Source organism: Phalangium opilio, unplaced genomic scaffold, assembly GCF_054372755.1.
Source record: "Phalangium opilio isolate 3A_F unplaced genomic scaffold, DU_Popi_V2 ptg000063l_1, whole genome shotgun sequence".
NCBI lineage: Eukaryota > Metazoa > Arthropoda > Arachnida > Opiliones > Phalangiidae > Phalangium > Phalangium opilio.
In genome coordinates, this window is record NW_028324180.1 from 2,168,980 (window position 1) to 2,241,068 (window position 72,089).

At 37.2% G+C, this 72,089-nt stretch overlaps 2 protein-coding genes, 1 long non-coding RNA gene and 7 other non-coding genes across 12 annotated transcripts; all 10 read left to right on the forward strand.

The window, feature by feature from the left end:
- The first annotated feature begins 14,778 nt into the window (after positions 1 to 14,778).
- TRNAT-UGU (transfer RNA threonine (anticodon UGU)) lies at positions 14,779 to 14,851 on the forward strand. Its single transcript has one exon. It is a non-coding gene; the product is annotated as a tRNA-Thr (tRNA).
- A 405-nt stretch (positions 14,852 to 15,256) lies between these two features.
- TRNAT-CGU (transfer RNA threonine (anticodon CGU)) lies at positions 15,257 to 15,329 on the forward strand. The gene has a single exon. It is a non-coding gene; the product is annotated as a tRNA-Thr (tRNA).
- A 136-nt stretch (positions 15,330 to 15,465) lies between these two features.
- TRNAT-CGU (transfer RNA threonine (anticodon CGU)) lies at positions 15,466 to 15,538 on the forward strand. The gene has a single exon. It is a non-coding gene; the product is annotated as a tRNA-Thr (tRNA).
- A 166-nt stretch (positions 15,539 to 15,704) lies between these two features.
- TRNAT-CGU (transfer RNA threonine (anticodon CGU)) lies at positions 15,705 to 15,777 on the forward strand. The gene has a single exon. It is a non-coding gene; the product is annotated as a tRNA-Thr (tRNA).
- A 166-nt stretch (positions 15,778 to 15,943) lies between these two features.
- Positions 15,944 to 16,015, forward strand: TRNAT-UGU (transfer RNA threonine (anticodon UGU)). The gene has a single exon. It is a non-coding gene; the product is annotated as a tRNA-Thr (tRNA).
- A 166-nt stretch (positions 16,016 to 16,181) lies between these two features.
- Positions 16,182 to 16,254, forward strand: TRNAT-CGU (transfer RNA threonine (anticodon CGU)). The gene has a single exon. It is a non-coding gene; the product is annotated as a tRNA-Thr (tRNA).
- An 881-nt stretch (positions 16,255 to 17,135) lies between these two features.
- TRNAT-CGU (transfer RNA threonine (anticodon CGU)) lies at positions 17,136 to 17,208 on the forward strand. The gene has a single exon. It is a non-coding gene; the product is annotated as a tRNA-Thr (tRNA).
- An 11,296-nt stretch (positions 17,209 to 28,504) lies between these two features.
- On the forward strand, positions 28,505 to 34,761 carry LOC149662709 (uncharacterized). Its single transcript, XM_089842289.1, has 2 exons — positions 28,505 to 29,026; positions 29,094 to 34,761. The coding sequence occupies exon 2, from the start codon at positions 29,311 to 29,313 to the stop codon at positions 34,759 to 34,761; it is 5,451 nt and encodes a 1,816-aa protein (XP_089698415.1). The 5' UTR covers positions 28,505 to 29,026; positions 29,094 to 29,310.
- A 1,227-nt stretch (positions 34,762 to 35,988) lies between these two features.
- LOC149662710 (uncharacterized) lies at positions 35,989 to 37,388 on the forward strand. Of its 2 annotated transcripts, none has more exons than XR_016368586.1 (3): positions 35,989 to 36,929; positions 37,062 to 37,192; positions 37,261 to 37,388. It is a non-coding gene; the product is annotated as an uncharacterized LOC149662710 (long non-coding RNA). The 2 variants fall into 2 exon arrangements; XR_016368585.1 differs by having other exon boundaries at positions 37,143 to 37,192.
- A 9,463-nt stretch (positions 37,389 to 46,851) lies between these two features.
- LOC149662711 (uncharacterized) lies at positions 46,852 to 48,868 on the forward strand. Of its 2 annotated transcripts, none has more exons than XM_089842239.1 (5): positions 46,852 to 47,498; positions 47,803 to 47,977; positions 48,039 to 48,114; positions 48,315 to 48,443; positions 48,554 to 48,868. In XM_089842239.1, exons 1-5 carry the CDS (start codon positions 47,306 to 47,308, stop codon positions 48,554 to 48,556), a joined length of 576 nt encoding a protein of 191 aa, XP_089698365.1. In that variant the 5' UTR covers positions 46,852 to 47,305; the 3' UTR covers positions 48,557 to 48,868. The 2 variants fall into 2 exon arrangements, with proteins under 2 accessions (XP_089698365.1, XP_089698364.1); XM_089842238.1 differs by having other exon boundaries at positions 48,315 to 48,487; positions 48,554 to 48,866.
- The last annotated feature ends 23,221 nt before the right edge of the window (positions 48,869 to 72,089 follow it).

Below are 72,089 nucleotides of genomic sequence, written 5' to 3' on the forward strand. Positions count from 1 at the left end.
ATCACGGCTGCCTATGCGATTATCTCTCCCTATTTCCCTCCTCTTTGGTAGATAGGGACAAGTGTTTGTTAGATTTATATCCCCCTGCACCGTTCGTGGAGAACACAACAGGGGTAAGAGAAAAGGTATGGTTATCAATACAAAGTTAAAGGTAAGAAAGAGGGGAAACCAATGGAAACAGCGGGTTGGTTTTTTTTTTCAACGGTCCACAACATTGCGGTTTGTTTATTGGTTTAAATTGCTATGAATTGTATAGGTATTTGATTTAATTACTAGTATTAAAGCTAAACTATAGAATAACATCATTCATTAACATATTGTATAGATAATCTTTATGTTACCACAAATCTAGCACAGAATATGATAAAAATTGAACGCAATGTGTTGGAAGTAATAAAAAACTCCTCTAAACATTAGAGTTAAGGTGAATTATTTATTAAAAGTCATTTTATAAGCTCAATGAGCACTGACGTCAAGTTAATTTCAACGTAATTAAGTGCAATTAACGTGAAATTAAACCAAAATATACATTTTTTTGGATGAAAACTCAGGTAACTCTTAAATGATAAGATTGTATCTACCCAAGCCGTTGGTATAGCCCAATGTTTTCTCTTTCACGCTTAAGCTAATTTAAATTAGATCCAAAGTACCTTAGTAGGCGCGAAATTCAAAAGTTTAGCGTAAAATGAGAATCGAAAACTCCACTAAAAATTGCAATTAAGGTGAAGTATACATTTAAACTCATTTTATAACCTAAACGTACACTGCCAAAACACAGTCCTACGTTAGTTTTAACTCAATTAAATATAATTAACGTGAAATTAAACCAAAATATCAGTGGCGTAACGACGTTTGTTGGGCCCGCCCGCAGATCGACAATTAGGGCCCCTTCTTGGGTGTCGAGATTTCAAAAAGTATGAAAGCATCACGAACGTTACTACTTTTCGCTTTCGTAATTTATAGCAATCCGTCTTGTTGCCACTCTCGACTAAAATTTCTGGCACATACATGGCTCACTCCCCTAAACTGCAATGCACTGAATGCAGGGCCTTAAAGTGTTAGTGTCTTGATTTTCGTCACCCACAAACTAAAAATGCAAAAAATACTTGCAAAAACCTAGTTTATTATGATATATTTACTTCTTTCTTTGGTTTCGTAGCAATTCATAAAATTGCAATCAAAGTATTGTGTTTTGAAAAGGCCTAGTTAAAATTTTGTTTCGTTTGTTAACGTAGTAAGGAGAAATTTTGACTCTTGATGTCGCGTGACGCCTGTTCGAACTTGCTAGTGTCTCAGCGCCGCGTTAAGCCTATTTTATTCAGATTCGCGCGGCATTAGTAGTTTCGGAAGTCTCGGGCGCTCGCGCTTGGCGTTTCTGCTAGATGCCGTGAGTGACGTATCAAGGAGAAAAACCCGCCAAAAATCTTCTTCGCAAATTTGCTTTTGCCCCCAAATTTCAAGTTTTCGAAGTGTTTTTTCTGTGTTTTCCCTCATATTTAGATATTTATCAAGCATATTTTTGGAATCAGAAGAGTTTAAACTCTCAAAAAAGTAAGGATTTCTTTAGATTTTAGAGAATTTTTAAACCACGTCGCTATTCCTTAAACTGTTTTGGAGCATTTATAAGACAAACAAGATGGTCTAGCCCATAACTAAACCACATCGTTTACGTACTCTCACTATCCCTACTACAATCAGGAGCAGATGACAAAGGAGTCTCGGACGCTAGCTTCCACAATATAGAGGGCAATGGCAGTACGTCACAGCTGTAGCGGTATCGTTTGTCATAGAGGCGCTATCAGATATTATAGCAGACGATGCTTTTGGTGGATTATATCTGGCACCAAAGTCTGCTGGGAATTTTTTTGTAATAACGGACTAACGGTGGCTACTGCGATTCGTCTTATCCGATCGCGACATAAATATACACAATATAATTACTTTATTCAAACAGCTGTAACCGTTGGTATTAAGATAAAAGATAAGACTACATTTTGTGACTTTAAACCTACTAAATAGGGTCAAATTAAGTCCAAACTAGCAGAGAAACCCAGGTAAGCCAAGGCTTAATTAACAATTTGTGCCCACTGGAATTATTGGGGGGTTCGCAAAAGATAAAAGCAAGGTTTTAAAAGATGCCGAAACACAATGTTATATATGTGTTTCAGGGCCAAAATATTCCGTATTTTATTTGAATTAATTGACTGCTACAAGAGGTTGGAAACGAAATCACTGTCTCTTACTTTTTGGGCTTTAAAAGATCGTGAGTGATTTCTTTTCCCAACCTCTTGTAGTTATCATTTAATTCAAGAAGAAATTTAGAAAAAATTAACTGAAACCCATTTTAGTTTTTTAATAGTGTACATACGTTACTCGCTGGGCTTTTCATTATCAATTTTAGCCTGAAAAAAAGATTAAAAAGCAGTTGAAATCCCATTTTTAACTCTAATACTCGTTAAGCCTAGGCTAATTATAAGCAGACGATACGTATTTTTAAAGAGAGGCGCCAGACGCGATTTCCCAGATCTCGTTTCGAGACTTTGCAGCCACGCTATTGGTTGGAAAATAAAGCTCAAATTTCCTACGAGCAATGGCACTGGCGTAATGATTTTGGTTAATAACCGTGACTTTCGCGGATCCCATTACCCTCTACATTATGGAAGCTAGCGTCCGAGACTCCTTTGTCATCTGCTCATGCTACAATAAATATACCTCTAATGAAATATCCCCTAATATACCGGTCAGGGGGAATAATTTTCCAATGGCTGCTTGACAAAGTGAATCGCATATCACCAACGCCGTTTACTAAATTAATTACTAATACTACTACTACCACTAGTCTTCGGGTAAAACTATTAGTCCCATCGATACCTTGTAGCTAAAAAGAAACAAAAAATTACCAAAGCGCGCTGCTAGAATTCTCGCCCGCTCGGACCGGTTCTAAATCCCTCAAATTCCTCTCTCTCTTGTAACTCACGAGTCACTAAGCACAGCTCCTACATACATTCGTTCTCTCTCCTACTATCTCTGCAACCCTCTTTCAACAAGCGACTGTAGAGGAAGCCGTATAGTATCAGGCTGGCATGCCGTAGGTCCCGGGTTCGAATTTTCATCCTCTTCTTCTACACACCAGACCAAACTAATAGATATGATTCTCTTCGCAAAATAATAGCGCAATATTGGACCAGATTAATCAAAATATAGGATTATACATGACTTATAAATGACCTGATTTAGAGTGTAGGTAATTTATTTTATTGAGAACTTAAGATTCTTTAAATGACCGTATACCTCGCACCTAGATCTAAACAAATGCTGAATGTATCACGCAGATGAACGTTTTGATTTACTTGAAAAAGTAGCTACGTAAGTAAATAGAGAGCAAATGACCAAATCAAGCTATTTAAAAAGGTCAAGTAGGAAGAGAGGTTTTCAGAGAAAACAAATTTTCAAAACAATATTTTACAATTTGACATATTTTAAAGCTCTGTGCAATAATTCAGTTCAAACTGTGGGCTTATATATTTAAATGCATGGTCTGAGGCAAAATTATGTTGTGTTATTTTGGAGTGCAGCTCAGAATGCAAATTGTTATCATTTCATATAAAAGCCTTAAAAAATCGTATAAATTTAATTATGTGAAAATTGTAAATAAAAAATTCCTGAGCGATTTTTGGATCTGACCAAATGAGATATCACTAATTCTGCGTTTAAAACGTCATACACCTGGGATTATAAATAATTACTTAGAAATCTCAAAAATATAGGACTTTATTGGACAATTTGTGGAATTATAGGACACTTAAAAATATGGGACAATCAGTCTATAAGCAAAATTTGGAAAGGGCCCCCAAAAGCCTTGGGCCCTTGTAGTTACGCCACTGCAAAATATACATTTTTTGGATAAAAGCTCAAATAACTTTTAAATAAACTCTTCAATTATGATTAAAACTACCCAAGCCATTGGTAAAGCCCAATATTTTCTATTTCACCCTTAAGTTAATTTAAACTATCTTTAAAGTACATTAATTGCCGCGAAATTCAAAAGTTTTGGGTTAAAAAATGAATATTTGGAAAAAATATTAAACTGCACTAAACATTGCAATGAGGGTAAAAAATTCAAATAAATTTTAAGCTTAATCCACTCTCCCGAACTGCGCTCTAATTAAGATTAAAACAACACAAGTTTTTCGCACAGCCACAGTAGTTTCCTATTTCACTTTCAAATTAATTTAAATCATCGTTAAAATACATCAAAAGCGCATACATTAAAATTTTAGGGTAATTGCAATTAAAGTTAATATTTTATTGAAACTTGTATTATAAGCTAAATCCACACTAGATAAACAAGATAAGCCGTTACATTAAACTTAATCAAGTATAATTAATGTGAAATTAACCCAAAACACGAATGTTTTGGGTAAATTTATGGATACTTTATAATTAAACTGACAAATTAAAATTAAAACTACACTTATGTTTCACCCAGCATCCATTTAAGAGCATTTTTCCCATTGTAAAAAGAGAGCCATTGAAAAGGAGCGATATTTAAAAGTTTTGGGGCAAAATAGTGATTGTTCCGCAAGAGTCAAACAGAAACGCCTCTAAAGTTTGCAGTTAGGGAGAATTTCTTGTTCAAACTCGTATAATAAACTGAAATAACACTAGTAAAAGAAGATAAGCCGTTAATTTCAACTTAATAACCATATTTAACGTGAAATTAATCGAAAACAATACGTTTTTTGGGTAACTATAGATAACCCTAAACTGAAATAATAAAATAAGATCAAACTACGCGAGTTGTTCTTTCAGCCTAAATGTTTTCCTATTTAACACTAAAATTAATTACATTATCACTATAATACATTAATAGGCTCCAAATACAAAACTTTAGGGTAAGGAATGTGTCAAAATGAAACTTTTCCATTTAAATTTTAATATATCATTAACATAGTTCGCTAAATCACCATCAACAATTTAATCTGGCAACATTCAATGTAATAATGTTGCCAATAAAACAAGGGCGTCTGCCCATAACCAGTGAGCACAAAAATAATAATGTGCTCCCTGCCATAACTAAGCCACATCGCTAGCCATCTCTCGCTATCCCTAATTCAATAAATTTTCTTCTTCTGAAATATCACCTAGCTAGCATACCAGTCAAGTGGGGGGAGCAACAGAAAATTTTAAAGCACAGTCTTGCGATTAGTCTTGGAATTTGGGCCTCAAATTGCAACCTCTAATCTGTTTGGTACACATCAACGTCAACGTAAATGTTCAATGTGATTACCATTGTGGTGCCCATGTCTTGCAATAACTTTTCAAGCAACGAACTCATGACGCAGGAAGTCCAATTAAATGCCTTCAGAGATTTTCTTATCAAGAAAAAGGGTCCGATAATTTGGTTTCCAAGAATGCCCTCCCAAAAATGCACGTTATGAAGTTTAAGGTACCATCCTTAAATAGCCTCGATAGAGAACAGTACCTTTCTAAAAAATAATGCATCGGCTTCAATTAGTTGACGCAAAGGTTTTGCCGTCTTAGGTAATCCTCGTAAACATTATGCTCAATTTTCCCTGGTTTGAATACACTGGCATTTTGCTAAGAGACGAGACTAATTAAATTCGATCCTAACTGCTACGTAACGACGATTACTTTTAACAACGGCCTTTTTTCTCGGTTCCACAGACAACTCGGACCTTCTTCAAAGTTATTCCCAAAGAAACCTTTATGTTTTCCTTATTTTGTCCAAAGTTTAAGGTTAGGGGTGTTTAAAAATTGGCCAACCATTATTACAATGGTTTTTTTACAGTATATGTGCCTTTTTAACAGACGTATTGTTACAATTGTAACACTACAGACCTTGTATTTCTAATGGGACCAGCAATACCGCAACACTGATCCGAGAAACCAAGATGGTAATTGTTTCACCTATCGGGTCAGGACATTGGAGGACCAAGCATACCGTGGTGTCACGTGTCGAACGTTAAAGCGACCTTCACCACTATGCACACCATGACCTGCTCAAGCGGGCAATCTTTGAAAACTTTGAGGAACTTTCGGTCTCTTTAGATATACAGGGTCTTTCAGTGTCGCAGCTAAGTAGTAGAATTACAGTAGTTAGTCTCGTTTCCTAGCAAAATGCCAACCTATTCTAACCAGGACAAATTGGACAGCACGTTTATTTTGGGTGAAGGTCGCGGTAACGTTCAACTAAAGGCAGTGCTTTATGCTGAACGGTCTCCACACCGACAACATTCGGGTGCGAGCACCTTCGTGATTTCGGTAGTGCAAGATCGTGTACGTAGAAGAGACTGTATAGTCTGTAATGAGGATAGAGACTTTGACATCGTAGACAGTTTTGAAGCCAATCTCATGCTAGTAGTAGAGCGGTGGAACATGAAGTTGCACTAAACCATTCTACTGTTCGTGCCAGTTTACAAGGGCATTACTACCGGCATAATCATATCCCCCTACATCAAGCCTTAACGGCAATACCATTAGTCTTACCATGCGTCATGAGTTTAGTGGTTGCAAAAGTAATGTAAGACACGGACAATCCTCTGGAAGAGTGCCTCAACCACAATGGTAGACACTTTGATTATTTACGTTGAGTTGTCTACCAAACAGTTTAGAGGTTGCAATTTGAGACCCAGGTTCTAAGAGACTAAGACTAATCGTAGGACTGTGCTTTAATAGGTTTTGTTGCATTCAGGCATACAATAAAACATGAATTCTAAACATTTATTTACACCCTGTATAATTTAGTATGACATCTCCCGTTGGCAGAATTGGGGGTTTTACATAAAGGAAGCTGTTGGTCTGATCTCGACAACACTGTATATGTATACAGTGTACGAAACAAATATTTTTCTTCCATATTTCAAATACCGTCGTTTTCAAACTTCTTTAATAAATAAAGTGCAACATTATTTGCTTATCGAAATCAATGTTTTTGAATATTAGTTAAATGTAATTAACGATACTTAAGTACTTCTTTAAGCAATTAGAAATAGATCAACCCCAAATGTATGACGGTAAAGCAAAAATAAAATTATTCAAATTTTAATTACAATAAGACTGAAGTGACAGATATTATAAAAAAACGTCTTGGTTTGGACCAAGGCCGAAAAAACAAACGATATGTGTGAGGTTTATCATTTGACTGAAGTTCAGATATTGCAATTGTTAGAGTTATTTTTATCCATTTAATCCTTAATCAATATTAAATTCAATCAAATGATTTTACTGTTATTCGATCCATTCCCTCTAAATTAATTGAAAAAATTACATATCTACGCTTTTTCAAGAACAATTACATTTTCCGTAAACATTTTATCATGAAATTAATTATTTTGAAGGGATTTCGTGTCGTTGCTCACTAACTTGTAAGCACTTTGACGGAGATAGTTTTAATTGTTGCTGGCTTAACAAATTTTCAAGTTTGCACCAAAAAAGTTTAAATCTGTAGTAAGTTTCTGAGAGAAAATATAATAAAGAACTTTTTTTCTCAAACTAATGTCGTCTTCTTGAGACAAAGCAACAATGTTTATCCTGTGTGGTTTCGTTTAGTAGGTGGCTCTCTGTAGCACATGAAAAATATGATATCGGTATAAATATAACCAGCAGTAAGATAAGGGACTAGAATTAAAGTGCCCTAGCATTGGTAATAGAGCCTAGCACTAGTGAACAAATTTGACGATTTTATGCCGCTTCCATCGTCAAGTGAAGAGTTTGGTTACCTCGTTACTTCTAGTCCCTTATCTTACTTCTGATATAACCAAAGGTAAGGGTAAAGAATATAAAAAGAAATACTTCTCAGTACCAATGACTTGTTATATTCATTTCATGCGGAAATAATATGGGTATACACATTATTCATTACCAGTTATGCGAAGGTCACACTTTACTCCGACCCCCTTCCTCTATTTTCCCAATATAAAATTTTTTAAAAGCACCAGTGGTTCAAGTGTATGGGTTATCTGAGCCGTCGCAACACACTCAGCCAATAATACCATATAGTTCGAAACCTTTTCACTTTAGTGACTCTCCGTTGTAAATTAGAGATAATACCGGTTGTGTTTTTTATCTATATCCAGATTGTATTTTCTATACTTGTGTTTTTTATGCATCGCGGTCATTCTTGTAATCTTTATTTTTTATCGCGATGCACTTAACTATATAGCCGGATAACATTCCGATAACGTTTGTCAGTTCAGTGTATTGTTTCCCGGATATTAATACTAATGTTCTAAATTAAATTAATAAAGAGTTTAAAACCAGTTAAACCCAGAGTCGTTCTTGCGTCAAATAACAACAGGTTATGGGCCCAGCACGCTTCCACTGCGCAGAGGTTTAGAAGTCATAAGAAGTTCAACGCCGGGAAGATTATCCTTTAAGGTGCGGAGTCAAACGGAGAATGGCCGGAAATCACCTGGGACGAATCGAGACGTTAACTAAGGATAATTATGATACCTGGAAAATGCAAGTGGAAGCCCTGCTTCAAAAGAACGACCTCTGGGAGTACGTAGATGGAACTTCAACGAGGCCAACTCCGGTGCGGGGAACGGAAGGCAACGCCCAGGCGGTCGCTACCTGGGACAGTAATGATCGGAAAGCAAGAGCGGAACTAATCTTGTCGATCAGTCCGTCGGAGTTGAAGCAAGTAAAGAATTGCACGACCTCACGGGAACTATGGCAGAAGCTCGAATCCATCTACCAGTCCAGTGGACCTGCCCGGAAAGCCACGCTGCTGAAGAAACTGACCCTCAAGAAAATGAAGGAGGGAGAAGATGTCCGGGACCACGTCCGAGAATTCTTCGACGCAGTAGACAAGTTGGCTGACATGGGAGTAGCTGTAAACAACGACCTACTGGCCATTATGTTGTTATACAGTCTACCAGAATCGTACGAGAACTTCCGGTGCGCAATAGAGTCCAGGGATACGTTACCTGATCCGGAAGCCTTAAAAATAAAGATCCTGGAGGAATCGGACGCCAAGCAATCTAAAGAAGACGAACCCGTGCAGAATGCGATGATGGGCAGTAGGGGTAGAGGAAGATGTTCACGTGGACGAGGAAGCACGACCTTCAAGTACAAGTGTCATGGATGCAGGAAACCCGGCCACAAGGTAGCCGATTGCCCCAAAAGAAACCATGGTTCAGGCATAAGAACCAGAAAGAAAGAAAACGCCCATCATGTACTGGCAGAAAATTTGGCCGAGGAAGAATTCGCATTGCACCTGAAGGCTTATCACGATTCCTGGTGCCTGGACAGCGGAGCCACCTCGCATATGACTTCCAGCAGAGACTGCTTCAATGTTTACGAAGAGACCAAGAAATCTTTAAACCTGGCCACTGCTGAGTCAACGAAGATACGAGGTGTTGGCGAAGTAAAAGTACCCGCAACGAATGGCAGCGACAATCGAATTCTTCGCCTGGAACGAGCCCTTCATGTCCCGGATTTAAGAACAAATTTCCTATCCATTGCCAAGATGACAGACAAAGGACATGAGGTCACATTCAAGAAGTCGCAGGCCTGGATTAAAACGGCAACCGGAGAAGTGATTGCAGTTGCTGACAGAGTTGGAGACCTTTATTTCCTGAGAAAGGCTGAAGAATCGGTCCGTGCAGTGCAAGCGGAAATAAAGCCTAGAAGCAACCTGGAGAACTGGCATTTCCTACTCGGTCACTTGAACGAGAGAAGTTTAAAGGAAATGGCCCGGAAGAATTTGGCTACGGGACTCAACATTGAAAAAGATGGGAGTCTGGGAATCTGCAAAATCTGTATCAAAGGCAAGCAATCGAAGGAGCCGTTCCCGAAACCTGAAGATAGCCGCACCTCGCATGTCCTGGAAATAGTACACTCTGACGTATGCGGCCCGATGAGAGTAACGTCGATGAGTGGAGCCAAGTACATCGTCGTTTTCACTGATGATTATTCCCGGTGGAGTGAAGTTAGCTTTTTAAAACACAAGAGCGAAGTGTTGAAAGCCTTCAAAGAATTCAAGCATCGAGCTGAAGTGGAAACCGGGAGAAAAATCAAGACCTTGCAGTCCGACAACGGAACCGAATACTGCAACAATGAATTCGACAGATTCCTGAAAGACTCTGGGATAAAAAGAAGACTCACCGTACCATACACCCCGGAACAGAATGGCATTGCCGAAAGAAAGAACAGAACACTCCTAGATATGGCCCGATGTATGATGATACAAGCGCAACTTTCACCATCATTCTGGGCAGAAGCGATGGCCACGGCTAATTACATTCGAAACCGTTGTCCTTCCCGGAGCATAAATGGAGAAGTACCATTTACCAGATGGACCGGAAAGAAGCCATCCCTGCAACATTTGAAGATTTTCGGCGACAAAGCTTTGCTGTTGGACGAAAATAAAAGGAAGGGGAAGTTTGCAGCCAGGAGTAAAGAATGCGTTTTCATCGGCTATTCTCAAGTCTCGAAGGCCTATCGACTATGGGTTCCGTCCGAGAAGCAAATTTACCGAAGTCGAAATGTCAAGTTCCTGGGAGAATTTAATAAACAAGGCGGATATGATGATTTCGTCACTCCAGAAGTCAACTTGAAATACGGAGGCAAAGCTAAAGGCGAAATCGAAATCCCGGCCACTACACACGCTGTAAAACCGCCAGGCAGAGAAGAATTCAAAGAAGTCAAAAAGGAGTTCAAAGATGAAACCCCGGAAGAATCTAATGACCAGGAAAACGAGGACGTCTTCGAAGAACCCTCAGAAACCCTCGTTCTGAAGAAAGGTCCCGGAAGACCGAAGAAAATAAGAACTGGAGTACCCGGACGACCGAAAAAATCGTTCAACATGATTCCGAGCGTCTCAGAAGAGTCTACTGAAGAGGCTACTGACGAGCAAGAAACCCTGTCTGATGAGTCAGCAAACCTAGCCATCTTGTCAGAACCTTTGTCCATGAAGCAAGCCCTGGCTTCTCCGTACGCAAACGACTGGAGGAAAGCAGTAACGGAAGAGTTCGTTTCGCTTATCAAGTGCGAAACCTGGGACATCGTTGATTGTCCGGAAAACCAAAAGGTCCTTGGAAATCGTCTCGTCTTCCGAACGAAATACTTACCCAGCGGAGAAGTAGAGAAAAGGAAAGCCAGGCTCGTAGCGAAAGGTTTTGCCCAGAGACCAGGGATCGACTACCAAGAGACGTTCGCACCCGTCATTAGATCCAGCTCCATAAGACTGCTTATGGCCCTTGCTGTGGAAATCGGTTTGGAAGTCCACCAAATGGATGTCGTCACGGCCTATCTTAATGGCGAACTCGAGGAAGAAATATATATGGTCGTCCCGGAAGGATTAACAGAATCCCTCGAAGAAATCGTCAAGTCAACCCGGTTCGACAAGTCGATCATTGCCAGAGCAAAGAAATGGACCAGCGACCTGGAAGAAGAGGGACATAAAGTCTGTCGTATCAAGAAATCCCTCTACGGCTTAAAACAATCGGGCCGCCAATGGTACAAGAAGTTACATCAAAGACTTTCGGAAATTGGAATGACACCATTGAAGAGCGACCCCTGCTTATACGTTTTACGAGTCGCGGAAGATGTTATGATCATTGGAGTCTACGTAGACGATCTGATCCTTGCAAGCAACAACCCGGATTGGATGACTGATGTAAAGCATGAACTTGGGAGAAAATTCGATATGAAGGACCTGGGGCCAATCCATCACTGTCTCGGAATGGAATTTCACCAAGATCTAAAACAAAATACCATCCGGATTTCCCAAGCGAAATATGCCGAAACGGTCCTGGAACGTTTCAACATGCAAGATTCCAAAACAATAGCGACTCCAATGGATGCCAACAACAAGTTGCAAAGTCCAGAACACCCAGTAGCAGAAGAGATCAGTCGAATTCCGTATCAATCTCTGGTCGGCTCTCTCATGTACCTGGTAGTGTCATCACGACCAGATATGGCGTATTCAGTCAGCGCATTGAGCCAGTTCAACACAAGTTATGACGAAACTCATTGGATAGCCGGGAAAAGAGTTCTGAGATACCTGAAGGGAACTCTTCATCATGGGTTGCTTTATCGGAAGACCGGATTGCCAATCCAGGGTTTCGTTGATGCAGACTATGGAGGCTGTCCGAAAGATAGGAAGTCATATACTGGATATGTCTTCAAACTAGCCGGCGCTGCAGTATCCTGGGAAGCCCGGAAACAGCGAACTGTTGCCTTGTCCAGTACAGAAGCAGAATATATGGCAATGTCCGACGCAACCAAAGAAGCCATATATCTCAAGGGACTTCTCAACGAACTTGGAGTATCAGTTCAAGCGATCGAGCTGTACAACGACAACCAGGGTGCCCAGAAACTCGTTCAGAATCCGGTTTTCCATGCCAGAACGAAGCACATTGACATCCGGCACCACTTCTTTCGAGACACCTACGACCAGGGACATATAGCCTTGCGGTATCTACCAACAGAGGAAATGCCAGCTGACATCTGTACAAAGAGCCTGTTCCGTCCGAAGCATCTCCTCTGCGTCAAAGCCCTTGGACTGGAAATAATTGAATGACCACCCCCTGGATTGAAGATTGAAACCACCGATATTAAGAGGGACTGTTGTAAATTAGAGATAATACCGGTTGTGTTTTTTATCTATATCCAGATTGTATTTTCTATACTTGTGTTTTTTATGCATCGCGGTCATTCTTGTAATCTTTATTTTTTATCGCGATGCACTTAACTATATAACCGGATAACATTCCGATAACGTTTGTCAGTTCAGTGTATTGTTTCCCGGATATTAATACTAATGTTCTAAATTAAATTAATAAAGAGTTTAAAACCAGTTAAACCCAGAGTCGTTCTTGCGTCAAATAACAACAGCCTAGCACTAGTGAACAAATTTGACGATTTTATGCCGCTTCCATCGTCAAGTGAAGAGTTTGGTTACCTCGTTACTTCTAGTCCCTTATCTTACTTCTGATATAACCAAAGGTAAGGGTAAAGAATATAAAAAGAAATACTTCTCAGTACCAATGACTTGTTATATTCATTTCATGCGGAAATAATATGGGTATACACATTATTCATTACCAGTTATGCGAAGGTCACACTTTACTCCGACCCCCTTCCTCTATTTTCCCAATATAAAATTTTTTAAAAGCACCAGTGGTTCAAGTGTATGGGTTATCTGAGCCGTCACAACACACTCAGCCAATAATACCATATAGTTCGAAACCTTTTCACTTTAGTGACTCTCCGGACTTGCCTGCCAACCTTAATAACCTAAAACTATAAAACATTCCTGTACATGAATGATTATGGTTGTGGCTTGTCACTCGCTAGCGCCTGAAGGACCGATCACTCAGTGTAATTTAATTGTGTGCATTTGTAAGTGAGTAGACCATTTTAGAAATTACATACAGAGAAACTAAAACACAAGGGTGATGCCGCCATTGGGGTCTTCTCTCTCTCTCGCCTAGAAGCACCGCTATAGGCAGAGCGAGTTGACTAGCCTCCTGCCTCTTGTGAACTTTGGCACCGTCTGGCGGTGACCCTTGGTGCGAGGGAGAATACCCCAATGGTGGCCTCGCCCCTGTGTGTTTTCCGAAATGGTCTTTAAGCGTGCTAAAATGATTACGCGTAATACGTAACCGGTGTACAAGTAGCGCCAACAATGTAGAAAGGGGTGGTGACGTTTCAAATGAAAACTGAGATATGACCAAGAAATTCTGAAGCACGGAGAGAGCAATTGCAGTGCAATCTTTTCTTCATAGAGGCGACAATAGAAATGTAGCATTTCGATTAAATTTTTACATTTTCCTTTCGAATTATGTCAAAGTTCGCTTGCTCTTTTTAGAAAGTCAATAGAATATTTCAAATATTCTATGTTGATACCTCAACACGTACTCCCTTCAAAATAATTAATTTCGGAAAATGTAATTGTTCTTGAAAAAGCGTAGATATGTAATTTTTTCAATTAATTTAGAGGGAATGGATCGATTAACAGTAAAATCATTTGATTGCATTTAATATTGATTAAGGATTAAATTGATAAAAATAACTAAAACAATTGCAATATCTGAACTTCAGTCAAATGATAAACCTCACACATATCGTTTGTTTTTTCGGCCTTGGTCCAAACCTAGACGTTTTTTTATAATGATACTTGAACTAGTTTTCGTAGCTATTAAATTTTGAAAAACTAAAAACAATAGATGCTTGAGATATGCATTAATGAAAACAATAGGTTAAACTGGGAAGAAGTTAATTTAGTAAAATTACTGAAATATTCATTATTCTTCTCGCTTCGAAACCAGGGCTCCGTGGGTTAGTGGTTAAAGCGCCGGTCTTGTAAACAGGAGAACATGAGTTCGATTCTCGTCGGAGCCTAGCTGTTATGTTACTAGAACTAGTTTTCGTAGCTATTAAATTTTGAAAAACTAAAAATAATAGTTGCTTGAGATACGCATATATTTCAACAATAGGGTAAAACTACAAACGAGCTAATTTAGGAAAATTACTGAATTATTCAGCATTAATCTCGCTTCGGAACCAGGGCTCCGAGGCTTAGTTGTTAAGGCGCCTCTCTCGTCCACAGGAGATCATGAGTTCGATTCTCGTCGGAGCCTAGCTGTTATGTTACTAGAACTAGTTTTCGTAGCTATTAAATTTTGAAAAACTAAAAATAATAGTTGCTTGAGATACGCATATATTTAAACAATAGGGTAAAACTACAAACGAGCTAATTTAGGAAAATTACTTAAATATTCAGCATTAATCTCGCTTCGGAACCAGGGCTCCGTGGCTAAGTGGTTAAAGCGCCGGTCTTGTAAACAGGAGAACATGAGTTCGATTCTCGTCGGAGCCTAGCTGTTATGTTACTAGAACTAGTTTTCGTAGCTATTAAATTTTGAAAAACTAAAAATAATAGTTGCTTGAGATACGCATATTTTTCAACAATAGGGTAAAACTACAAACGAGCTAATTTAGGAAAATTACTGAATTATTCAGCATTAATCTCGCTTCGGAACCAGGGCTCCGTGGCTTAGTTGTTAAGGCGCCTCTCTCGTCCACAGGAGATCATGAGTTCGATTCTCGTCGGAGCCTAGCTGTTATGTTACTAGAACTAGTTTTCGTAGCTATTAAATTTTGAAAAACTAAAAATAATAGTTGCTTGAGATATGCTTTAATGCAAACAATAGAGTAAAACTACAAACGAGTTAATTTAGTAAAATTACTGAAATATTCAGCATTAATCTCGCTTCGGAACCAGGGCTCCGTGGCTAAGTGGTTAAAGCGCCTGTCTCGTCCACAGGAGATCATGAGTTCGATTCTCGTCGGAGCCTCGTTGTTATGTTACTTGAGCTAGTTTTCGTAGCTATTAAATTTTGAAAAGATAAAAATAATAGTTGCTTGAGATATGCATTAATTAATTTAGTAAAATTACTGAAATATTCAGCATTAATCTCGCTTCGGAATCAGGGCTCCGTGGCTTAGTGGTTACAGCGCCTGTCTCGTAAACAGGAGATCATGAGTTCGACTCTCGTCGGAGCCTCGTTGTTATGATACTTGAACTAGTTTTCGTAGCTATTAAATTTTGGAAAACTAAAAATAATAGTTGCTTGAGATACGCATATATTTAAACAATAGGGTAAAACTACAAACGAGTTAGTTTTGGAAAATTACTGAAATATTCAGCATTAATCTCGCTTCGGAACCAGGGCTCCGTGGCTAAGTGGTTAAAGCGCCTGTCTCGTCCACAGGAGATCATGAGTTCGATTCTCGTCGGAGCCTAGCTGTTATGTTACTAGAACTAGTTTTCGTAGCTATTAAATTTTGAAAAACTAAAAATAATAGTTGCTTAAGATATGCTTTAATGCAAACAATAGGGTAAAACTACAAACGAGTTAATTTAGTAAAATTACTGAAATATTCAGCATTAATCTCGCTTCGGAACCAGGGCTCCGTGGCTTAGTGGTTAAGCGCCTGTCTTGTAAACAGGAGATCATGAGTTCGATTCTCGTCGGTGCCTCGTTGTTATGATACTTGAACTAGTTTTCGTAGCTATTAAATTTTGAAAAACTAAAAATAATAGTTGCTTAAGATATGCTTTAATGCAAACAATAGGGTAAAACTACAAACGAGTTAATTTAGTAAAATTACTGAAATATTCAGCATTAATCTCGCTTCGGAAACAGGGCTCCGTGGCTAAGTGGTTAAAGCGCCTGTCTCGTAAACAGGAGATCATGAGTTCGACTCTCGTCGGAGCCTCGTTGTTATGATACTTGAACTAGTTTTCGTAGCTATTAAATTTTGAAGAACTAAAAATAATAGATGCTTGAGATATGCATTAATGAAAACAATAGGTTAAACTGGGAAGAAGTTAATTTAGTAAAATTACTGAAATATTCATTATTCTTCTCGCTTCGAAACCAGGGCTCCGTGGGTTAGTGGTTAAAGCGCCGGTCTTGTAAACAGGAGAACATGAGTTCGATTCTCGTCGGAGCCTAGCTGTTATGTTACTAGAACTAGTTTTCGTAGCTATTAAATTTTGAAAAACTAAAAATAATAGTTGCTTGAGATACGCATATATTTCAACAATAGGGTAAAACTACAAACGAGCTAATTTAGGAAAATTACTGAATTATTCAGCATTAATCTCGCTTCGGAACCAGGGCTCCGTGGCTTAGTTGTTAAGGCGCCTCTCTCGTCCACAGGAGATCATGAGTTCGATTCTCGTCGGAGCCTAGCTGTTATGTTACTAGAACTAGTTTTCGTAGCTATTAAATTTTGAAAAACTAAAAATAATAGTTGCTTGAGATACGCATATATTTAAACAATAGGGTAAAACTACAAACGAGCTAATTTAGGAAAATTACTGAAATATTCAGCATTAATCTCGCTTCGTAACCAGGGCGCCATGGCTTAGTGGTTAAGCGCCTGTCTTGTAAACAGGAGATCATGAGTTCGATTCTCGTCGGAGCCTCGTTGTTATGATACTTGAACTAGTTTTCGTAGCTATTAAATTTTGAAAAACTAAAAATAATAGTTGCTTAAGATATGCTTTAATGCAAACAATAGGGTAAAACTACAAACGAGTTAATTTAGTAAAATTACTGAAATATTCAGCATTAATCTCGCTTCGGAACCAGGGCTCCGTGGCTAAGTGGTTAAAGCGCCTGTCTCGTAAACAGGAGATCATGAGTTCGACTCTCGTCGGAGCCTCGTTGTTATGATACTTGAACTAGTTTTCGTAGCTATTAAATTTTGGAAAACTAAAAATAATAGTTGCTTGAGATACGCATATATTTAAACAATAGGGTAAAACTACAAACGAGTTAGTTTTGGAAAATTACTGAAATATTCAGCATTAATCTCGCTTCGGAACCAGTGCTCCGCGGCTTAGTTGTTAAAGCTCCTGTCTCGTAAACACGAGATCATGAGTTCGATTCTCGTCGGAACCTCGTTGTTATGATAATTAAACTAGTTTTCGTAGCTATTTAATTTTGAAAAACTAAAAATAATAGTTGCTTGAGATACGCATATTTTTAAACAATAGGGTAAAACTACAAAGGAGTTAATTTTGGAAAATTACTGAAATATTCAGCATTAATCTCGCTTCGGAACCAGTGCTCCGCGGCTTAGTTGTTAAAGCTCCTGTCTCGTAAACACGAGATCATGAGTTCGATTCTCGTCGGAACCTCGTTGTTATGATAATTAAACTAGTTTTCGTAGCTATTTAATTTTGAAAAACTAAAAATAATAGTTGCTTGAAATACGCATATTTTTAAACAATAGGGTAAAACTACAAAGGAGTTAATTTTGGAAAATTACTGAAATATTCAGCATTAATCTCGCTTCGGAACCAGGGCTCCGTGGCTACAGAAAACGCTTACAGAATAGGGTCCCTGATCTGCCACTTATAGAAACAGTAAAGTCGGAAATAAAGATAGGTAGAAATAGACCGGCGTCGAAGACTGTTTTAGAAGGTGAAGGAGAGCGATCTGGTGAAACGCCAAAAGAAAGTACAAAAAAATAAGATCAGCAGCTGGAGTTGGTCTTCAGAGTACAAACATTTTTTCCCTTGAAAGGATTTGAAAATGGGGATGGGGTAACGTGCTACGCAAATAGCGTTTTACGATTGATGTTACTGAATCCGGATTTAAGAAACATGGTTAAAGGGCATAAAGGATCATTGAGCGATAAGCCTATTTTGACTTGCCTTCGTAACACTATTGAGCATGTCGAAAATTCAAATACGAGTTCCTGCGTACGTAGTTGTATATGGTCAACCAATTAAGATTTTAACCAAAATATCGGATTCGAAAATCAGAAAGTGGTTTTAAACCAGAGCGTTATGGAAAGTATCTTTCTAACTTCACCTCTTTCTTTCGAAATCTATCGGTGACACCGTGGGAAATGTCGAGACTCTGGGTTCCCCCAAATTAAGCGGTCCTTCAAATGAAACCCGTCCCCTACCCTCGAACTGTTTTTACCATAGAAATACACAGTATTGTTGTCTTTTTAAAGCTTTCAGATTAAATTTATGGTTGAAAAAAATGTGTACATTTCACTTGAAATAAAAATTTAATTCATACTTGTTTTGCTTTATTAAGTGGATAGAAATAGTATAAATAGCGCTTCCGATTTATGGAAAGTATCTTTCTAACTACGGAATTAGACCATGGAGTCTATCAAGCCCACCATCTGTAGAATCATCTATACCGCGACTTTAGGGATAATAGCCCCGAATTTAGTATTAACATTTAAAATATTTGAGACGATTGTTCGAAAATATCGCCAATCATGGCATAATGGAATTTTTCTCGACGAACCAGCAGGGTGGATTAGAGTTGATCTTCCTTACCACGGTAATTTAGAAAACATCAGGCAAAATGGACTGAAAAAGAGTCAGTAGTACATTACGGTAAGTTAATTTATCCGAAAATACTATATTTTATTTCGATTTCTATTTATTTATTTCTTAACGTGGAGAAAATCCCGTTGCCGGTGGACGGCGAGACGGAAATGGTGGACATCCTAATTTTCTTAGGGTTTGAAGTTGCCCTTCCATTAGCAGTGGTCACCCAACCTCCCATTTTGACGTTAGATCTACCATCCTTCCAACCCATCCCATATGCCGTGCTGTCTCTGCCGTCCCTTCCCCTACACACGAAATCCGGGGTGTCGAGACTTTAACCGAACCTTCGTTTGTCCCTGAATTAGGTACCGCCAGCCAGAGGAAAGACCTCAGTCTACAGGTCTAAAAAGAAAAGGAGGGTGAAGCCCATCATCGAGACGGACAAGTTACAATAACAAATCAATCTTGATGAGATAATGACCCAGATATTGGCCGATCCTAAAGAGGATTAATTTTTTTCACTCTTTTTTTTCATTTATATACTATACATTAAAAAAATGAAAATATGTTTACTCTCCCATTTCATTTATCTACTAAACACACTTTTATCTTCAAAGATAAGACAGAATGAAATCTCATAAGTCTCAAAGCAGTTCGAGGAGTAAGTTCACCCTGCCATTTCATTTTTTGATTAAGCATACATTTTAACTCCCCAGATAGCCAGTGCGAGATTTCTATAGTCTCTAAGTGGTTCGAGGTGAAGTCGGTATATAAACCCCCGAAATATTCCTCATTATTCCACTGAGTTACACCCTCCATAAACGTGTAGTATTTCATGAAATTGTTATAAATGTTTCTGTGTAACACTTGTGATAAGCGGTATAAGAGTGAAAACATGCTGTCAAAAAACGTGTATTGTTTCTAGAGTTGCCTTAGTCAACTCTTTATACTACGTTGTTGATTAACTTACTTAGTTAATTACCAGTAGTAAGTCGTAATCAAATACGCTAAGAGATAAGGAATAAACTGGTCTTTATTTGGCATAGCCGAATCCGTTTCTGCCTACAGGTATATATGTTCAAAAGCAAGATAGGTATTCCGTGTTGCAAATATCGATCGTCTCTGATTTATTCATGCACATGTTGCTAGCGCCATCTATCGATACAACACGTGTGCAAAGCAGCATAGCAATTTTAAATGCCGCATTTGTGATCGGAAATTTTAAGATATAATATACGTTGGAAAGACAGATCCGCGAACAGCTTGGCCATACTGAATATTCGTGTGTTAGGTGCGGGAGAAGTTTCGCGGGCGAAACTCGTCTTAACCGTCATTCCCAGATACACAGTCGAAATCCGTAACCATCACCTCAAAGGTCATCTGTCTCTACCCAACCTGACGATTCCTCGTCAGAGGATTATTCGATGGCAACAGCTCCAGAAGAGCCCGCCTCTGATAATTCCTTCTCTAACAATGCCGAGGAGATGTTAGCTCTGGGTGATGCCGTTCTTAGCGCAAGATATACCCCGCCAGATATTCACACCGACTTTGAACTTTTTATTACCCATCTAATCCTCAGTTTAATTAAGTATTTGAGCGACGAAATATTTAAGAGAAAGGAAATGAAGTGGAATATATTGATTTGAGAACGTTATACTAAAGTCTTGGACGATGGTACAGAAGTTGAACACACCCCATACATCCGAAGCACAACTTAATACTACATTTATTTTATCAGCTATCAATGATTTTAGTACATTTTATTCTCCTTGTAGAGCCGAATGCTCAAACCCAACTGTATATTTTTCAAGGGAGTCATCAAAATTTTTCATGGCCCCTGTTGAAAAAAGGGATGCTAGAACGCTCATACTAATAATCAAGTAATGAGTTTTACCCGGAACCACAATTCATAGCGATTATTGGAAAGCCTATGATTGCTTATCGGAAGAGGACTACATTCATTTAAAAGTCAACCACTCCGTAAACTTTAAAGATAAAGAAACCGGAGGACATTCTAATAAAATTGAGTGAGCATGAGCTCATGCGAAGGCCTCCATGCCAAGAGGTGGAAGGAAAAGTATTTTTATACTGGATATTTAGCCATGTATATGTTTAGAATGTGGGCGAAACGAGAGAACAAAAACGTTTTTTTGGCATTTTTAGAAGCAGCAAACAAACTTTATGATCCTGTGGCTAACATTGAAACCGAAGATAAAGATGCAGCTGGCCCTTGAACCAATTAAACACTTTATTTCTCTACTAATTTCCATGTTAAATAGACATGTAATAAAGTTTATTTCCATTTGCGATAGCCCATTAATTCACCTATACTAGGTTAGGTCACTTGGTAAACACGTCAAATTTGAATTTCCCGCCATTTTTACACTATTTTTTAAATTTGATTTTCTACCATTAATAATCATTTGCGACAAAAAATTTTAGCACCATATTTTTTTCACGGTCTAACGAGTAAAAAAAATGGCGGTGCAGGTAGTATTCTTCAAAATTCCCGTTAAGTTGGTTGTTTTTAATAAAAGGTATAAGCCTCGATTAATTTGACGCATGTGTTCTTGCCTCGTGCTAAGTCCAAAATTTGCAAGTCTTGGCTGGATAAGATAGATGGAGAGGGAGCTCATCTTTTGAGTGAATGGTGTGATCAAAGCAAGACATCTGAGAACCATGGTTTTGCAAAGTATGTAAAACTGATTTCTTAGTTGGAAATCAAGGTATTACCCAAGTGTACCAACATTCAAGTGGCAAAAAACACACTCAAAAAGTGGATGAACTGAAAGGCCAACTTCAGATTGACTTAAACAAAAACGAAGCCAAAACATCGCTTAATATTTTTTATCGCAAGGATGAGGGAACAAAAGCTGAAGACCTTTGATTGTTAAAGGTTGTGGCTCAAGACTGGTCCTTCGCTTCATGTGATGGGCTAGCTCAGCTTTTTTCAACAATGTTTCCAAATTCAATTCCTGAAGGATTTTCTCTAGGTTCAAACAAGATTAGTTATTTAATAACAGACGCTATTGGGACACATTTTCAAAAGATGCTCCTAAAGGATCTTCATGATGAGAGAATTCCGAAGATTTTTCCTACAGTTCACTCCAGTCAGTCTATTTCTGTGCTGTAATAAACTTATAATTTGTTTCTTTGGTGTTTTGTTATATAAATATTAGTCTATTGAGGGTATTAGGGTGCTTCATTATCAGTTTGAACCAGAGTATACCGTTGAACAGATGGCCGAAAGAGACAGGGCTAGAGATGAAGAGGCTAGGCCTCGGCCCGAAAATGTAATTGTCATTAACATTGCTGGCATGAAAGAAAATTGTACTTGTGGAAATTGTGTGCTTAATTGGTTGCATGAAGAGGCTGGTGGTAATATGAGAGAAAGTGAAGAATTAATGCGGCAAAGTCTTAAAAATCTAGTGACTGAATCTGACATAAATAATGCAAGCGTTTTCAGCTGGGGGAAGTGATGAAGAGGAAGATAGCCAGGATGACGAGAATGACATTGGAATATCGTGTATCACACTTCATAGTATTTTTTTGAGTAAGTGTTTGAAAAGAAGACCGCTCAAAGGTACGTACCGAGCTTTGTTTCATTTGAAGAGACATGGATCCCCACCAAGAGAGCTTTCAAAGCGGGAAATTGTTACAATAAAAGAAATTATAATATTTACCGTTTGCTACTAGTTTCTTCATCGAATATGGTTCTTAGTGGTAAACCAAACTCCGTTGCATCCGCCGCTCTCTTCTCGAAGCTTGACGACAGCCTCAAGTTGTCCAATTCCTGCTAGTCAGGGCCGTGGTTGTGTTGCTTTGACAGAATGACTACGCGTCCACTCAAATTCCCTTTGGCGGGGCAACCTGACATAAACTTATAACACTTTAAATCCGTTACACCAACAGCACGACCTCTATTCCTTAAGTAACCAAAATAATTGTATGTTTAAACTTTGGATCCTAGTATCTTTCCCATAGTTTCTTCCATCGCGCTTGATACTAACAAAACTAACTGTTACGATCTTTCTCTCGCAATGTCTTTACGAGAACTGGCTGTCTCCGAAATCGAAGATTTTATATGGAACTTCAGTTTTGCCGATCGGCGATAGATAATCTAAGCTTTATGTCTATGAAGGGATTTCCAAACTTGGCCTGTGGCTTATTTACAGGTGGGTCCCTTTACAATGCATAGGAGGGTGCTGGGTAGCCCCTATGCCACAGCTAACCTACAGCGCCCTATACTAACTATTACCGTTAACCTCTGCAAGTTTTAACGGAAAGGAGAAACAGGGTTAGACCGCGGAGGAAAACTCCTTTTAACAAGCGGGGAGAGAACTTGCAAACTCTACGCAGAAGGATTTGTTCCCAGATTTTCACCCGGTGCCACAGTCCGGGATCGAACCCGGGATCCTCTTGCTGCGAGGCGGAAGCGCTAGCCGCTACGCCACCCCACAAGATGGTGAAGCCGACCTACAGAAATACTAATTATGGAATTTTAAAATGTTTTAGTGTGCTCAATTTCATTTAAGTAAAGGAGCACCCTATGTGCTAACACAGCATTTACATCAGGATCCACTAGAGCAATACTTTGGATAGATGAGGTCAACTGGGGGCAGAAACAATAATCCCTCTGTGTGGCTTTACCAATCAAATATTGATAAATTAGAATCGTTAAAAGTTGTTGTTTTAGAAGCCATTGGTGGAAATACCAAATTACAGGAAAGTAGAGAAATGAGATCAGTAAACAAATTTTATTATAAGTACTGTAGAAATAAATCTTGGTCAGGATCATTTTCTAAGAAACTTATATCTTCCTTATTTATTTTTTATACATGAAGATGGATTAAACTGAATATTTTGGTCACTGTTGGTACTAGGCAGTGCTTTAATAACAGTAGGAACCTTTGGTTTTCACACTAGTCTAAGTTACTAACAATATTCCGAGTTAAAAAAAGCAAAAGGAAAATATATTATATTATATATATAAACTATTTTAATTCCATAGGTAAATTGGCATTTCATATCTGAACAGCAGTATGGAAGACCGGTGCATGATTGCTTGTGCCGTTACTGTCACTTAAAGCCACACATGATGGATTTTCTGACTTTTACCTTTTTTGGTTTTTACTAAGCTTGAATTCTATGAAATTCCCACCTCGGACTATAATTGTTGGCAAGGTAAAAATAAACGAAACAAGACGACCCAAGGGCTCGCAATAGTAGCCCCATCGTACGAGTGAATAGCCCCTCTATACCCTACCCTAATGAGTGGATAACCCCTCTATACCTTACCCTAATGAGTGAATAGCGCTATCTGTTACGATTCTTAAATGATTTACCGTGCATTAAATCACAGTGAATAGCCCCTCGATGCCCTACTCTAAACAGTGATAAAATTATTACCAGTATAAATTTACTTATGCCGTAATTGTAGTATTCCGGGGAATCGAATTACAGATAGTTTTAGTGATTTTCCCCTCGATGAGTTTACAACATAGACTTATGCCGATGCACACTTATCGCTTCTTATAAATTTCTAACATTACGTACTTAACGCTCAATTAATACAAGTACAGAAAGTTTTAGTTTATGACATAGACTTGTTCCGACACATAATTTTCGCATCTTATAAATTTCTAACATGAACTTATGGCCAGAAGCGTTTGAAAGAGAAAAGATTCGGTAAAACACCCAAAAATTGTAATATCCCGGTGCCTTAAGACCATTCTAAAAAGAACGCCAGTAAATACTTGCTTTTGCTTTCAAAATTTCTTTCGATTTCTTTGAATGTTGAAAGAGGGGAGCTGTCAAACTCTTATTGTCGACGGTTGAGAGGAATTTTTAGAAGATTCGATAACGTCTTGGGAGAGCATATCATCTATTAACTGGTCCATGATTTCGCGCTTAACTGGTGAGACGCGATGGGGGCACTACCTATAGGCAAATATTGTCTACATCAAGTTAATGCTCCACTCTATGGGTTCTTCTTGGAATTGCTGAAAATATATTTGGTACTTCCCTACCAAAGCTTCTAATTTGGACTGTTCAATTAATCCAAATGGTGATGTAAATTAGGCAAATTTTATACCCTCCATATCTACTATGGAACATTGGGATTGTATTAATTTAAACACATTGCTTTTGTATGTAATCGCCTAAATTCTATAAAAAACCACAAAGAAGGCCAGAGAGTTCCTACCGGACTTAATGCTCGGGTCAGAATTAACTGAGTCTCAAAATTCTTGAATAAAAATTACGTTACTTTTCGGTCGTGCCACTAAAAGACTATTTATATCACCCGTAATTTCAAAACATCCAAACTATCATTCCCAAAGACTTGGAAGAACGGAAATCACCGCGATACGGTTAAGGAACAAAAAGATACTTTTTTTCACCATGATAGGAGTCTTTTGGCCAAAGCTTCGTCTCGAGCTTCATAAGGCAGATGTAGTCCGAGTTATACTGATGATTCGATAGGTACAGTCCCAAAAAAATGTTTCTTGATATTTTCAATGGCTGCCATTTTGTTCCTATTTGAGCTAGAGTAACAAAGTAGGACTTTCTAGATAGCTTGGTTTCTTACAATTATTTTAAACAAAAATGACACGATGGCGCTAATTGGGCGTTAGAAATAGCGGAAATAGTAAAGCCCCCAATAATGACGTCACGAAATAATGCTTCAAATGGATTAACAATGCTATCATTCCACGCGTCTTATCACGTAGAATCCAAAACTGTTTTTAAATTGTAAATCGGTTGATAAAATGAAAATTTATGTCACAAAATATGACGTTCAAAACATTTGCAAATAAGCCTAACGATTATTTATTTTATCTCTATCAACTTAGCTCCGTATTAAATATTACGATCAGAAAAACAAGATGTTCCAACCCGAGATTTTTAGTTCTAAACTGACATATGAGAAATGAGAACTTATGAATTAGACTCAGTATTCAGAAATGGAGGGGGGGTGAATATGTATATTGCCAGTAGGACGAATATTGTGAAAGGACGATTTGTGACGATAATGATTTAAAGAGTTCTTGGGAAAGAAGCTTTTGGTGGCGGTTTGTAGACGTCTAAATATTTAGATAGAGATTTGGATGACTTTAAAGGGCTAAAATTCAGGGAATGATTTTCTTATAATTGGCTAGTTGCTGGATATTTAGGGATAAATCTTTTGACGGATATTGGGGCAATTCTGGAACTTTTTAGACGAGTTATCCTAAGTGATAACTATTGTCGAAAGAGTTGTTGTCAACCTCGTGAAGTCTATGAGAGCGCGATATCTAAATAGGTGAATAGTCTTAGATGTCATCAAACCTTGAACGAAAATCGGCGGATGTCTCACGAATTCCTCTCGTGCTACTAAGAAACAAGGTCGTCAATTTAAAATTTTATGGTTTTTATTATCACGGGAGTGATTACTAATCGAAAGAGTAAAGCAGGTCGATAAGTTACAGCTTGCTTTTTAGCTAAAGACGGTAAAATTTAAACTTGACCACCTTGTTTTTTATTAGCACGAGGGAATTCGCGAGACAAACTCCGATTTCCGTTCAAGGTTTGATGACACCTATTTAGATATCGTGATTTTATAGCACGCACGAGGTTTACAACAACAATTTAGACAATAGAAATCACTAGCGATAACTCGCTTAAAACGTTGCCCCCATTTTACAACAGACAGCGTTTTGTGTTGAATCGTTATTAAAAGTTGGACGAGCCGTGGTATTGAATGATGGGCACTGTTTCAAGAATTTACTTTGAGAATGATTAAGGAGCAAAATAGTTGGCATGACCAAAATACAGGTGTGACAAAACTTATTTGAAGTTCGGTAATTAAAATTTGGACGCTTGAGAATTGGATGTTGAGAAGCGCTCTGAATATGATATTGTGGGAATAGTATTTCGACGGCGATTTCATGAGAATGGTTGAGAAGGCATACTGTTTAATTCAAAGTGGATATTTCTATCCGATGAGAATGGTTTGAATTATAATAATATATATACAGGTTACATTATTCGCAAGTTCTTATAATATGGAAATATTTTACGAAGCTTTACTCTGCAAGTTTTCTTATTCCCAGCACATTTTAAACGTGATAACTATCCCTTTAAACTTTATTTAAGAATTTGGTTTTTTCGAGAACTTCGGGTGGTTCTACAACATAGACAAAAAGGGGCACCTACAAACGATAAACAGGGCAGCGTTTGCAATTGTGCCGTGTTTCAGCGTATGAAGGTGGCTCTATATATTTTTTCGCTAAGAGTAGACCAGTTTCAATGTTCATTCGGAAAGCAATCAAACTCAGTAGCCCATACTAGACGAAAATAACCAAACGTAACCCAACGCAACCTAACTTAACCTGTACTGAATTTGAATTTTAACAAAATTAATGTTACATCGTTTATTCATAAATTTGGGTTATACAGTGTAGCCGCAGCTTCTAGAAATGCAAAAAAAAATGATTTTTTTTCTTTTATAATTTTTTTTCTAAACATATGCATCGCAATATACCCTGCGTACATAGTCTTTCTTCGCCCCCCCCCTCTGGGTAACAAAGCTTTGGCATCTGCCCAAACACCTTCGATGCGGTTGGTTTGCTCGCCTGTTTCTGGGTCTTTGAAGAGCAAAGAGTGGTTCACTTTCAAATGCTCATAATATTCCCTAGTTAAGCAGTCATATGCTTTCTAACAATCGGATATAATGGTTGTTTCAGGAAGAATCCACTCTTTGATTTTGGCAATTAGGGTCTCGAAGTCAATTTTTTCACAGAAACCATAAAAAAGTTGTTGGTCTCTCTCTCTATTCCTCCAAAGATCCACACGCAGTTCACCCTTTTCCCGCGGCTGTATTTCCGTTTTCCAAAAAGGGATTCATCAATTTCTACGACTTTTCCAAGTCCACCAATCTTCTCACTTTTTGAAATAACAATATCGTATGCCACTTCTCTACAAAAATTATTCCAATCAACTACACAGTGGTTGGTGAAACGTAATGCATCTTGGCGACCTACCATTGTGGCCTGATGTTGTACACGTAGTAAAAAGTTAGTAAAAGGATGTCTCTCAAAAACAGCATTGATTTTGAAAAGAAAGAATTCTTTCTAATTGAGATGTACTTGTCACAACTTCTCTTTTCTTTCCGTTTTGGCACCCTTTGTTCACGCTGGCATCTCCACACATAGCCATCAATCGCGTCATTCTTGACGGTGAGCTTCAAGGGCTGACCACACTTTGGACACCGTGCTACATAAATTGTTTTGACCAAGGCTTAGTGAAATGATTTAGATTAATTTTCAATAATTTACAAATTTAATGATAAATATTAAATTAAGCGTTTCATATTTAAATAATATTAATTTTCAATAATTTATGAATTTAATGATAATTATTACCTTAAGCGTTTTATATTTGAATAATATTAAGTTTTAAAAACAAAAATACTATAATTAGACCAAATACTTACCTAAAGCTTCGCAGAGTTCCTAAACGCTGTTTAAGACGACTATTTAGACTCCAGTATTTTGATGGCGTCGCTGGCCGTGTCAATGTCACGGCGGCATTATTAAAGTCGTCTTTTCGCGCTCTCTATAGGCCATTTCACTTCAAAAGCATTATGAAGAAACTCTCAAATTATTACGAGGTGTGAAAACCTGTAGTTTCGTTGTAGGTTTTTTATACAACTTAATTAATGTATTTCTTGTGTAGTAATTAATGTATTTCCTTTGTATTTAAGTATTGTTTTGCAACTTAATGTATTTCTTGTATTTGATGTATTTCTGTTGTGACTTGGTTTAAAACTTAATAATTTTGTTAACTTTGTACGTAAAAAAAAGAAAAAGAAAAAAAACTTGATCGAGGTCCTTTTGTGAGGGGGAGAGATCGCTGGCGCCAAGATTCCGCGATAGGAGCCACCGCGTTCCTCCGGAATGCACACCTTGGCACTAGAGGTGAATGAAAGGGGTAAAGCCTCAGCGATCTCTCCATGCCCATATAAGGAAATTTTTTGAAAGTCGTTGGGTTTAGGGGACCATTATTGGTCAGCACTAAACCACGCTTTTTGAATGAAAAAAAAAAAGAGAAGAGAGACTCTCGCAGTCGCCAATTTTTCAGATCGCTCTTGGCTCCCTATGAGTTAAGACGGCTCACGTAAAATAAAATAAAAAATAAAAAGTAACAAAAAAAGGTGTACGTTTTACTTAGAAAAAAAAATAAGTTAACCCTAACATGAATTTTTCAGTCGGTTCAAGTTAGAAGTGAAAGAAAATAAATTAAAAATTAAGCTCTCCCAACAAAAAAATAGGAACTAAGCTATGCGGTCATTTCATGGTGCCGAAACCCGGGAACAAAAGTGATTAATTAAATTAATTAATTAAAGAACCGCGAAGTAAAAAAAAAATTAAAATTAAAAATAAAAAAAATAATAAAAAAAATAATAATCTAAAAATAAAATAAACATGGCGACGCCGACCGGCATTAACCAGCAATCGGTACCACCTTCACCAGAAGAAGTTGCGCAAGCCATAAAAAATGCTTCAGACTTAAAGAAGCTGAAAGCTTTAAGAAAACCAGTAAGAAGTAATACCACATCAGCAATCAACACCTTGGAGACGCTAATGCTAGACGACCCGCTAAACTCTGACGATATTGAAGACCAGTTGGAAATTTTGGCGATTAAGGAAGCGAGCCTGATGGATTTGGATTCGAAAATTCTGGATGTTATGCCCGATAACGACGCTGAACTGAAAGCAGAAGGAACGTCTCAAGAAAAATATAAAGATGATATCGCTAACGTCAGGATTCGAGTGAAAAGAAAACTAAAAAGAGCTGGAATTAATTTGGAATCCCTACCAGTAACTGGTTCATCAGCAAATTCAACCGCTTCAGAGCCACAAGGTAACCTGAACATTGCGGCTCAACACGCGAGACTTCCACCTTTAATCATCAACAAGTTTGGAGGAGATGTCACTGAATTTAATGGCTTCTGGAGTCTATTCGAAACAACAGTGGACTCTAATACATCGTTGTCTAAGGTACAAAAATTTACATACTTAAAATCATATTTAGAAAAAGAGGCCCTTCAGAAACTGTCTGGAATGAAACCATCCGATAAGAACTATGATGAGGCAGTTAAGATATTAAAACATAATTTTGGAAGAGACGAATTAGTCACTAATTCCCATATGCAAAAATTATTAACCTTAGAACCTGTACGTAGCTCTAGTGATTTAAATAGTCTTAAAAAAATGTATGATACATGCGAGACGCATATTCGTAGTTTAAGGTCTCTAGGACATGATACCGCTGTGAACGGTGCCTTTTTATGCCCAAAACCCTTGGGCTGTTTACCAAAAGATATAAGATTGCAATATACTAAAGAACGAGGTAGAGCGGGTGAATTTGATGTTGACGCCTTGATCGATTATTTACGCGTGGAAGTTGAGAGTAGAGTAACTTGTGAAATGCTCGGGGACAATAGCAGTCAACAAAGGGTTGAATCATCGTCGTATGATAAAACCATTAAATTCAATAATAAACCAAGGCCACCAAGGTTTGAAAATAATTTCAATAAACCAAAAAATCAAAATGGAAGCGCGTCGGTTTTCCACGCGTCTACCAGAATGCGAAACATATTTTGCATTTTTTGCCGTGTCGACTCGCACGCGACGTCTTATTGCCCCCAATTCACCCTCGAGGAGAAAAAGAAAATGATTTCGGACGCAAATCGGTGCTGTATTTGTACGCGTTTCGGTCACGAGTCGAAAAATTGTCCCTCCCCGTATAATTCGTGTCGGCTTTGCGGGAAAAAACACAACGTTGCTATCTGCGATAGAAATGAAACCCATAAATCCAAGGGTCAAAAGAAACAAGAAAATAAACAGCAAGCGACAAGACAAGAGGATTCCGGCGAAATATTAAGCGTTGAAACAAATTTAGTAACCTGTTCTAAGACCGTCCTATTACAAACGGCTCATGCTTTGGCAACAAACCTCGAGCATGGAAATGAAGAAGAAGTTCGCTGCCTCTTGGATCCAGGAAGACAAGCGTCCTTCGTAGAGGAAGAAATATCAAAACGGCTAAACTTACCTATAATTGGAGAATGTCCTATAGAACTCAATCTTTTCTCGGAAAAAAGGTCCAAAGAACAAGTGCGAAAACTAGTTAAATTATCACTAAGAAATACAGAAAAAACAGGAGAATTGATTGAAATTGTCGCCATCGAAGTTCCCTACATTTGCCAAGCAGTAACTATGGTAGGCTGCGAAAATATTAAAAAAGAAATGAGAAAAAGGGGCATGCAAATCGCCGATAAAACGTGTGACACTGCGCCTTTAAAATCAAGCGCAGGGGTCCTAATCGGAGGCGATGTGTATTGGGAATTCGTAACGGGACGCATTGAAAGATTCACGCCAAGGCTAGTAGCTGTTGAAACAACCCTGGGGTGGGTTATTCAAGGACCTGCGCAAATTGGCCGAGTTGCGGTCGGTACCTACGCGGTAAACGTCATGAACTTAAGCCTAGACGAAAATACAATATCAAAGACCTTACAATCCTTTTGGAACTTGGAAAGTATGGGAATAAAAGAAAAACAAGAAGCAGAGCCCTCGGCTAGTGAAACACTAGACAAATTCAAAAGAGAAATTAAAATTGAAGACGGAAGATACAGTGTTACCTTCCCCTGGAACACGAACAAAAACAATTTACCAGATAATCACGCCGTAGCAACAAAAAGAATGGAAGGCTTGGTTAGAAGATTTAACAGGAACCCAGAATTATATCAAGAATATAAGAACATTATCGAAGATCAAATCAAGCAAGGAATTGCGGAAATAGTAGAAAAACCAGAAATAAAGCCCGTCGGAACCTATTACATACCACACCAAGCGGTGGTAAGAGAGTCCAGTACCACTACCAAAACAAGAGTGGTGTTTGACGCTTCTTCCAAAGAAAAAGGAGCGCCATCCCTCAATGATTGTATGGAATCAGGACCAAACCTCAACCCTGATCTTAACAAGATGATACTCAAGTTTCGCGGGCATAAAGTTGCGGTGACAGCAGACATTGCTAAGGCTTTCCTCCAGGTGGCGTTACAGCCGCAAGAAAGAGATTCCGTCCGATTTCTCTGGACGGTGGAAAATGAAGAGGGGGAAATTCAAAAGAACAAATATCAGGTGGTCAGGATGGCGCGCGTGCCCTTCGGGGTAACGGCCAGCCTTTTCCTACTCGCAGCGACCGTGAAATTTCACATTGAGCCGTACAAAAAGACGGAGCCTGATGTTTACACAATTTTAAACGAACAACTTTACGTTGACGATTTGGCTAGTGGCGAAGACAACACGGAAGCCGCGTATGAACTTTCCGTCAAAGCATCGACAATTTTAAAAGAAGCAAAAATGGAGCTACGAAAGTGGCAGACTAACGATGAAAAATTAAGATTAAAATGGGATGAAGAACCTGCTGATTCAAATGCAGGTTTGAAATTCGAAGGGGATAGGAATCCTACTCCACAGAAAATCTTGGGATTAAAATGGGATCCCGAAAATGACACTTTGTCAATTGACTTGGATAAACTAATTGTCATTGTGGAAGAAATTCAAAACACAAAGAGATTCGTACTTAGTACTGTAGCTCAAGTATTTGACCCGGTGGGAATACTTTCACCATTCGTCATCAGGGCCAAATTCATATTTCAAGCTCTATGGGAGCGGGGACTAGGTTGGGACGATACCCTCCCAGAAAATTTGAGTCAACAATTTAAACAATGGTGCGAAGAAATGAAGGAATTAAAGGATTCAACCATTCCGAGATGCTATTATAGCGAACAAGTACAAAACATCAATGAAAAGGAACTTCATTGTTTCAGCGACGCGAGCCAGAAAGCTTACAGCGCCGTCGTTTATTTACGATACGTAACATTATCGGGAAAGATAAAAGTGGTTTTCGTTACCTCCAAAACAAGAGTAGCGCCGCTTAAGAAAATTACGCTCCCAAGGCTAGAACTTATGGGATGCCTACTAGGCGCTCGGCTGGTCACGAATGTGGAACAGACATTTAACGAAAACATAAAATTGGTTTTGTGGACGGACTCTATGATTGCCCTGCATTGGGTGAAAGGACCATCCAAAAACTGGAAACCCTTTGTACAGAACCGTGTGGCGGAAATCCAGCAGCTAATTGATCCAAAAAACGTTAATCATTGCCCCGGAATCGAGAATCCGGCAGACATTCCATCTAGAGGGGCCAAACCCAAAGAAATGAAAGACAATCCGCTATGGTTTGGAGGCCCAACTTGGCTAGCAAAAGAAGAGTCTCACTGGCCATCTGCATGCGTTAGCGATGTAAAATTAGAAGAAATAGAAACAGAGAAAAGAAAGGTGGTTTTGACGATCAGTATTGACGAGAAAAGAGGAATACAGTACGTAGTGGACCTTAAAAGATACAGTTCCATAAATAAAGCATTCAGAATAGTAGCTTGGATAAACAGATTCAAAGAAAAAAGCTTGGGCAAAGACACAAAAGTTGGTCCTATTACCGCTGAGGAAATGTGGCAATCTGAAGCAAGATTTATCAAAGACATTCAAGAAAACGATTTTTCTCAAGAAATAAAGAATTTAAAAGAAAAGAAGCCATTGCCGAAAAGTTCGGACATCGCTTCGCTCAAACCCTTTCTTAATGAAGATGGCGTTCTCTGCGTTGGTGGAAGATTAGAAGAAGGAAATTTAAGTTACGAAACAAAACATCCAATTATATTAAAGAAAAATCAAGAACTCTCAAAACTTCTCATGATGAGAAGTCACGAGGAAGTCATGCACTGTGGAATTCAAGCCACTACAACCCAATCACGAGAACGTTACTGGATTATAGCTGGGAGACAATTAGCGCGAAACGTCGTCAAAAATTGCTACAAATGCAAACGAACCAACGCAAAAGCTGGTCAAGAAGAAACAGGATTACTCCCGAAAGATCGTATCGTCGAGTCAGAACCCTTCGCTGTGGTTGGTATAGATTATGCCGGCCCGCTAATTGTCAAAATAGGAAAAGAAGAAGAAAAATGTTACATTTGTTTGTATACATGCGCGGTTACACGAGCTATCCATCTCGAACTCGTTCCCGCTTTAACCACTTATGAGTTCTTAATGTCGCTGAGGAGAATGATTTCGCGACGCGGCTTACCCTCGGTTATATACTCCGACAACGCAAAAACGTTTAAAAGAGCAGATAAAGACTTGTGCAAAATTTGGGAAAGCATCCATTGTGATCAAGTTCGACAGTATTTTGGCAATAAAGGCATCATTTGGAAATTCATTATTGAAAAAACCCCTTGGGCAGGGGGCTTCTACGAAAGAATGGTGAAAACAACAAAAAGTATTTTAAGAAAAACACTAGGAAAGGCCTTGCTGACTTATCAGGAAATGGAAACTGTGGTCATCGAGACTGAGGCAGTCATAAATTCGAGGCCTATTAGTTACGTTTTCAATGATGCCAATGAGCCAGAACCATTGTCGCCATCCCACATGTTGATTGGCAAAAGAATAACACGCTTACCCGCTCAAAAAGTAAAAGAAAGCCAATTACCAAAAACTCAATCGGAATTTACCAAGCGTTATCGGTATCGCTCCACGGTAATGGAGAGACTATGGAAGAGATGGCGGGATGAATACCTCCTAGAATTAAGAAACGCGCACCACATTAAACTTGCCAAACAAAATGGAAAGGTTAGTGTCGGTGACGTCATGATCATTCATGAAGAGAAAGTTCCCAGACACTACTGGAAGTTAGGTGTTGTGACAGAAGTACATGACGGGCGCGACGGAAAAGTTAGGTCGTGTTCGGTTAGAATGCCGAATAACCATGTAATTAAGCGTCCCATTCAGTTGCTTTATGCTCTAGAAATTAATGCTAACTAAAAAAAAAAATAATAATAATAATTTGGTAATACTAACGTATTACGCGGGGCAGTGTGAAAACCTGTAGTTTCGTTGTAGGTTTTTTATACAACTTAATTAATGTATTTCTTGTGTAGTAATTAATGTATTTCCTTTGTATTTAAGTATTGTTTTGCAACTTAATGTATTTCTTGTATTTGATGTATTTCTGTTGTGACTTGGTTTAAAACTTAATAATTTTGTTAACTTTGTACGTAAAAAAAAGAAAAAGAAAAAAAACTTGATCGAGGTCCTTTTGTGAGGGGGAGAGATCGCTGGCGCCAAGATTCCGCGATAGGAGCCACCGCGTTCCTCCGGAATGCACACCTTGGCACTAGAGGTGAATGAAAGGGGTAAAGCCTCAGCGATCTCTCCATGCCCATATAAGGAAATTTTTTGAAAGTCGTTGGGTTTAGGGGACCATTATTGGTCAGCACTAAACCACGCTTTTTGAATGAAAAAAAAAAAGAGAAGAGAGACTCTCGCAGTCGCCAATTTTTCAGATCGCTCTTGGCTCCCTATGAGTTAAGACGGCTCACGTAAAATAAAATAAAAAATAAAAAGTAACAAAAAAAGGTGTACGTTTTACTTAGAAAAAAAAATAAGTTAACCCTAACATGAATTTTTCAGTCGGTTCAAGTTAGAAGTGAAAGAAAATAAATTAAAAATTAAGCTCTCCCAACAAAAAAAAAGGAACTAAGCTATGCGGTCATTTCACGAGGCAACTAAACGTTAAAAAACGACAATTTTGGTCGCACTGATATTTTCTAGTAAATTATTGTATCCATGATATAATATCGCAAATCGAGTTATGTTCTAAATGTTATCAAAATTAATACTTAAACTTAATTATTTTCCATTAAAATCGCTTGGCGGAATGAGAAATGTTGTGCCTTTCATTTAAGACCATTCCCAAAACTAACAAACTTATAGTTTTTCTAACATCTTATTAACTGCATTTTTTTTTCCAAAAATTTCCCGTGTTATTTCTGTGGGAAGAATTCCTGTTTTTCATAAAATGGTGTGATGAATTTTATGGAAATGAAAACCACCCTTATCAAACTTTAATCTTTTGAAAAAAGCTAATGGATGGATCTTTTTGAAATTTTAACCACACATTAAGGGCCCGAATTGTAGTTCTTGGGTATATTTTCAAAACAGTAAACGTAATACATGTTGTTTCTGATTAGTCTACTATAAAAAGGACATTTTTCTGGATAAAACTAAGTGGAATTTGTCCAAAATATGGGGTCTACACTATTTAGTTACGGATATATAGGCTCCCAAACAATGACTCTTAAAATAAGGAAATAGTCCTACACGTGAAGCAAGACATCATCCTGGCCTTCTGATTTAGAAGAACTACAGCACTTCGATATTACCTTTTGCGCTACAGCGACCCACTGTAAACTAGTCTTTGTTATAACCGCGCCTTTGCTAGTAGTTATAAAGAGCAGCGTCACGTTTTTCCCCTCTCGCTAGAATGTTATTGAACCTTTATCTTGTAGTAATAAATGGATTGCATTGTGCTTGAGTAGGTAAAAATGAAGCTAAATGAAAGTGTTGCAGTGTTTAAACATCTTCCAAAGACTTCCATCTCTTCTAAACAAGATGGGCAGGCTAGTACGTATTACTGCAAGTTTGAAACTTTCTCCTTGTTTTAGGGGCCTATGTCTGGGTGCCCGTATATTTGTAATTAAATAATTTGTAGGCGCCAGGTTCTAGGACATTTTGCTCTCAGTTTGAACGAACCCAGTAGAAAACTAGTCGGGCCGACACCAAACCTGATCAATCGGCCCGAAAGAATTATCGGACTGTCGGTCTACAATACTTGATGTCCGACCCATTTAGTAGGCAATGTGCATTCCACGTCGTGTTTTGAGTCGTGTATCCGACTTAAGGTGGTTTGAAGACATTTACCGACAATTAACCGATGCGGACAACTAACCGCCTGTACCGACAATAGACGGACTACAAAACGGATAGAAAATGCTACTAGGGAAAGATCACACCATAAAATTAGCTCAAGAAGCATGATCAAGAGATATGAGATCCTGATAAACAGCGACATTGAAGGCGCTTTTGCAGAAACGCGGTTGGGTACAAACAAAACAACTCTCAAAACGGATACCACGGAAACAGAAAAACAGGTGAAGATAATATGCGGGCTGTTGAAAAAATTGCCAAATTTGAAGTCTAACGTCTTTGGTTTTTAAACCTGTTTATGCACATGGACATGGACTTCTCCTGTATATAAAAGTATGATTTCTATTCATCTATAGGTATTAGCTATTGCAACTGACCATTGATAATCGCGATCAGTATTATATTTGGGATGTTTCTTCTCAACGTGGTATTTTAAGTTCCCTGTGCTTAAGTTGGTCTTGGATCCTTGTGTATACGACGCACTTTCGTAAGAAACAGTTACTATTTTTGCACATAATATACAACAAATAAGATGTTGGTACTTACTTATCACAGTACACTCATTTTGCAAATTGTTTTGCCATGGTGAGACTCTCGATATGAGATGTTGAAATGCCGCCTAAAGTCACTTCACGTTTGTGCAACGTCAGGTTGCGACGATTCGGGTAAACCGAGTTCTGAAGAACAAGCTGTAGCCATTAACCAAGGTCCACATGCACTTATATTCCGAAACACTAGTACCACCGTCCACGACCACCCGAGTGACCCGCCAGATCATTATAAACTGACAGTTGAAAATCCGTGTTAATGCATCAGCTTGCAGATAACGGATTAAGAAACGGTTAAAAATGGATAACTACAAAGCACTAACTTAACTCTGATTAAAAAAAATAGTATTGCAAAATCGGATTAGATAAGGTTGTTGGTTTTTTATCAAATTTTATACACCTACTTTAATTGCACATTAAACTATCCGGTAACAATATTATTTGTAAATAAAGAAACGTATTTAATTGACGTTAAAAATTATTATTTAATTATTGTATATGTTAATTAATGTTTTTAAAACGTACGCAAAAGATTATGTCAACTCCTTTACGAATCCAAAATTACGCTACGTAATCATGAGCGGATAAAATTACCCATTTATGGTTTTGGTTTCGAATAAGGTTTTTGGAAAATATAGATAGGCTTAAATTAATTGAATGGATAGATCTGATTGACATTGAAGAGATCGTACCTAAGCAACAAAAGTTATACAAATTCCGAGCTCTAGTTTCAATAAACCCACCTTCATTGAACACAAAATTTGCTTTCGGATTCTTCTCTTCAGTTTCAACAATGTTGATATGATTCGTAACAACTCCCGACTCATTAACTTGTAAAACTCGTTCAACGTTACTAGTTGCGCTATTGTTTTTTATGTCAACGATATTTCCCATTTCGTCAATAAACATTTCTTTAGTCAAACTGGTAGCACGGTCTCTCAGATTTTTTCGTACACGACCATCAGAATTCAATAGAAATATTTTTCCGTAATGTGACTCATCGTCAGTTTTCAATATTTTACCATTATTTCCAAACAGATAATAGGTAGTTTCATGGAAATAGGCCTTTTTAAGGCTACTGTGAAGCCTTTTCCCACCCACAACTTCTGCTAAATTGTAAGGATCAATGGACCCAATTTCTTTCATTTTCTCAACAAAATCCTTAAATTCACTATCAACCCCCGTTACTTGGGCGTGGTAAGCCGAATATAATTGCCTTTTCAAATGCAATATTTTTCCAGCTAGCACTTGGCATTTTAGCTTGTGAGAAATAAATTTGCGTTTGTTTTTGGTCTCACCGTCAAAAGACTTTGACGCAACCAGTCTTTAAGCTAGACGTTTGACTAGAAATCTTTCATAGCTTTCAGCTATAAACTTTTTGTTTTTCGTTTTGCAAATCCCCGCATTAAGGAGTTTTTTCGCCAAAGACAAATTTATCCCGTTTATTTGGTTTTGTATTTTTTGAACGCAAATTAGCGGCTCCACCTGGCGGCGTAGTTCTCTTAGTTTTTTCACTCTATCAAGTAGAAATTTACGCTCCATTATTTCTCTTACAGAACCCTTGGTTTTTAAGATAGTACCGTTTACACTTAAGTTTGTTAGTTTGATCATGTTTCATGATTTACTTTGAACTTGCAATTTTAGCTCGGTTTCGGCTCTTCTTTTTTGCATTACTAAACGCTTTTTTTCGTTTTTCTCGAGAAAACATTTCAATTATTCAAAAATGAGTGTAACGTTTCTGCTGTATTTGGTATAGGTTCACACAGAACGCCTTTGTACTTGCAAAGGTACACGCAGACCTTTTTGTGTTTGAAAAGGTACACACAGATCCTTATGTATTTGCAAAGGCACATAGATTTCGTTAAATAAAATTGAAATATATATATAACAATGAAAGAATAATGAGGACATGCACTTTAAAAAGTAGGCTTAACGTGCTTTTAAAGAAGGAATAAGGAAATCGAAATTAAAACCAAATAACAATGTGTTAATTAAAATTAATTAGAAATGAAAGCAATAATTAGTCTTGTGGTAGAATATTAACCTTAGGGCATCAGGATTCTCGAAATCTCAAGAAAATGGCGTCAAAATAGTACGTTAGGCCTTTAAAGAGTAAAACCAAACTGAAAGACCATAGACATGAAAGACTGAAAGGCTGGCAGGAAATTTTGTGATCATAGCAGCACTGCTATAGGTTAGTAAAAAATATTGTATAGGTTTAGGAACGACCAGCTTGTATTTCGTTCGCACGCGGGAGAACTTGATTGAAGTTGGCCGTATCTTTGGCCGTCAACTCTCAAATTCAAACTTTAGATCGAAAAACTCCAAGTAAGTTTCATGAACAATTTAAGAATAATTTGTAATTTCACATATCTTTTTTAAACTAAGGCATATATATAAACTCGATATTAAATTATATGACCAAGTTTAAGAAATCGAGTGTGAGCAACTAATCGACATTAATTTATTAAGTTTATTAAATTTGTTGTTAACAGGCCTAGGCTTAGCAAAATGGAAGGTTTAAGAGAAGCCACCTTTAACCGCAACGTTACTCTTAACGTCCACAATTATAGTCGTGGTGGACACGGTGAGCGTCGCTGACGCGGTGGACGAAATCCGTGGTGGAGAAATGAGGGAAAACCCTATGAAAGACGGTGTTATGAGTGTCGGAAGCCGGGCCATATAGCTCGTCATTGCCCTAATATTAAAGGTACAAAAAAGATCATCAGGTTGTGCTAGTTAGTCGGTTATACAGTAGTGGCCAATTTTTCAATAATTGTTTTCCATACAAAGGTTTTAATTGTATAAAGAGGCATACCAGAGGTAGTTAGGAATGGCATCGTTTAGGGCAAACGTTTTAACAGTGGAAGCCAAGAAATCAGGCACTTTATAAAAGGGTGATAGGAGCAAAGTACATATGAGCGATTTTAGGTCGAAAATGTAACTTGTACAACATAAAATCACAAGGAAAAACCCATAAATAGCTTATTTTTAGAGCGCTATATGAATGACCCCTTTGAGTATTCATTGGGGAAAAATTCTGAGAGAGCGGTCGCTCTCTTAGATAAGACTTCATACTGCTCTTAATGTATAAGGAGGGTTTTTTGTTTGGATGTAGTTTTTTTTGTATTGTATTAACTGTTTTGAAATAATTCCACAGAACTACAATTTGGGCCCTTAATATGTGGTTAAAATTTCAAAGAGATCCATTAATTAGTTTATTTTACAAAAAATGAAGTTGCTAAGGGTGGTTTTCATTTCCATAAAATTAATCACACCTTTTGATGAAATTTTTCCCATAGAAATAACATGGGAAATTTTTCGAAAAAAAAAATTGTGTCTCGTGACTTAGAAAAACTATACGTTGGTTAGTTTTGGGAACGGTCTTAAATTAAACTTTAAACTATATTCTAGGATCATTTTTCTTGTTATTAAGAAAAATTAATTTTAAGTATGTTAAATTTAAAATTTTAAAAACTACCCTAATCTGCGATATTTATCATGGATACACTGTTTTATTAGTAGATATCAGCGCGACCAATATTGGCCTTTTTTTACGTATAGTTGCCTCATAATAATCCGATTGTTTATTCTTAATGCCTTTTGGTTGAAATGGCCTATCGATAGTGAGAAAAGACTGCTTTAATAACTCCAGGGAGGAGCTCTTTCCCCCTTTTTCACCCCGTTTGTGGCCGCCATTTTTTTAAGGGGAAAAAATTTGAGAGTGGGTCCTTTTTTGTTGTCATTTTCATATGTTTTGAGGATTTGCTCATGGATGGATTTTAAATAAAATATAAAGTAGGTTTCAAGCTTTAATATAAGCCTAATTTCATAATTTACCACCTTTTTATTGTCCCACAATCTATTTCTAAACTTGGCACTTTTTTTAAGGCGGTGAAATTGCGCTAAGCCTTGGCTTACCGTTAATTTTTGCCTTTTAAAAAAATGTTTATTTCTCGTTGCCCGTTACTTCGCCTTCTCGTATCGTCGTACTTTTAAAGTTTAGACTTTGAAAGTAGTGCTTTGTTTTCTTAAATATTACTTAATTGTATAAAATTTCAATATTATAATTGCGTAAAACGAATTCAATGTTGTTTGTTGATGGGACGCGCCTTGCATTTGAATTTCGTTCCCTCGAAACTACCCCCCCCCCCCGAAGAATTTTTATTTATCACCGTCTTTCGGTCGCTTCAGCCCGAAAACAGCTGTAGTGAGAATTTAGAAATGTTATTTATTAAAAATGTATGCGCTCAGTGTGTTGTTGTGTTTGCATTTTAATGCTTCTAATCGTGGTGCGCGTCGAGGTTTACGAATCCAATGTGTGTTGCGAAATGAAAATCAAGGGTGGATACTATATGATCTATGCTTTAAAAGGAATTTGACGGCGCCATGCAGTCAAGCAAAACGGTATTAGGCCTTGCCAAAACTTGACTGAGCTATAGAGCTATTTCAGTGGGGGAAAAATTTCGTCTGCTACGAAAATTGGGCCTGCCTTTGAGTGTAGGGCGGACATTTTGTGAGGGTTTTCTCTATGGGCAAATAGCATTGGTGACGTAGCCATTACCCCCTCTGAAATAGCTCTATTGCGCCTTGTCATATTATCACCTATCAATGATATAATAAATTCAACCTCGGATATCCTGTGACGAGGAGATTGTTTTGAAGTTACTAATAACACTCGATTTTGGAGGTAGATACTGTCTTGTGACACTTGAAGTAACGATTTAATCTTATAAACAGACTAACATCATGAGCCCATATCGTAAATTAACCGATGTTGATATTAAAGCTTAATTGAAATACCGATACCAATTTTTTTAAATCAATGAATCTTCAATATCAACATTAACAATTATCTACTGAAAGAGATAACTACTTATATTCCATTCAAATTTCTCGCAACACTTCAAATTAACGGATAGAAATGTGCAAATGAAGTTCAAACTGATTAATTGGGAAAATTGCTATATTGTTCACCGTTACTGATCACAGATAGATTTGCGTCCTTCAGTAGTGCTTATTATGCTTGTAAAATGGTAAGTAAAATCTGTGATTAAAGTTTAAAATAGACTTGAGCAAAAAGGGCTTTATAAATATCAACTCGGTTACCAAATATCTAAAATTTGACCAAAATTAAAAAAATATTCTCTTCGTGATTAAAAATCTTGTTTGAAGCAGCAAGCGGCCATCTAATCCTTATTTACCTTATTTTGAATTAAAAAAATAGGTTAATACCTCTTTCAGTAGATGATTGATTGATATTTCAGTTTCATTGAGTTTAAAAAAAATTGGTTCCGCCATTGTTTAATTTTCAATATTGACCAATCGACAATCACAAATTTTAATAACTAAATTACAAAAACCGGTTCAAAACCTTATTAGTTTTGAAACGATTAAATTCTAATTTTAAACATATATACTAGGTAATTCCTCGTAGGTAATTAATTTATTGTCTTAGTGAAATTAATGCTGAATTTTATATACACAAAATAAATAATAAATTAACTTCTAAAATTTAAATGTAAAATGAATGCATTATTTCCCAATTAATAAAAGATATCCACCTATTTTCATTCTAATTAATTTCCCACTTAATATTAATTAGTCCTAATAAGCTTAAACTATCAAATTAAGAGGTTTCTTAATTTTACAAAATTATTATAATCTAACATGCAAAAATCCGTGGCTTAAAAACATTTTACTTTTATATTAAACGTTGCAAAAGAATTGACCAATAAATACTAAGTAAAATTACGTAATGAAAGAGGAAGTGACACACATTTGCTTTGGATAAAGGTTTGGTGGGAGATCCAAATGTCGATTTGGATTTGGGTTAGAGAATACAGTACTTTTAAGCGCCCTGTCCAAATGGAACCGATCCAAACGTTTAGATTTGGATCCTCGTCCAAATGATTTAGATTTTTAGAGGTTTCTCATATCATCTGTTTCCGAAGTCTGCTTTGTATTATTATTTATGCTATGATTTTATGCTTTATTTATCTTGTAAGCATAGGTAACAGTACCGCTAGTTAATCCAGGATCCACTTTTATCATATTATATAAATTATGGTTATTGATAAATGAAGCTCCGTTAGGTGCTATGCCACTTTACGTAAGTTAACAAACTAACAGTGTTTCTAACTAATTAGATTAGATTATTGTGAGTAAATCAAAGTGAGTTAAAAATTCCTAGTTCTCTGTAAATATTTCTCTTGAAAGAGTTGATGGAGCAAGTTTTATTTTAGCAATAGTTTTCTGCATATTGGATCATGGGCTATTTTCTGAATATTGGATCATGGGTTATTTGAAGCCTGTCACCCAACAAAACAAACATTTCCTGCCCAGGCTCTTTCAACATTGGTTTTAGGTAACAATAAAATTTAAAATAAATCATTTGCATAATGCACATTTTAGATTTTTAATTACAGTACTAACGCTTCCCACGAAAAGAATGTATAATTGTCAGCCTTTTCCAACAGTATCATTAGGTGTTTATGAAATTAAAAATCTTTTTGGTTTAATTATTGATGGTTATTAAAGAGGTTTGGGCTACCTTAATCTGGTCTCTGACGAAGAAAGCTCTGCGTTAGTGTAAACAATAGTTTTTAAACTTTGAATCATGGGATGGTTTAGTTATTATTTAGTGACAATTATTAGGTAACAGTTAAATTAGAAATGTTTTGCTGTCCATAACTCCGTTTAAAAAATCATAATTCCTAATTTTGTAAAATAATTATCTATTTACCAGAAATACAGGTTATTTCACTAACTTTCAACTTAGGCCCTCGACTATGGGAGCATCTAGTTGTGCTACCCCCAGATATTTTCTTATATCACTCTAAGAAAAATTAATTATGTTAGGAACGAAATGATTAACGCAAGCTGATAAAGAAATTCTTTATTGTTTAATAGATATTTTTCATAACAGTAATTACATTACTCACCCATTTATGTTAGTATAAATGATTTGTGTTAATATACAACATGTGATTTAGTGGAATAATTATAAAAATTGATGAAGCCAGAGCTAAGGAATTAAAATTGAATAGGCATAAAACAGCGATTAGAGCTCGACTTTATCTCGCCATTGTCAACGTCACTTTATCTTAATCCATAATTGAAAATTATCCACAGATCTTGCGTGTTAAATCGTATTATATCCACAACTTTATTTATAAATAATTGGTTATCCACTGATTTGTGGATAATGGATAGAAAATGTCGAGCTCTAAATGCGATAAAGCTAAAATCAATCCCACTGGCTATTTATAATACAATATAACCTTTGCCCTATGTTTACTGTTTTGAAAAAGTACTGATATGATTTATTGTGTTAAAAAATGAAGAGTTGTAAAATCAGGATTGTTAGGCTTCACAGCTTTGTAAATCATTAAAAACACGTTTTATTTTGGAAGTAATTTTATTTGTAAAATTTAAAACATAAAATAGTAATACAATTTTTTTAATTAAATTATTATTAATAAATTTCAATAACCATTAATAATTTTAAATAATTTTTATTAGTAAATTTATGTGAACAAATGTTAGTGAAATAATTATGTTGAAAAATTTTGGATGATTAATGGTTTATATTTTTAATGAATGATGAATGGTTATAATAAATTTAATTTTTGATGTTAAATGATGATGGTACCTATAAACCATATTAAAAATTGGAACACAAGAAAGCAGTTGACCTGTATAATATCAAAAGTTCATAGGAAAACAAAAAGTATCATTCACTGAATCTTGTTAGCATCGTGTAATATGAGAAAACCGCCATAACGCTTACAAAAGTGTGTTTTTGTTTCCCTTAACAACCGTAGCAAGTGTCTTAAGTTAACAACGTCAATAAAGTGGACAATGTTATAGTTTCGATCGCTGACATTAAGTACTTATAGCTTACATATATTATAAATCTTTGACCTCAAAAAATTTATTTATTGGTTGAGGTGGGTCGTTTGCTTCTCATTTCACATGGTGCTATAGACAAGGGCTAGGAACTATGATAAAAGTATACTTTTGGTTTCAACTATAAGCCTTTGATAATACCATTAGTTAATAAGATATGCTCCATAAGTATGAGATAATTCGTAATGCTAAAGACAGCTCGAGCTACTTCGAGAACGTCAAACGAGAACTAAGTACACTCGGTCAATTTTGCAGCACTTTCATCTTCCTATTTATAAGTCTGCATTTTTAAGCCTTTGAAAGCGCCTCACCAGGACTCGGATCTAGAATCTATGACCTAGATCACTTAATGACAAGCTTTCAGAAATTGGTGACAAACCTATGGAACATAATTTATGAACTTTGGGTAATACCAATAGAAAGCCCTTCATGGTTAAATCAAAATATTCCTTGAGTCTTACTTTAACTTTGGAAATTTCACTGTTTCAGAATAATTAATGTTTAACTTAATTGAAGGTAAATACAATTCAATACAGGTTATTTTTTAATAATACTTACAATTACACTGAAAGGGTGTCCATTTTATCCACCACAACTTCGTTTAAATCTTCTTTATCCGCGCCCTCAGGAGCTTTTTCAATTTCGCCCTCAGGGGTTTTTTTCTCCGCTTCACGCCCTTTATTCACACAATTTAAGTAAGAAGGAACAATATTATTAATTTGCTCTAATGAATTTGGCTGCCCTATCAGCCTGTAAGTTGGCCATAGCGATTCAAGTTCAACTAATTTGTTATTCAAACATTATTCAGGTATATTCCTATTTTATGACATAGCGCAGTTTCAGTGGATCCCCTACGAAGTGACTCTCTCCTAAACTGCGAGTAAAGCCTAACGAAGGGTTATAATGCGAGATTTATAAGTACACTGGGAAATCCCTCCCACAAATCCCTTCGGCTTTTATCAAATCAAAACTGGAGTTTGTTAGGAAAATCACCTTGTAGGGATCCACTTGAGCCGCACTCTGCTTTAAGAAAGTTAAATCTGGTGAAATTTACGATTTTTTAGTCTTGATAAGAGCACCAAAATGGAGATTAGAAATTTTAAAGGCGAAATTATAATTATGACAGTAAAAGCATAGACAAAGAAAGGGCGTGAGTAAATTTGTTTTCACGCTATAGGATAGGCAACTCCCTATCTCCAATGACAGCTACTCTGTTACAACATCGGTTGACAGCAAGCGCAAACCTAGGTCTATCTCCGGAAATTTTTGGTCTCTTGTCAGCACGTACAAAGCTACGTTGCATAGAGACCTAAGTTTGCGCGTGCTGACAACCGATGCTGTAAACAGAGTATATACAGAATAAGCTTCTTGTTTGAGATAGGGAGTTGCCTATCCTATAGTGTCAAAACAAATTTACTCACGCGCATTCTTTATCTATGGTAAAAGATTGAAGATAAGATTTTTTAGGGATCCTTTTCTCAGTATAAATTAAAAGTTATATCAAAACACGAGTCAAATGGTTCCCCTATAAGTTGACTTTCCTTTCGAACACTGGATTTAGCTTGGCGGTATTTATAAGAGCATAATTCCAGCCTGCAAATGTCTCTGCTTTCGCCAAGCCAAAACTGTAGTACGTAAGGAAAGTCAACTTGTAGGGGAATTACGTGACTTGTGCGTTGCTTTAAGCCTTATTTTCATGCTCGCGTGTAGCGTAGAAATTTTAGCGTGAGCTTGTAAAATCTTTCGCGTATACGCTGAATCTAAAATGTTCAGCATTCTCATGGCTGCGTATTTATGAAGCGTAGCGTATTTTACCAAAGCTTGCGCGTATTTACGAAATCCGCTCGTATCAAACTGAGATAGATATGTGCGCTAATTCTTCAGTTCTACGCTAGATGTCAGGCCAGTCTTCGCACTCGAAGAAGGCGGCTGCTTCTTTGTTGACACTGTATATTTTGGGCCTTTGTCAAATTTGAACTTTCGACGCGTCTTTTAGATTCTTTTTACATTGATACTTTAGAGAACATTTGTATAATTATTTAAGGACAACTTTCCATGCTTCCTGAGGTAATTATCATGTAAATAAATATTAATGTTTTCAGCTGTAAAACTTCTTTTCTTGTGACAGTTCTGTTATCATTATGGCTAGTGGGCAAGCACTTTTAAAATTGCAAAGGGAGGAAGAGAGAAAGAAAGATATTGAATTGAAGGAAAAACTCATAGATGCTGTGAGAGGCCGCGAATTCATATGGAACAAAAGACTTGATAGCCATAGACTCCGGGATGTGGTTGATGAAGGATGGAGAGGGATTGCCGACGAAATGGGAATTGAAAGTAAATTCTTAAATATAGGTTTCATCATAAATGCATCACCTGAGAGGATAATGCGCTTATGGTTCATTGGATGGTGCTGTGGTGTCAAGGGACTTTCATACCACCAAGCGGGGGTAGGGGAGAAACTTTACCCCTCTTGGTAGTAGAAAAGAGCCTCATTTTTCCTTGCGAACTTGCCCACCACTGTTTCATTAATATTTTAGATATACCAAATTGATGTTTAATAATTACAATTAGAGACATAGTTAAACAAACCTAGCCTTGGGGCGTAATAAAACATTTCAATTTAAGCATAATTTATTAGAGGAAAGATGTAAAACTTTGTGGAAAAGCCTCGTAGACAATTTCCGTAACCACTTTTTCACCGCAACTGTGAAAAAAAGTGGTGATGGGTATGATGAAGAAGCAGAATTTGCAAAGATAAAGTGGACGTTTTTCAAGTCAATGTTGTTTTTGAAAGATTCAATTTCAAGAAGGAAGTATGTATTGATATTTACAATGTATACCATGGAAATCTAGACCTAAACTTAATGTTAATAGGACTTCTTCTAATTATTCGACTACTCACGTTGTTAACGAAGCCTCAAACACCTTACCCAGTGATTTCGAAGATCAAGTCTGTACTTTTAGAAATTCTATAGATGGTTTTCACTAAAGGGGTGCAGTGTTGTCAGACCATGTGTGAGTCAAGTACTGATTCAAACAGAACTCTCTTCAAATTCTTGGCTCATAAATGGGCTGTCAAAACTTGCAAATGGCAAAACCCTTGTCAGTGTAAACTATGCCTACATGAAAATTACTTTTCAATTTGCTAAGGTGTTTTGCACTGCCGATGGGGATGAGTTTACGATCGAGTTGGAAAAAAATTCTGAGGTTTGCCCTAACCAAAGTAGCAAAAGAACGGACGATGGGCAGGCTCCAAGGAAAAAGAGCAAAACCAACAATGTAGGTAACGAGAGCATTTTAAAAGAATTGCAAACTTTAAAAAAGTAAGTTTTAAAGTTTAGACCATTTTACATACCTCTCAATTATCAACCTAACATTATCATCAATAGTGACATAAGTGCAATAGCACAACACAAAACAGACTGTGATATTTTTGGACAATATGTAGCTTGACTCATAAAAGAAATACCAGAAAAAGATAGAGTTGAAACTGAATTTGAGATCATCAAATGGTTAAATGAAAAAATAGATGAAAGTCGGATAACGTAATGAAGTTTGAACTATAATCCAACTCAAATATAACATGACATACTTTATTAAAAATTAAAATTATAATACAAGAAAATGTTGTTCATGGAGTACTTTTTTCCACATATTCAGTTGTCATTAGTAGATATAAATTAAGTGGATAAGATTCCTTTAGTTTCTCACTTTACAAACCATTGTTGCACAATTTAATAAATAACAAAAGTTACGTGTGATAGATATCTTCCTGTCGTACTCCTGGAATATTGTATTGCCAAGGAACTTCTCCATCCTTACTGTTGAAATAGTTTGTAAATATCTCCCTAACATTTGCTGCTTCCAAACTAAAGTTTTTAGCATTTGTTGGAGTTAAGTTTCTCATTGCGGTAGAGGGTTGATTTTGGAGTTCTTCGTGCCATATTCCATTTGTAATAGTGCCTCTTTCGTCGCAAATATCAGCAAAATTAGGCGGGCAATAAATTCTCCTGTTACCTTCTTCTGAAGCTTCTTCATTAAGTAGGAAGTTGTGTAAAACAATAGTTGCTTTTAAAACATTTTCTGCATTTTCAGGCTTCATGTAAATGGACTTTGTAAAAACTCGCCATCTGGCCGCAAGAATGCCAAAGGCATTTTCGCTGCATCGCCCTTAATTTAAATTTAACGTTACTATAAATACCTTTATTCAAAATGCTTAAATCAAAACGAGAACGAACCTTGCTCTACTAAGGCGATAGTTAAAAATTCTCTTTTTACAATTGAGATCTTTAAAGGAATACGGTTTCATGAAATTGGGCATTAGCTGAAATGCCTCGTCCCCAACTAGAACGTGCCTGACAAATGTTTCAGTATTTGGTAATTTAGACGGTGGCGGGAAATTGACCGTTCCATTTCCCACATCTTGCCCGAATTCAGAAGATTTAAATAGCCCACCGTCAGAACTCGAGCCATAGCCACCAACATCTACAGTTACAAACCGGTAGTACGCATCAACTACCGCCATCAGCACTATCGAGTTTGTGCCCTATACCATATATTAGGAATTTTATTGAAAGTGTGTATTACTGATTAGCATTCCGCCATCTTTTTTCTCATATGTAACCTTACTTTATAATTGTGATAAATGGAGCCTGATTTCGCTGGCTGAATGATCTGTATATGCTTCCCATCAACTGCTCCGCAACACATAGGGAAGTTCCATTTTTCTCGATACCCCTTTTCTACAAGTCGCCATGTCTCTAGTGATGGCATCTATATATCATCACAAACAGTTACACATAACTAGGCCTACAATGAAAATTGTTTGTTTGTTTCAAATTACCGGTAAATACAAAGGTTGTAAAACATCCCAAATAATCTTGCAGGTGTTCTTAATTATAGTATGCGCTGTTGTTGTTCCAACTCTAAATGCATATGCCATACTTTTAAGACTATCACCCGTCGCAAGAAACCTATTTATAGTGATGTAATCAAAATTATATAGTTTTTTTAAAGATGCTCCACAAAATAAGGAAAATTGAGATAGTAATAGTCATCCTTGGAAATGAGTAGCTATGATGAGACTTTTAAACTAAATTAAAGGTGCCTAACCTAATCTGATATGACCTGATTGAACTTATTTTAAAGAAATTAATGTACCGTAAAGTAAGAGCTAAACGTTCTCCAGGTGCCGTCAAATCCTTTCGGCCAAAACAGCGAGACTGAAGCCTTGGTTTTAAGAGTGACAAAAGGAAATCAAATTTGCCCGCAGACATTCTTGTAAAATTGGCAAAATATCATGGGTCATGCAAACGCATGGCTTTCACCTATATTATATTAAAAACATTATCATATAAGACTGAAGGAAAAGTCTTAGCAACACATAATTACCAACGTCCTATAATGGCCTTCAGCATGTCGGTTTTTCCAAATTGGATGAACCCAGAATCGTTTCTTTTTATATCTCCTCTTAATAGGCGAACGATTCAAAACTAATAAGGATATTAGTAATAATTTTTTCCTCAATAAAAGACTTAAAAGTCTCTTTCTATGTCTTGCTGCAACCGCCATTACGACCAGTACGACCTGACTTTAATTTTACTTTGTAACCTCGACACTCGACAGTGCCATCGCGGGTTACGAACCGTAAGCTTTTCAAAATTCATGAAAATGGTCAAAGCTTAAGCGTAAGCAGACGCGTATAGCGCGCGCGAAATTTAAAACTAGGCTTGCGATTTTTAGTTCTACGCTCAAGCTTCTTTAACGCTGCACGCGACCATGAAAACGGGCCTTAATTAATCACTAACACAGAAGAGGTTGAAATTATATAAACAGGTGTTCCAAATCGGGTGGTAGGGCCGAAGTATAGCAAATTCTAAGGGCGGTTTTGATTCTAAAATATTCTACGATGTTTTTCCCAAGGGCCACCCTAAAAAGTTTTATTACAGGAGTGTTTTAGTAATAACCACTAAATTACATTTCTCCCCAATAAATACTGAAAGTGGTCATTCTTAAAGCTCTCTAATAATAACCTATTTATGGGGTTTTCCTTCTGATTTAATGTCGTACAAGTTACATTTTCAACCTAAAATCGCTAATATGTACTTTGGTCATATCCACCTATTTAGAAAGTGGCTGATTTCTTGGCTACCACTGTAGAAACGTTTGCCCTAAACGATACCCTTCCTTATATTAACTCGTGGTATGCCTCTTTATACAAATAAAACCTTTGTATGAAAAACAATTAGTGAAAAATTGGCCACTACTAAACAACCGACTAACTAGCACAACCTGATGATCTCTTTTGTACCTTTAATATTAGGGCAATCACGAGCTATATGGCCCGGCTTCCTACATTCAAAACATCGTCTTTCATAGTGTTTCCCCTGATTCCTCCACCTTCGATTTCGACCACCGCGTCCACCACGACCGTAATTATGCACGTTTAGGGTAACGTTGCCATTAAATGTGGCTTCTCTCAAACCTTCCATTTTGCTAAGCCTAGGCCAGTTAACAATAAATTTAATAAACTTAATAAATTAACGTCGATTAGTTTGTTCACACTCGATTTCTTAAACTTGGTCATATAATTTAATATCGAGTTGTTAAATATATGCCTTAGTTTAAAAAAGATACGTGAAATTGCAAATTATTGTTAAATTGTTCATGAAACTTTTGAGTTTTCCAATCCAAAGTTTGAATTTGAGAGTTGACGGTTTGGCCAAGGATACGGCCAACATGAATCAAGTTCTACCGCGTACGAACGAAATACAAGCTGGCCGTCCCTAAACCTATACAATATTTTTTACTAACCTATAGCAGTGCTGCCATCATCACAAAATTACCTACCAGCCTTTCAGTCTTTCATGTCTATGGTCTTTCAGTTTGGTAAACTTTGGGTTTACTCTTAAAAGGCCTAACTTTCTATTTTGACGCCACTTTCTTGAGATTTTGAGAATCTTGATGCCCTAAGGTAAATATTCTACCACAAGACTAATTATTGCTTTCATTTCTAATTAATTTTAATTAACACATTGTTATTTTGTTTTAATTTCGATTTCCTTATTCATTTTTTAAAACCACGTTAACCCAACTTTTTAAAGTGTATGTTCTCATTATTCTTTCATTTTTATATATATATACATATATTCCAATTTTATTGAACGAAATCTGTGTGCCTTTGCAAATACATAAGGATCTGTGTGTACCTTTGCAAATCCAGCGGGATCTGCGTGTACCTTTGCAAATACAAAAGGATCTGCGTGTACCTTAGCAATTTCAACAGGATCTGTGTGTACCTTAGCAATTTCAACGGGATCTGTGTGTACCTTTCAAATACAACAGCACAATGGCGTTCTGTGTGTTCGTATAACAAATACAGTACAAAAGTTCCACTCATTTTTGAACAATTGAAATGTTTTCTCGAGAAAAACGAAAGAAAGTAAATAAGCGTTTACTAACGCAAAAAAGAAGAGCGGAAGCCAAGCTAAAATTGCAAGTTCAGAGTAAATCATTGAAACGTGATCAAACAAACAAACTTAAGTGTAAACGGTACTATCTTAAAAACAAGGGGTTCTTTAAGAGAAATAATGCAAAAAACTATGTGGAGCGTAAATCTCTACTTGAGAGAGGGAAAAAAACGAAGAGAACTTCGCCGCCAGGTGGAGCTGCTAATTTGCGTTCAAAAAATACAAAACCAAATAAACGGGATAAATTTGTCTTTCCGAAAAAACTCCTTAATGCGGGGATTTTCAAAACGAGAAACAAAAAGTTTATAGCTGAAAGCTATAAAAGATTTCTAGTCAAACGTCTAACTGAAAGACTGGCGGCGTCAAAGTCTCTTGACAAACGCATGAAGTTTATCTCCCACAAGCTAAAATGCCAAGTGCTAGCTGGCAAAATATTGCATTTAAAAAGGCAATTGTATTCGGCTTACCACACCCAACTAACGACCGTTGTGAATTTAAGGATTTTGTCGAGAAAATCAAAGAAATTGGGTCCATTGATCCTGACAATTTGGCAGAAGTTGTGGGTGGAAAAAGGCTTCACAGTAGCCTGAAAGAGGCCTATTTTTATGAAACTACCTATTATCTGATTGGAAATAATGGTAAAATATTGAAAAATGACGATGAGTCACATTATGGCAAAATTTTTAAATTGGATTCTGATGGTCGTGTACGAAAAGTTCTGAAAAACCGTGCTACAAGTTCGACTAAAGAATTGTTTGTTGATGAAATGGGAAATTCCGTTGACATGAAAAACAATAACGAGACTAGTAACGTAGAACGAGTTTTACAAGTTAATGAGTCGGGAGTTGTTACGAATCTTTTTAACATTGTTGAAACTGAAGAGAAGAATCCGAAAGCAAATTTTGTGATCAATGAAGGGGGGTTTATTGAAAGCCGAAACAAAACTGTATACTGGGAGTGCAGTGATATTTGTAATGTTCGCACTCGAGCCATTGCAAAAGTACTAGCTTTCGTAAACACAGTTGCCAATGCTAACGAAAAATCTTTGACTAAAATTTTTGAGTCTGATTTGGAGCTTTGCGAATTAAAAAAAGAATTTTGCAAAAAATCAAACCTGTTTATACCACCAGATGGGGACGAAGTAGAGGTGAGAATAGTTCCGTTCCTAGGACACACCTCTTACTGCGCTGATAGCGAAGAGTGCCAAAGTCATTTGCGTTCTTTCGTTGAATTGGCTCCACATTATTCGGGAATTAGAACTATTCTGAATAAGATCTATCAAGTCAAAGCGTTGCTCAACGCGTTAACTCAAATTTTAACTGAAATTGAAAGTGGTGATTACGATTCTCTGACGAATGTTATGGCGGAGTCGAGAAAAATCCTAGCCACACGTGGGAAAAATTTAAATAACGAACAAAACAATGCTACCACAGGAAGCGTTAACGCTCCTCGGCCGAGTCTTGATGAATGTGAAATCTTAAGTCATTATGAGAATCAATTCGCTCGGGCAATGCTAAACACCAATGAGTTTCACGACACGCCCTGCAACTGCTGTTTTAGATTACTGAAAAAATCTGATTTAAGAGCAGTAGAAAAACCGGTAAACAGTGCCGTTTTTGATAACGAAACCTATTTGATTTTAAGAGCTGGTTGGATAATGAATAATTCCGACACGAGAGAAGCAGACATGCTTCTATGTCGTTACTGCGCCACGGATTTGGGAAAGGGTAAAGTTCCCATTAGATGTTTTCTGAACAACTTGGCGGTTGACAATCCTCCGCCAGATGTCACCTCTTTAAACATGTTTGAGAAAGTTTTAATTCAGCTTGTGAAGCCGTTCCACACTGTGGTGCGGTTAGGCTAGTGGTCGGCATTTGGATAGGATAATATCTGTTTGAGTGGTAGCAACCGCGGTTTTGCTTCCACGCTGTTTTGGGAACCGCTTTATTCCAAAACGCTCTTTTGAAAACCGCTCAACTACCCGTGAACCGAAAGCAAGGACACTTGCCAAAAAGGGTTCGTCGACGACAAGTATCCGAATCGTCCCGACAGCTTGGAAAATCTTAGTTTGCGGGAATTTGGTCAGTTTTACGATTACGCGAAGCACTCTGAAGGTGTCGAGAAAAATGCGAATGTAATCGAGTTGAAAAACAATCTGGGTTTCATGAGAAAGAGAATTAAGCCCTACATAGTGGAGCACTACATTCACGACCCGAAAGAGGAGAAAGAACAGTATTGTCACGCTCTATTGATCCTCTTCAAACCTTGGCGTGACGAAACTGAACTATTAGGCGAGTTTGAAACTTACGCGGATGCTTTCGAAAACTCGCTTTCGGTGTTAAAAGATATGAGAGAATATCACGAGAAACTCTCGGTTTCCAAAGAAGTTGAAAAGAAACGCGAGGCTTCTAAAAAGGCGAAAGAGCCAGAAACCGTAATTTCGGAAGCAGAAAGTGACGACGATGAAAATGCGTTGCAAGGGAAGGAAATTGTTATTGAAGTTGAGAATGCGATGGCTGATGTAGAAGCTGCCATGGAAATGAATTTCGAGACTGATGTTGACAATATGGCGTTACTAAACTCGGATCAAAGGCGAATATATAATCACATCATGGATCACTTCTCCCAAGAGGGAGAAAAGTCTGGAAACAAGTGCCTTTTTGTGTCGGGACCTGGTGGCACTGGCAAATCGTTTCTTATCGACACTCTCGCCAACGCTGTAAGGCGACGCTTTCAAAATCCTGCTGGCGTGGCAATTGCCGCGCCAACGGGTTTGGCAGCGTTGAATGTTAATGGCGTAACATTACACAGATTACTAATGTTGCCGGTAGATCATGGGCGTATTGCCGAATACTATTCCCTAAGTTCTGACAATATGAGCATTATGAAAGAAACTTGGGAAATTTAAAACTGTTAATTATTGATGAAATTTCTATGGTCTCATCGGTTTTACTGACTCACGCTCACTTGAGACTGAACGAATTTTGGGAAATGAACCAACCATTTGGTGGTGTGGTCTCTATCCTTGTTTTGGGAGACTTTTTCCAATTGCCTCCAGTTCAAGGGAATCCCGCGTTCATCAAAATCACTTCCGAAGAAGCCAGACCTAGATTCAATTGCATCGGAGGAAGTGATCTTTGGAAGTTTTTTTAAATACGATGAACTAACGCAAAATTATCAGACAAGCCAACGATAAAAGTTACAGCGACATTTTAAGCAGAGTTAGAATTGGAAATATTTCCGAAGCTGATGTGGCAACCTTAAAAAGTAGATTGGTTGCTGACGGACAACACATCGAAGTAGCTATGGACCTTTTCATTAAGCTGTCCAATGCAGGGTTTCACCCAATTTGTTTGATGCCTAAATTAGCCATGTGCGAAAAATTCAACTGTGAAATGCTGCGAAAAACCGGCAAGAAAGTTAAAGTCATTCCTTGCCAGGATAGACTCGCTGACTACGGCAAAAAAATGAATAAAAACATTCTCAGGAGACTGCAAAGGCTAGAAAACGAACCAAAACGGGTGGTTTGGAGAGCAAATTATTTCTGTGCGTTGGCTGCCACATAATGGTCAGAAGGAATATCAGTTTTGAAGAAGGCGTTGTAAATGGTACGATGCGTTTCATAACTGGATTTAAGAAGGACGAACAAGGAAACGTTATTGGTATTTTTCTCAGAGTAGATCGCGAACCGAATAACGACGACGCTAACACTGACTTTTTAGTTGAGAAAATTTGCGTAAAATTTTTGCTCATGGCAAACATTTACGATAAGCGCTCGCAGTTTCCCGTCATCCTGGCGTACGCTATTACGATACACAAAAGCCAAGGCATGAGTTTAAAATGCGCCATTATGGATTTGGGTCCGAATTTATTCGGAACGGGCATGGCGTACGTGGCTTTATCGAGAGTGACGTCCTTGGCCGGACTCCATCTATTACAGTTCGATCCGACTAAAATTAAGGCGGATGGACGAGCCATTGTGGAGTTTGACAGGCTTCGCAAAAAATATAGGCCAGATCTGCCTCTTTTGCAAATAACGGAGTCGAAAGAAAGTCGAGGTGGCAAAAGAAGTGCGCCTACTCTATCTAAAAGCCTTTTAGAAGGCGAGGAAGAGACATGTGCAGAAACACCTAAGAAGAAAAGGAAAGCCCAACAGAGATCGGATAGTTTGCCCTTGAAGGGTTTAGCTAACGATGACCAAGTAACGTGCTATTCTAATAGCGTTTTGCAACTACTCTTATTAGTGCCGGAATTAAGAGAATTGGTTAAATCTTACAATGGATCATTCGTTGAAAAACCAGTTTTACGTTGCCTCCATAACACGATAAACGACATCGAGAGTTCTCAAAGAGGTTTCAGTCGTAAAGGGTTGGAACTGAGAATGGCTGTCGGAAATCATTTTACGCAAAACGATCAACAAGACGCCAGTGAATTTTTGATGGTCCTTTTGACGACACTAAGCCAAGAAATGGAAGCCGATTACTCTAAGGCTCTAAAAGATCTTTTTTGGTCAAAGTCGCGAAACGTTACCAAATGCCCCAAATGTCAAGTTGAACAAAATTCGGAGAATATTGTTGAAAGCAACATTTTCAATCTTCCAATAGAAAACCGAGATAAAATTGATTGGAAATCTCTAGAAAAAAGGATGAGATTAACAGAGGTGCCAAGCGTATTTTGTAAACACCCAAGAGCGTGATGTATTGATATCCAGCGGGAAGTACGTATTTTTGTGTCTTCTCCGTGGCGATTACACAGATGGTCGACCAATTAAGATTTCGACCAAAATATCAAGTTTTGAAAATAAAAATGTCACTTTGAGCAAGATGCTTTTTAAAACTAAATGGGTGATTATTCATAAAGGTGAATCGTTGGCCGAGGGACATTATGTGAACTTTGTGAGAAAAGACAACGGCTGGTACGAGGTCAGTGATACAATGATCAAAAAAAGGAGAGATTCGTCAGTAACTTGACTGACGTCACTGTTCTGCTCTTGGAAAGGGTCAAGACACATTAAAGGGAATCTAACGTGCTTGAAGAATCCATATCAAATTTACCCCGCGTAAAGTCAAAATTTCAATATTCGTACCAGAAAGGAGCATCATATCTGTCAAAGATATACTTATAGTTTCATATTCCCTTTAAAGTAATTTATGACTGGGTAAGATTGTTAATCCTAGAGGAAGTTTAAGGTTAACGATGGTTCTGGAGTAATTTTGATGTTGCCTTCTAGAGGAGGGAGGATTGTAGGGCCATGCTATTGTTACGAAAAAAAGGCGATGATTCTTGCATTCATTTTAGAATTTTCTAGTGAAGGGTTTTTAGTACTCTGTATTAGTCTTGCCCCAATGGTGTTTTATGTAAAAAACACGCTAAAAACATAACCCCTGTTGGTAATGCTATGTGATTAAATATAATTCTTTAATAAGCTGAGTAGATAGAAAGTGTTACTTTCACCTCACTGGCGTCAGCCAGTGCCAGATGGCACATGATCTGGCACCAATAAATATGGCGTCAATGGGCGCACACAGAATTTTTCTTCTTATGGCGCCAGTGAATCAAACATTTTTCCCCCCAATATTGTTGTGACGTACATGACGTGTTGGCGTCAGTGAATCAATCATGGCGTCAATGTTAGACTTAAGCGTTATAACACCCATAAAATATTAATTTTATTAATTTTTATTATTAAAAACAAAAAAATTCTCTTATCATATTATATTATTATTTGAACTGATAAGGGAAATAAACTCTATGTCCAAAACTTTGTCTCACATTGCCAACCGTAAAGTGAACTTTCGATCTGATAAGAGAACCAATAATGATTTGAAATGATAAAAGCATATGCCTCGATTTATCCATTCTTTCACATACATGTCGAGGAAATGAACAAATATTTGATCTTCCTAAAAGTATGGATTAACAGTAAATAGAAAAGATGGCAATTGTATCTCCTAAACACAAACAAAATCAAATTCAAACCATACTAAACAATGATAAAAGGGTAAAACTCATTTCAAAATCATCGGTAAATTTCTTCCGAGCGGGAGCAAGCAAAGGTTAAATTGATAAGTGCAGAAGTGAACTAATTTCAGAAATATGGCGGGTAGACTTTCGAACTACCCACGCTTTAGTCCATGCGTTTAATTCATTTCTAAAGTCAACATGATTAGAGAAAACTTTCATATTAGTGTTCAAACTTTCCCTATTATTGTTCATATTTTCCCTATTAATGTTCCCATCCCGATATGAACACCAGATACTAGTGTTGTCGTCCTTGAAACAATGTTTAGATACTAATAAACCTACTTTCTATTGATTAAAGACATTTATTCCGATAGCACCGTATCATAAATATCTTCATCATGTTTATACAATGAGCAAATATCGGATATCATAATAAAGTGGAATAAAATTAAATCGAATACCCTCTATTCTATTTGGTGAATCTATGGATAAAAATATTTGTAAGATAAAGCAAGATACAGATTTTAGATTCTATCCCTAAGCACTTAGTCAAAAGTGTATCGAAATGGGAAAATATGCGATTTAAAGTGTTGTGAACCTACCAAACTACAATAAAAAGTGGTGGAAAATAATTGAAAAGATAAACAAAATACTATTTAAAGTGATGGAGAATGATAGAAAAGATGACGAGAATAATACTGAAAGCTACACTATTTCTGTTCGGTGTATCACTATTTCTGTTCGGTGTTTCACTATTTCTGTTCGGTGTTTCACTATTTCTGTTCAATGTTTCACTATTTATGTTCAGAGTTTCACTATTTCTGTTCAGTGTTTCACTATTTCTGTTCAGTGTTTCACTATTTCTGTTCAGTGTTTCACTATTTCTGTTCGGTGTTTCACTATTTCTGTTCGGTGTATCACTATTTCTGTTCGGTGTTTCACTATTTCTGTTCAATGTTTCACTATTTATGTTCAGAGTTTCACTATTTATGTTCAGAGTTTCACTATTCCTGTTCAGTGTTTCACTATTTCTGTTCGGTGTTTCACTATTTCTGTTCGGTGTTTCACTATTTCTGTTCGGCGTTTCACTATTTCTGTTCGGCGTTTCACTATTTCTGTTCGGCGTTTCACTATTTATGTTCGGCGTTTCACTATTTATGTTCGGCGTTTCACTATTTATGTTCGGCGTTTCACTATTTCTGTTCGGCGTTTCACTATTTCTGTTCGGCGTTTCACTATTTCTGTTCGGCTTTACACTATTTCTGTTCGGCGTTACACTATTTCTGTTCGGTGTTTCACTATTTCTGTTCGGTGTTTCACTATTTCTGTTCGGTGTTTCACTATTTCTGTTCGGTGTTTCACTATTTCTGTTCGGTGTTTCACTATTTCTGTTCAGAGTTTCACTATTTCTGTTCGGTGTTTCACTATTTCTGTTCGGTGTTTCACTATTTCTGTTCAGAGTTTCACTATTTCTGTTCAGAGTTTCACTATTTCTGTTCAGAGTTTCACTATTTCTGTTCAGAGTTTCACTATTTCTGTTCAGAGTTTCACTATTTTTGTTCAGAGTTTCACTATTTTTGTTCAGAGTTTCACTATTTTTGTTCAGAGTTTCACTATTTTTGTTCAGAGTTTCACTATTTCTGTTCATACCTTTCCCATTACTGTTCATACCTTTCCTATTACTGTTCATACCTTTCCTATTACTGTTCATACCTTTCCTATTACTGTTCACACCTTTCCTATTACTGTTCATACCTTTCCTATTACTGTTCATACCTTTCCTATTACTGTTCACACCTTTCCTATTACTGTTCACACCTTTCCAATTACTGTTCACACCTTTCCAATTACTGTTCACACCTTTCCAATTACTGTTCACACCTTTCCAATTACTGTTCACACCTTTCCTATTACTGTTCACACCTTTCCTATTACTGTTCACACCTTTCCTATTACTGTTCATACCTTTCCTATTACTGTTCACACCTTTCCTATTACTTTTCATACCTTTCCTATTACTGTTCACACCTTTCCTATTACTTTTCATACGTTTCCTATTACTGTTCACACCTCACCTATTACTGTTCACACCTTTCCTATTACTGTTCACACCTTTCCTATTACTGTTCACACCTTTCCTATTACTGTTCACACCTTTCCTATTACTGTTCACACCTTTCCTATTACTGTTCAAACGTTTGTTATTTATATTCAAACGTTTGTTATTTTTATTCAAACCTCTGTTATATTTATTCAAATCTTTGTTATTTTCACTCAAACCTTTGTTATTCCTGTTGAAACCTCGGTTATTTCTGTTCAAACCTCTGTTATTTCTGTTCAAACCTTTGTTATTTCTGTTCAAACTTTTCTTATTTCTGTTTTAAAACTTTTTAATTTTTCGTTCCTTTGCTTAATTTTTCCTTCATATACTATATTTCTTATTATTCTTAACTTTTCCTTTTACTATTCAAAAATTTCAAATTGCTGTTCAATAGACAATGACCAGAGGAGGGCCGCCAAACGCGTTTTTTCCCCCGGTGCGTGTTTTATTAGGCGGCCCCCTCCCGGTCATTGTCTATTGAACCTACGCCTGTCCATCTGGTTTTGCATTGGAGTTTTTCTGTTCCAAAGTGGTTAAATTTTTAAAAATATTAAACACATTACTTACAATCGTACTTTTGTCACTTCATGAACGTTCAACTGCTTTTTAGTTCCTTTGAATGTGATTTGAACCACATTTTAGTAGTTTAACAAAACTTTGATCCACTTTCTTAGTCGTATTAGTTCGCTTTCAATCGAATGCTTTCATTTCACATCAGTTTCATCTGAATTTTAGTAGATTAACAACACTTTCGACCTCTTTTTCGTCATTGAAGTTCATTATCTGTTTTTTAATAGTCTTATATTAACAATATCGGATATATTTAAGTCGAATAACGAAACGTTTACTAAACATTTAGCGAAACTTTAACGAATTTTTAGTGTTTTGCCGATACTTTAAAATGAATTATAGACACTTCATGTCACTTTCAGCCACTTTTTTAGTTTCCTGTGTAGAAAACTTAATCGCAATTCTGTCATTTGAAAACGTTTTCTGTTACGTAAATACCTATAAACTTATTTGAAAACAAACTGCAATAATATCAAAACATAAATTAATGTTAATGGGGAGATGGTGTTTCATTGATTTTCTGTTATTTAGTCTTAACTTCGAAATCATCCGTTTTACACTACGTTATCTTTCACCTTGAAAATTCGTTTTCCATATAAACTTTTGCAGTTGGATTAGGAATTTATCTAAAGTTCTAAATCTCACAAAACTAAAGTAATTTAAAATCGCGAATTAATGTATTCCGATTAAGAGTAAGACGTTTATATTTTAGGAATTCATACATTACTAGGTAATAAGGTATTCATCACATTTATATCACATGGAAATTTTGGATATGGAACTTTGAAATTCGATTTCAAAACCATAGAAATTAGTAAAGCGATGTAGAATTTCGGAAAAAGTAAATTTAATCGCCGAAATAATAAAAATTAGAAAAGAAACATGAAAAGCTTGGGGAAAAAGAATAAATAAACTTGCAACAAAATAAGAAAAGTTTGAAACGTTTCAGTAGGAACAACAAAAGTTTGAAAAGAAATAAAAAACGTATCAGCAGAAATAACATAAGTTTGAACAGTAATAAAAAACCGTTTCAGCAGAAATAAGAAATGTCTGAACAGAAACAGGGAAAAATTGAACATAAATAGTAAAACTTTGAACATAAATAGTAAAACTTTGAACACAAATAGTAAAACTTTGAACATAAATAGTAAAACTTTGAACATAAATAGTGAAACTTGAAACATAAATAGTGAAACTTTGAACATAAATAGTGAAACTTAAAACATAAATAGTAAAACTTTGAACAGAAATAAGAAAATTTTGAACAGTCATTAACAAAAGTTCGAACAGAAATAACAAGGGTTTGAACAAAAAAAAAAAGAATTGAACAGAAAAAACAAAGGTTTAGCTACAAATAGGGGTTTTTTTTAAATTATATGAACAGCAATTTGAAATTTTTGAATAGTAAAAGGAAAAGTTAAGAATAATAAGAAATATAGTATATGAAGGAAAAATTAAGCAAAGGAACGAAAAATTAAAAAGTTTTAAAACAGAAATAAGAAAAGTTTGAACAGAAATAACAAAGGTTTGAACAGAAATAACAGAGGTTTGAACAGAAATAACAGAGGTTTCAACAGGAATAACAAAGGTTTGAGTGAAAATAACAAAGATTTGAATAAATATAACAGAGGTTTGAATAAAAATAACAAACGTTTGAATATAAATAACAAACGTTTGAACAGTAATAGGAAAGGTGTGAACAGTAATAGGAAAGGTGTGAACAGTAATAGGAAAGGTGTGAACAGTAATAGGAAAGGTGTGAACAGTATTAGGAAAGGTGTGAACAGTAATAGGTGAGGTGTGAACAGTAATAGGAAACGTATGAAAAGTAATAGGAAAGGTGTGAACAGTAATAGGAAAGGTATGAAAAGTAATAGGAAAGGTGTGAACAGTAATAGGAAAGGTATGAACAGTAATAGGAAAGGTGTGAACAGTAATAGGAAAGGTGTGAACAGTAATAGGAAAGGTGTGAACAGTAATTGGAAAGGTGTGAACAGTAATTGGAAAGGTGTGAACAGTAATTGGAAAGGTGTGAACAGTAATTGGAAAGGTGTGAACAGTAATAGGAAAGGTGTGAACAGTAATAGGAAAGGTGTGAACAGTAATAGGAAAGGTATGAACAGTAATAGGAAAGGTATGAACAGTAATAGGAAAGGTATGAAAAGTAATAGGAAAGGTGTGAACAGTAATAGGAAAGGTATGAACAGTAATAGGAAAGGTGTGAACAGTAATAGGAAAGGTGTGAACAGTAATAGGAAAGGTGTGAACAGTAATTGGAAAGGTGTGAACAGTAATAGGAAAGGTATGAACAGTAAAAGGAAAGGTATGAACAGTAATGGGAAAGGTATGAACAGAAATAGTGAAACTCTGAACAAAAATAGTGAAACTCTGAACAGAAATAGTGAAACTCTGAACAGAAATAGTGAAACACCGAACAGAAATAGTGAAACACCGAACAGAAATAGTGAAACTCTGAACAGAAATAGTGAAACACCGAACAGAAATAGTGAAACACCGAACAGAAATAGTGAAACACCGAACAGAAATAGTGAAACACCGAACAGAAATAGTGAAACACCGAACAGAAATAGTGTAACGCCGAACAGAAATAGTGTAACGCCGAACAGAAATAGTGAAACGCCGAACAGAAATAGTGAAACACCGAACAGAAATAGTGAAACGCCGAACATAAATAGTGAAACGCCGAACATAAATAGTGAAACGCCGAACATAAATAGTGAAACGCCGAACAGAAATAGTGAAACACCGAACAGAAATAGTGAAACACCGAACAGAAATAGTGAAACACCGAACAGAAATAGTGAAACACCGAACAGAAATAGTGAAACACCGAACAGAAATAGTGAAACACTGAACAGAAATAGTGAAACTCTGAACATAAATAGTGAAACTCTGAACATAAATAGTGAAACATTGAACAGAAATAGTGAAACACCGAACAGAAATAGTGATACACCGAACAGAAATAGTGAAACACCGAACAGAAATAGTGAAACACTGAACAGAAATAGTGAAACACTGAACAGAAATAGTGAAACACTGAACAGAAATAGTGAAACTCTGAACATAAATAGTGAAACATTGAACAGAAATAGTGAAACACCGAACAGAAATAGTGAAACACCGAACAGAAATAGTGAAACGCCGAACATAAATAGTGAAACGCCGAACATAAATAGTGAAACGCCGAACATAAATAGTGAAACGCCGAACAGAAATAGTGAAACGCCGAACAGAAATAGTGAAACACCGAACAGAAATAGTGAAACACCGAACAGAAATAGTGAAACACCGAACAGAAATAGTGAAACACTGAACAGAAATAGTGAAACTCTGAACATAAATAGTGAAACTCTGAACATAAATAGTGAAACATTGAACAGAAATAGTGAAACACCGAACAGAAATAGTGATACACCGAACAGAAATAGTGAAACACCGAACAGAAATAGTGAAACACTGAACAGAAATAGTGAAACACTGAACAGAAATAGTGAAACACTGAACAGAAATAGTGAAACTCTGAACATAAATAGTGAAACATTGAACAGAAATAGTGAAACACCGAACAGAAATAGTGAAACACCGAACAGAAATAGTGATACACCGAACAGAAATAGTGTAGCTTTCAGTATTATTCTCGTCATCTTTTCTATCATTCTCCATCACTTTAAATAGTATTTTGTTTATCTTTTCAATTATTTTCCACCACTTTTTATTGTAGTTTGGTAGGTTCACAACACTTTAAATCGCATATTTTCCCATTTCGATACACTTTTGACTAAGTGCTTAGGGATAGAATCTAAAATCTGTATCTTGCTTTATCTTACAAATATTTTTATCCATAGATTCACCAAATAGAATAGAGGGTATTCGATTTAATTTTATTCCACTTTATTATGATATCCGATATTTGCTCATTGTATAAACATGATGAAGATATTTATGATACGGTGCTATCGGAATAAATGTCTTTAATCAATAGAAAGTAGGTTTATTAGTATCTAAACATTGTTTCAAGGACGACAACACTAGTATCTGGTGTTCATATCGGGATGGGAACATTAATAGGGAAAATATGAACAATAATAGGGAAAGTTTGAACAATAATAGGGAAAGTTTGAACACTAATATGAAAGTTTTCTCTAATCATGTTGACTTTAGAAATGAATTAAACGCATGGACTAAAGCGTGGGTAGTTCGAAAGTCTACCCGCCATATTTCTGAAATTAGTTCACTTCTGCACTTATCAATTTAACCTTTGCTTGCTCCCGCTCGGAAGAAATTTACCGATGATTTTGAAATGAGTTTTACCCTTTTATCATTGTTTAGTATGGTTTGAATTTGATTTTGTTTGTGTTTAGGAGATACAATTGCCATCTTTTCTATTTACTGTTAATCCATACTTTTAGGAAGATCAAATATTTGTTCATTTCCTCGACATGTATGTGAAAGAATGGATAAATCGAGGCATATGCTTTTATCATTTCAAATCATTATTGGTTCTCTTATCAGATCGAAAGTTCACTTTACGGTTGGCAATGTGAGACAAAGTTTTGGACATAGAGTTTATTTCCCTTATCAGTTCAAATAATAATATAATATGATAAGAGAATTTTTTTGTTTTTAATAATAAAAATTAATAAAATTAATATTTTATGGGTGTTATAAGATTTAAGATAGGCCAACCAAAAAAAATTAGAAACACAAAATATTTAACGTAAGCATCTGCCTACAGAACGCCGAATTTAAAAATGTTTATTATTAAACCAGTTAAACTACTTCACGTATTTCCCCAGCCACGCCATGGTATTTCTCCTACAATTTCCACGCCATTCACAAAGTTAACATGGTGTCAGGGGGTTTCGGGTTTTTCCTCCGCCAGGGAAAATGTGACGTTGTGTTTGATTCACTGGCACCATAGGAAGATTGTCCGAAAAAAAAATGTGGTGGACGCCATGTCTGATTCATTGACGCCATAATTACTGGTGCCATGTCTGATTCATTGACGCCATATTTACTGGTGCCATGTCTGATTCATTGACGCCATATTTACTGGTGCCATGTCTGATTCATTGACGCCATATTTACTGGTGCCATCTGGCACGATGCTGGCACTGTCTGATATGACGCTTAAGTCTAACATTGACGCCATGATTGATTCACTGACGCCAACACGTCATGTACGTCACAACAATATTGGGGGGAAAAATGTTTGATTCACTGGCGCCATAAGAAGAAAAATTCTGTGTGCGCCCATTGACGCCATATTTATTGGTGCCAGATCATGTGCCATCTGGCACTGGCTGACGCCAGTGAGGTGAAAGTAACACTTTCTATCTACTAAGCTGGTGAAACTATTGAGACAAACTCATCCTATTAGTTAATATTGAACAGATTTTTGAACTGAGATTTAGACACTCTTATCCAAATTTTAAACTCATCCTATTAGTTAACATTGAACAGATTTTTTGAACTGAGATTTAGACACTCGTATCCAAATTTTAAATAAATACTGATTAAAATTAATATATTCAAAGAGTTTTCTAAATATCAGTTTCGCATCTTCCATTTTTTTTCTCTTTTAAGCGCGCTATTTTTTTAAATTAAGACGCCCATATTTTTTTTACATTAACAATTTAAAACTATTCAAAAACATTAAATTAAATTAATCTAATCTAATATTATCCTGTTACAATATCAAAGATTAGCAAAGCTTTTATGTTTAAATATTATCTATTAATATAACCTTTTCTTTCTATAACTTATCAATAATGTTGTAATCGCGCGTTCTCACAGTAAACCCGAAAACACACGACTACGTAATTTTAGTTAACTCAAAGTATTTATTATAACATAAATACGGTTAATTTATATACACAGTCCGTTAGTAAATAAATAATTAAATAAACAAGTAACAATGTTAACCACTCTAACAAAAATTATTATATTCTTCTGATCCCGGTACTCCTCCGACTGCCCAGAATACCGGGCTACGTTTGATTATATCCCCTCGGGCCTCCAGGGATCAGCCAATCCGGGGGCGAGCAGACGACAGGTCCAAGGTTCAGCTTTCTGAGCCGTCTAGCGGGGAACCCTGGTGTCGATGTAGCTTGCTCCATCTGGAGGTGAATCCTGGTAACGGGCTCCCCGTTACATCCTCCCCCTCTGCAAGGAAGAAGCAGCGGCCCCGGGAAAAAGGAAACAGCAGTGTAGGGCCGCCGGGAGTATCTGCAAAGGAAATAATGGGACGGGAAACCCCAAATCCCGGTTCCCACACAAAAACACGGAAGACCCCGAAAACGTGAGGTAGAACGTGTATTTAATGATGGAAAATAACAGGAAGAGGACCACGTTTTAGTGGGAAAAACAATTATACATCAAAACAACAAATATCGGTTTTACCTACGAAAGTCGGATAAAGATAGGAACTGAGGCTCTTAAGCCTCACGGAATTATTCTTATACCGTATAAGGTCGAACAAAAAAAGAAAAATTAATATCGATAATAAACAAAAGAAAGAAATAAGGGGTTTTTTTGTGTTTTGTTCAAAAATAAAAATGAAAGAAAGAGTCCTATCAAAACAACACAAGGTAATGAGTTCCCTTTTTTTGTGTATGCACCCCACGCATAAAGTCAGTTAGTGATACCAACCGGGGAAGCGGAAGATCCTAATGCATGAACGCATAATTGTAGCGGCCACTTCTAGTACCGGTACCTGTTTAGCGACCGCAATGGCCTTGATAACTTCCAGAGCTAATCCCGGCGCAGGGACGGGCATATCCGTCGGTTGATCTCGGTTCCCGGAAAACATGGGAGCCCCGGACTGGGCAATAATGCTTTGTAAAGGAATATCCCGGATCAGATGGGGAAGACCAGAGTGCAACATCATGGGTGATATGGCCACGTAGAGGTTCGAGAAAACCCCCAGGAACTTAGCCGCCAGCGCCGGGCCCCCGGAAAAATTCAGCATTACGATGATATGATCGGGATTCAATTTGTTTTGCATTTCCGCCATGCATGCCGTAAAAGCCCCTTGAGATGGACGGCCATCTCGACACTGTACTAATACAGGATAGCCAAAATGATTGGCTATCTGTAGTTGATCTCGAAATGTTACTCGTTGAATGGCCGAAGGACAAATGTCGATAGGCCTGGAGTAGTCGAGACCGATGGCTCCTACCGCTCGGATTTTTGAAAAGGATAGCGCGCGTATCAACGCCTGTTCAAGTCGATTTCCCTCCACGTACGCCCTGGCGTACAAGGGTGGGACTCCCACTGTACCTAAGACTCCCTTCAGACTGAGGGTTTTCTTTATGTAGTGTTCGTCGAGTTCGTCGGGTGTGGCACCTAAATGCGTGATACAGCCGCTATACCCCTCCGGGAACAGATTTAGAGACGAAGCGACGTGTTGATTGAAAACGTCCAGTCCCAAGCCCGTTCTGGACAAATAGCATTTTAGGGAGCAGAAAGCATCCACGAAGGGGAGGTTCATCATTTCCGGTTGCAGGGGTTCAGTTGATATAGCCGGTACGGCAATCGTGGCACCGGGAGAAATGGTGATGTTAGCCGATGATGTCACCTCAGATGGGGACGGAGTATCAAGTTGGGCAGCTCGACTCGGTGTAGTGGTGTTTGTTGGCAAAACCTGTTCCGTTTCGGCTGAAACGGGGGAAGGGAGTGGTCGTGGAACAAGTCGACCAAGGGCGGTGTTGGTTTTTGGTAGAGTCCGGGTGGTTTTCTTCAGGGGGACGGAAATGGCAGGAATTTCTTCATTTCTATTTGCTTCGAGATATTCCCTATAGTGGGCATCTTCCAAGGTAATGCCACCTCTAGCCTTGACCATGATTCCCTATACAGAAATAAAACAAAAATCCGGACCATTTTAAAAGGTACGGGCGTAAATCTCCATAAAGCATGGCGAACAATCTCAAACGGGGGATATGCAAATGGTTGGGGCTTCATGCTAAAATTGCGCATGCCTAATAGGCGAGCTTGGTCGCGATGGGTCCCAAGAAAAGCCGCAATTTGTTTCTACGACCGCAATTTTTCTTTTCTGGTGTGTAATAATATACATCCCCAATTCGACCTCCGGTATCCTTTCTTAAAACTATTTCTCTTTTCCATCCATATTGAAAAGGAGCCATAAACAAATCATCCTGATCCACTGTCCCCAACACAGGGTCCTTTTGAATACCACGATTCCGCCTTCCATCCCCGGAAGGACCTGCCACCGCTAGGTCTACCCCTTGCTCTTCCTGTTCCTCAACTCGACCCCGGCGTCGGAGATTATATTCCCGCCGTGGTATCGGGGTGGGAACCGAGTCGTTATCTACTGGAATGTTGAGATTCAGAACGGGTACATCCGGTTCTACATCCATCGAGATTGACGACCTATCGACAACCCCTTCTGCCTGGTTTTGACGAGGCCCGAAGTCATACACTCGAACGGGCCCCGTATCCCAGACATTCTCCTGACCGTCCCGGGAATCTGCATCGATAAACGATCTTTCAATCTGTGTAGCAACCGGCTCATGCTCTGGCTCATCTCCTGGGTCTGCATCGTTCTCCAGTTCCTGTATTACCGGCGGGATATCGAGTTCTGTGGTTTCCTGGGTCTCAAGGACCACAGAGTTCAACAGTAGTTTCAACTGATTGATATGCCAAGTACCGGCTAAAGCACCTGACTCCAAATCCATGATAACATAGGAAACTGGTGATATCTTTTCGACTACCCTATAGGGACCCTCCCAAACGGGAGCTAACTTAGCTGAGAACTTAGCCGCAGCGTTGGATAAGCTATGTCCTGCTTTCCACACTAATTGCCCCACTTCTAGCTCCCCATCGGAATAGTTCCGGTCATAGAAGCGTTTTTGTTTAGCACTGGCTTGCTCATTCATTTGCAACCAAAATTTCATTTAAGTAAAGAGAGGACGTTCGAGTCAGTCTAATCCGCTTCCATAAAGTCAGAGTTATCTTTTTTTTTCGGGGAGGGGCCTAGTTTAAGTTAATTAAACCTACATTTATTTTGGCGTAGTTTTAGACAAGGAATCGAATGGTGATTTTCAAATTAGAAAGAAGACTACAGTGATTATCCTCACTAATAATTTTTCTGTCGATCTAATAAAACCAGTTTTTATGGCTTATGAATGTGGGCGTCTAAGGTTATAGTAACTTATAATTGTGTCCAAAGTTAGACCGACCATGTGTCAAATGTAAAACAATAGTTTACGGGTGTTGGTTAGACAAAAAGTCTCTAAAAAAACGCTTAAAACATGGGGTTGACAGTAAAATATTATTTTATTTCCAATAACCGAGAAGCATCTTGTGAAGACTATTTTTAAAAAGTGTCCGAAGTTAAACTGATTAAACCCTATTCGTAGGGAAAAGTTACTATAGGGGGCGCTACTGAGAAATCTAAGATGGCGCCGGCTTAGGGAAACAAGCTCGTGATTTTTTGAGAGTATTAAGCGGGAAAGCATTAAAGATGGTTAATTACTGCTCTGTTTTTGGGTGTAAAAATAATGCAACTATGGAGAATATACGGTTTCATAGATTTCCGCGGGATGTGAAGTTCGCAAAACAGTGGGTAGTTGCTCTAAAAATGGGTAAACCTCATACCAAAAGTATGGTAGTATGTTCGTATCATTTTGATGAAAAGTATTACCTCCCCCAACCACAGTTTGAATATTCAAGTAAGAACTAGTTCTGATTATTTAAGGATATTATTAATTTTATATATTCATTCAATGTTTATAGATCTGTTAACGTATCCACCTAGGCTTCGACCATTGGCAGTCCCTTTAGTTAATTTACCAGTTAGGAAGTTTGAACGGAAAAAAGTCGATAATTCTAGACTAGAAAGATTGAAAAAGAGAAGAGAGGCATTGAAAAAGAAAAGAGAAACATTAAAATCAACATTGCATGCAGGTTTGACAGAAACTATTGGTAAGTTACATTTACAGAACTATTTATGCTAAAATTAATAGTACAACTATAATTTTAGAAGTAAACCAAGCATCAGAGGCACCGAGTCTAATTAACAACATCTTTGAATCTTTTGAAAACCCAACTACAAGTAAAGAGAATACCGTTGAATCTTTTCCGAACAAACAAGGGACTTCTAAATTAAACGATAAATGCATAATGGTTAATACTTTGAACCATCATACCTGTTATTTTAATGCTTTTAATGGAATGTTGAACCCTTCCACCATAATACCCCTAACTGGTTTACAATGCATGGGCTTATTTAATAAGATAGTGGAACACGTGGAAAGAGATTTCCCTAGCCTTATTGTAATGAACGTTCGAGATAGGGTGTTTTGACACTAATGAAGTTAAAACTTGGTATAACATTTTCGGCTTTAGCGGCTCTTTTTGGAATAAGTAGAGTTCAAGCATCAAACCATTTTAAGCTTACTATTACTCAGTTGGTTACCATTTTGGAATGTGCTACTAAATGACTTTCAAAAGAAGAAACTATGCAATGCATGCCTCAGTGTTTCTCGGAGTTTAAAAACACAAGAGTAGTGTTAGATTGCACGGAAGTTGAAGTAGAGAAACCTGCTTGCCTCCAGTGCAAAATTAAAACATACTCCCACTACAAGGGGAGAAACACAACTAAGATTTTAGTAGTCATCGCACCATCTGGGGTTATTACATACGTAAGCAAAGCGTATTGCGGAAGATGTTCCGATCAACAAGTAGCTGAAGAAAGTAAAATGTTAGACAAATGCGAAGGCTTTATTGATGGAATAATGGTGGACAAAGGTTTTTCCATAGAAAATCTATGCAATG

Coding starts and splice junctions, on each gene's coding strand:
- LOC149662709 (XM_089842289.1), top strand. CDS start 29,311: ATGGCGACGCCGACCGGCATTAACCAGCAATCGGTACCACCTTCACCA.
- LOC149662711 (XM_089842238.1), top strand. CDS start 47,306: ATGGCTAGTGGGCAAGCACTTTTAAAATTGCAAAGGGAGGAAGAGAGA. Junction 47,499..47,802: donor CGACGAAATGGGAATTGAAA/GTAAATTCTTAA, acceptor ATAATTTATTAG/AGGAAAGATGTAAAACTTTG. Junction 47,978..48,038: donor GATTCAATTTCAAGAAGGAA/GTATGTATTGAT, acceptor TAATGTTAATAG/GACTTCTTCTAATTATTCGA.